General features: G+C 35.2%; 4 protein-coding genes, 1 long non-coding RNA gene, 1 other non-coding gene and 2 pseudogenes across 9 annotated transcripts; 4 read left to right on the top strand and 4 right to left on the bottom strand.

Moving 5' to 3' along the window:
* Positions 1-9,610: 9,610 nt before the first annotated feature.
* LOC121979890 (glucan endo-1,3-beta-glucosidase-like) lies at positions 9,611-10,213 on the top strand. The gene has a single exon (XM_042531870.1). It carries the CDS (start codon positions 9,611-9,613, stop codon positions 10,211-10,213), a length of 603 nt encoding a protein of 200 aa, XP_042387804.1.
* On the bottom strand, positions 10,129-14,740 carry LOC121981362 (nascent polypeptide-associated complex subunit alpha-like protein 1). Its single transcript, XM_042533833.1, has 4 exons — positions 14,584-14,740; positions 12,270-12,348; positions 10,837-10,967; positions 10,129-10,751 (listed from the first exon to the last, which is right to left on the bottom strand). The coding sequence occupies exons 1-4, from the start codon at positions 14,641-14,643 to the stop codon at positions 10,419-10,421; spliced, it is 603 nt and encodes a 200-aa protein (XP_042389767.1). The 5' UTR covers positions 14,644-14,740; the 3' UTR covers positions 10,129-10,418.
* A 1,647-nt stretch (positions 14,741-16,387) lies between these two features.
* Positions 16,388-19,260, top strand: LOC121983119 (annotated as a pseudogene).
* Positions 19,261-21,633: 2,373 nt separating this feature from the next.
* Positions 21,634-26,532, bottom strand: LOC121981361. The gene is made up of 3 exons (XR_006111804.1): positions 26,369-26,532; positions 26,224-26,276; positions 21,634-23,328 (listed from the first exon to the last, which is right to left on the bottom strand). It is a non-coding gene; the product is annotated as an uncharacterized LOC121981361 (long non-coding RNA).
* A 593-nt stretch (positions 26,533-27,125) lies between these two features.
* Positions 27,126-32,950, top strand: LOC121979889 (annotated as a pseudogene).
* Positions 32,951-34,377: 1,427 nt separating this feature from the next.
* LOC121981360 (tyrosine-specific transport protein-like) lies at positions 34,378-48,708 on the bottom strand. 4 transcript variants are annotated; one of them, XM_042533828.1, is made up of 13 exons: positions 48,418-48,708; positions 48,285-48,325; positions 47,405-47,497; positions 47,075-47,149; positions 46,251-46,300; positions 45,781-45,870; positions 43,506-43,562; positions 43,206-43,275; positions 37,554-37,655; positions 37,412-37,464; positions 35,110-35,257; positions 34,926-35,010; positions 34,378-34,730 (listed from the first exon to the last, which is right to left on the bottom strand). In XM_042533828.1, the coding sequence occupies exons 1-13, from the start codon at positions 48,659-48,661 to the stop codon at positions 34,537-34,539; spliced, it is 1,302 nt and encodes a 433-aa protein (XP_042389762.1). In that variant the 5' UTR covers positions 48,662-48,708; the 3' UTR covers positions 34,378-34,536. The 4 variants fall into 4 exon arrangements, with proteins under 4 accessions (XP_042389762.1, XP_042389764.1, XP_042389765.1 ...); XM_042533830.1 differs by having other exon boundaries at positions 48,300-48,325; XM_042533831.1 differs by having other exon boundaries at positions 34,379-34,730; positions 48,300-48,325; positions 48,424-48,708.
* A 61-nt stretch (positions 48,709-48,769) lies between these two features.
* On the top strand, positions 48,770-48,841 carry TRNAP-UGG. Its single transcript has one exon. It is a non-coding gene; the product is annotated as a tRNA-Pro (tRNA).
* A 616-nt stretch (positions 48,842-49,457) lies between these two features.
* LOC121981359 (nascent polypeptide-associated complex subunit alpha-like protein 1) lies at positions 49,458-53,539 on the bottom strand. The gene is made up of 4 exons (XM_042533827.1): positions 53,349-53,539; positions 51,584-51,662; positions 50,006-50,136; positions 49,458-49,930 (listed from the first exon to the last, which is right to left on the bottom strand). Exons 1-4 carry the CDS (start codon positions 53,406-53,408, stop codon positions 49,598-49,600), a joined length of 603 nt encoding a protein of 200 aa, XP_042389761.1. The 5' UTR covers positions 53,409-53,539; the 3' UTR covers positions 49,458-49,597.
* Between the last annotated feature and the right edge of the window lie 9,617 nt (positions 53,540-63,156).

Here is a 63,156-nt window from a genome sequence, read left to right as displayed (position 1 = left end):
TTATTTTAAGAATCCTTTTAAAAAAATTTTAAAAATCTTTTTAAAATTCTCTTAAAAATTATTTTAAATATTTTAAACATTATTTTAAATCTTTTAAAAAATCTTTTAAATTTTTTAAAAATATTTGAAAATTCTTTTAAAATATCATTGTGACACTTAACCTAAAACTTAAATCTTAATTAACAAATAATTAAATCAATTAAAATTTAATTAATTTAAACTTTAATCTTAATTAAATAAGTAAATAATTAAAACTTAATTGAATTTAAAACTCTAAACATTAATCTGAATTTAACTTTAATCTAACCTTAATTAAGAACTTATGTCAACTTTAATTAAAAACTTAACTAAACTTGATTAGTACCTTAATTTAACCTAATTAATAATTTATCTTAATTAATGATTGTTTGAAATTGAACCTTAACTTTACTTAACTTTATTTAATCACTTTAACAAATTTAACTCTAAATTAATACTGACTCTAAACTTAGTAATCCTAATTTAACGAAACTTAATTTAAATCTAATCAAAATTTAAAGATGAAGTAAATAAAAAATTAAATTAAAACTAATACTTTCATTATTAAATGAATATGAAATTTAAGTTTTAATCAAATAAGTATTAAATTATTGAATTGAGTTAAATAAAAGTTAATCAATAAACTATTGATAATGATTAACTATTATTGAGTTAGTGACAAATTATTTTCTTAACTTAATCCAAGGTTAATAATTGATTAAATGATTAATTTAAATAATTAATGGTTAATCAAACTTAATAGATGATTAATTGAAAATACTAGTTTTTTTAATAATATGTTTTCCTTAATATTCTCAACACTAAATCCCCTAAACACTTAGGTAGAATTTCTTAGTGCTAACAAAAATAATTAGAAAGTGCTAAGTTAAGGGGGAGAAAGAGCCTTGAAAATATGTTACAAAATTTAACATACTCTAATCGAATTAAAGGGGAGTGTTAACTTAAGGGGGAGAAAGGGTTCAACTACTTTGAAAATTATTTTCACTTCATTCTGAAATATATTTTGTACATATTTTTAAAATTAATTTATGAAATTTCTTTGAAACATTAATTTGAAAAATCCCTTTCAAAATTTGCAACTTACCTTGAACACATCTTGGAAAAATTATTTGCTTTGGGAAATACATAATTTTAAAAGTTTTTGAAAATCAGATCATTTGTGAAATTTGTAAAATTATTTTGAATACGTACTCTTAAAATTCTTTTGAAAATATTTCTAACCTGATTTTTTTAAAAAATATATATAATTGCTAAAGTTTTTTTGGAACGTTTACCTAAAAACTTTTGAAAGCATTTCTTTCAAATTATTTCTTTAAAGTTAATTTTTAAGAAAAATATTTCTTTAAAAATCTTTCTGAGAAAACTATTTTGTTAAAATTATTTTAAAAATTGTTCTTAGAAAATATTTCTTTACAATTACCTTGAAAATCTCTTTTAGAAAATTTTTCTTTGATATTACTTTACAAAAATTTACTTAGAAAATTTTTGAAAAGTCTACTTAAGAATTTTTTAAGTTTACTTGGATTTTTTAAAAAAGTGTACTTAAAAATTCTTGAAAAACTTTACTTAGAATTTCTTGAAAAAATTTACTCAGAAATCTTTGACAAAAATTTTCTTAGAAATGTTTGAAAAATTTTACTTAGAAAATTTTGAAGTTTTCTCAGAACTTTACTTATAAATTTTTGAAAAATCTACTCAAATATCTTCAATTTCCTTATAAATTTTTTGAAAGATTAACTTAGAACTTTTTGTTCAACATCTCCCCAAGTCTGAGATCTACAAATTAAAGTACTTACTTTCAGTTAATTTTTGCATTACTTGTCTTGTGCTTGCCCTCATGTTATCTTAAATTTTTTTTATGAATGCCAAAGGGGAAGGGTAAGGGTTAATGTAGAAAAATAACAAACAAACTTGATCAGCTAATTCAAATTCGAAACTAATTTAGATCATTTTTTTGCTTTCTACATATTATCCTTTAATATTATTTTTTAACTTTAACTTAGGTTGTCATTGCATCAAAAAGGGAGAGATTATTAGTGTAATTTGTACTAATGATCTAACTCAAGTTTTAATTAATGATAAGTGGATTAAAGTTAGAGTGTCTTGTGATCTAATTATTTTATAAGTGTGTAGGAGTTGACGAGTCTTAAGGACTTGACATCAAGCTGAAATCTAGCTAGGTCTGCGGGACCCGATATCAGACGGGAAGTCAAGTTGGATTCGCGGGACCTGACAATCGGTCGAAATTCAGTTGGGTCCGCAGAACCTAACAACTGGCAGGAAGACCTGGTGGGTCAAAAGTGTTAGGACCAAAAGTAGCTAGAGGGGGGGTGAATAGCTCTTCGCGTGCGCTCGGTGCTCGGCGGTGCTTGTTTCTTCAAAGATGTGCAGCGGAAATACAAAGAAACAATCACACAACGCTAACACGGTTGGTTTACTTGGTATCCACCTCACAAGAGGTGACTAATCCAAGGATCCACACCAACACACACACCCTCCACTAAATAAACCTCTCCTTTATGGTAACTACCAAGAGCGGAGAAGCCCTACAAGACTCAATACAAGAAGAGAGGGAAGGAATACAAGAAATACAAGCTTACAATGAGTACAAAACCCTAACCCTAGCTTCTCTTCCTGGCTTTGATCCGCCTCTTGACTTGGAGAACTTCCAAGATCCTTCAAGAACTAGCGATCTGAGCTTTGTGAGTGCTGTGGAGGAGCTGGCGAGAGATCTGAGATGAATCTGAGAAGAGATGCCGCAGCCAACGCACGCCTGCAGCTCAAATACGACGCAACGGTCGGATCCCGATCGATTCGAATATTCCCAATCGATCGGGGAGGCTTTGGATCGATCCACGGATCGATCCAGAGCGCCTCTGTGCTCTGGAAAAACGCCTGGATCGATCCACGGATCGATCCAGCGCTTATCGCGCAAAGCAGCCGCGTCCCAATCGATCCACTGATCGATTTGGACATCTGGATCGATCCACAAATCGATCCAGAGGCTCTCTGTTCGCTAGGAAAGGCCTGGATCGATCCACTGATCGATCCAGCTCCTGGATCGATCCACTGATCGATCCAGCTCCTGGATCGATCCACTGATCGATCCAGCTCCTGGATCGATCCACTGATCAATCCAGCACTTGGTTTTTGCCCAAAACCAAGTCCCAAGCCTCTCAAACCAACATCCGGTCAACCTTGACCTGTTGATACATCATGCCTAGCATCTGGTCACTCCTTTGACCAGCTAGGACTTCCCACCAAGTGTCTGGTCAATCCCTTTGACCCACTTGGACTTTACTCGTCGTGCTAAGTATCCGGTCACTCTCTTGTCCTACTTGGACTTCCACCAGATGTCTGATCATCCTTGATCCATCTGGATTTTCCCTTGCCTGGCTTCACTCACCAGGACTTTCACCTGGCTTCACTCACCAGGATTTCCTTCTGCCTAGCTTCACTCACTAGGACTTTCACCTGGCTTCACTCACCAGGATTTCCAATCTGCCTAGCTTCACTCACTAGGGCTTTCCTTCTGCCTGGCTTCACTCACCAGGACTTTCACTTCTGCTGCCTAACATACCAGTTAGGACTTCCTAGTCAGGTATCCGGTCACTCTTGACCTACTTGACTCTCCTTCAATCACACTGATCAATCCCTGATCAGAATCTCCCCACATGAACAACTGCACCTGCATTGTCCATGTGTCTACATGTATTGTCAAACATCGAAACTATGACCAAGACCCAAGCTTGGTCAACTCAGTCAACCTTGACCTAAAGGATATTGCACCAACAAAAAGCAAGTCAAGTGACTACAAGTGATAAGTGAAGATAAGCAACTGGAGGAGAGATCTAGTGAGAACGCATTTCCGGTTAAGGGAACTGTAGACGTCGGTCCAACTTAGGTCCATTTGGAAAACCTAAGTTGAGACCTTGACTAAATCCTGGTCTCAGAGAGATGAGATATAATTACTACTCCTATTTTATTAATGTTGTGTTAACTCTGTTTTACAAGATAAATATATTTTTTTATTGTCTGGACAAACTTTTTGTTACAGGGAAGAATAGAGACAAAAAGTAGTTCGAGCGCCCAAAAGGGGTCCGAGCTCCCAGACTAGCTCTCCCGAGCGAGTGCCACAGGCACTCGGGAGGTCTGGGCGCCTGGAGATGGTCTGGGCGCCTGGAGATGGCCCAGGCTCCCGGACTGCAAATTTTATCCCAAAGCTGAGTTGAAGCGCATCAACTGGTCGAGCCACGTAGCATAGTCCGTGCGCCCGGAGGCATTCTAGGCGCCCGGAATTGACCTCTATAAAGGGATGTCGACCAGCAGCTTCAACATCACTTCTGGTATGAGTTTCATTCATGCATGGTGCTCCGGAAAAGCATCTATGACGCTGTAAAGCTTCTCTGACAACCAACAATCAAGATTTATTTATTTTCTCTGTTGTCGGTAACATTTTCTTGTAGTTCTTATACTTAATTTTGTAATCATTCGAACTATTAGTGGATTTCTCAACGAAAGCACTCAACGAGTACGAGCCTTGGAGTAGGAGTCGTCGAACGCTCTGAACTAAGTAAAAAATTACTTGTGTTAGCGTGTGATTGTCTTTCTCTTTCTAGCTTCTTACTTTTATTATTCCGCTTCGTACTTCGCTTTAATTCACAAGTTTTTGAAAAAATGCTATTCATGCCCCCAATATATTTACGGTCCTACATGAAAGCCTTGGCTATGAGAAGTGAATAAGTGAGCCCTAGGGGTCCGACCGGGAGTAGAATGGGAGTCTTGCCCATGAGAAGTGAGGGATTGAAACTTGGGAGTTCCACCGACACTGGGACTGACTGAGAGTAGACTAGAAGTCTTACCCATGAGAAGTGAGGGACTGAGTCCTCGGGGTCCGACCGGCACTGGGGCCAATCGAGAATAGACTAGGAGTCATTCTCACGAAAAGTGAAGGACTGAGCCTTGGGGTTCGACCGATGTCGGGGCCAACCGGGAGTTGATTGGAAGACTTGCCCATGAGAAGTGAGAAATTGAGCCTTGGAGGTCTGACCAGCTCTAGGACCGTCCGGGAGTAGATTGGGAGTCTTGTCTATGAAAAGTGAGGGACTAAGTCCTGAAATCCGACCAGCGCTAGGACTGATCGGCGTTAGGGTCGGAAGTAGACTGAGAGTCATGCCCATGAGAAGTGAGAGACTGACTCCAGGGGTTCGACCGGCGTTGGGGCCGATCGAGAATAGACTGAGAGTCTTGCCCATGAGAAGTGAGAGACTGAGCATTGGGGGTCCGACCAGCGTTGGGGTCGACCGGGAGTAGACTAGGAGCCTTGCCCATGAAAAGTGAGGGACCGAGCCCTGGTGGTTAGACCGGCGCTGGGACTGACCAAGGGTAGATTGAGAATCATTTCCATGAAAAGTACGGGATCGAGCCCCATTATGGGGACAATGGCCCTTTAGGACACGTATTCCTCGATCTTGACCGCTATTTCCTCTTGACTCTTGATCACCACATCACCTTAACTATTAGTCTCACCCTATCCTTGGGCCAGCCACTATATGTCGTATCAATGTACTAGAGTTGTCAAGCACTTGTGATACCAAGTAGTAGTGGTGTAGCCAAGTTGACACTCGGATGGTAGAATTACAACACCTAATTTCTGAGCACCCTAGCTGAAAACCAAGCCCCTCAGCAAGCTCTCCACGTTCCTCCAAACCATGAGTTCATCATCCCCCAAGCATATTGACCACCCCCACCCACCAGGCCACCACCAGATGGATTCTTGGTCGTCTTTGTGAGCCAATTTGAAAGTGGCCTCCATTTCTCCCTCCACCGCTTTTTGTTAGAGGTCGTTGCCTACTTCACAATCCCCTAAACAAGTTCGCCCCTGATTCCCTTTGTATCCTTATTGGAACCTTTATGGTGTTCCATTGTTTGAGACTCCAGTTGACTCCCACTGCCTTCCACTCTCTACTAGCTAAAATGGTGTTCCTTTCATCACCTGAACCTTTTGAAGGCAAGCCTTCAACATCAACTACACGATCCATGACGACCTCCTATATTATTTCGGGCTGAGTCCTACAAAGGGCAAGTTCAATCTCCCTATAGGTAGCAGCCTTATCCTCCCTCTTGATTTTAATCTGATAAGTTGACTCTGATTTTTTTTTTCTTGGTGCAAAGTAGAAGATGATGCAAGTTCTAAGGTCAAAAAGATGCAAAAGGGGAAGCAAGACTCCTCTAAAGAGCCAAGCCAAATATAACAATTTTGGTTCTAAACTGTGGACATGATTATTTTGTACTCAAATTTTAAATTTAAATATATAGATACAATTTAATAGTAGGTCATTGAAGTACTTCCTACTTTTTTAAATAATCAAAGGAACTATTATCTAAAATTATTATATGATCATTTTTACATAAATTTTATATTTAAAAATATACTATAACAAGATATTCGAGTCCAAAGTATGATTTCAAAGTGAATAAATAACTCAAAATTGATGATGCATTAATTTTGATCAAAATTTAAATTACCATGCATTTTATTTACTTATTTAATTATTTTAAAATATCTATAAATTATATTTATAGAAAATATTACAAATTTGACATTTTATTAAAACGGGATTCAGGATTTCTCATTTTGTGTACATAACTTTCATAACATCAAAATCATGTAGCGAATTCCTATTATAACCCTCCTCTTTCTTTAACGAAATAATTACATACGTTTGAGTGTGCATTACTAAATGTTTACTTTATCTATTAAAAAATTCATTATTTTCAATTTACATTGTTAAATTCAAATTTGAGGGCACATATACATTAAGGAGACTTTCAGGAATACATTAGTTTTTATTTAAAATGATTCAGAATTCTTTAGGTCCATTTTGAATCACTTAAAACCAAAATGAATATACTCTTGAAAACCTCTTTACTGCATTTATGTCCTCATATTTAAATTCAATAGCGAAAATTGAGAACAATAAAATTTTCAATTTGTAAAGACTTGATAAAAATTTTCTAGGACTCCTCTGGTTTGACAATGATACTTACTAATCAACACCGTCAATGAATTTCTAGGACTCCTCTGGTTTGACAAATATCAAATTTTTAATGGTGTAGATTCATACTAAAATCAATGTACTTCTTGTAACTTTCTTAATGTATCTATACTCTCATATCTGAATTCGACAACGTAAATATGTACCTATACTCTCATATCTAAATTTGACAGCATAAATTGAAAGTAGTAAATTTAAAATTTGCAAAGGTATGATAAAATTTGTCATAAGTTTATTATAAGACCTAGGACAATAATAATCACTAATCAACACCACCAATGGGTTTCTAGGACTCCTCTTATTCAAAAACTATTAGAACTCTAAATCACTTCAAACCTAAATCAATGTGCTCCTTGAAACCTCTTCTATGCCATCATATCTGAATCAACAACATAAATCAAGAATAGTAAATTTTTTGATAAAATTTTTCACAAACCTATTATAAGGCTTAGGATAATAATACTCGCTAACCAATATCATAAGTAGATTCTTAGGATTGATTCAAAAATATTAAAATTTTGAATTTTCGAATGGTGTAGATTCATCAATCAATTTTAGACAAAACTAATTGATTGGCCTAGGAAACTTCAAATCACTTTAAACTAAAACTAATGTACTTTTGGAAGTCTTCTTAATATATTCATACCCTTAAACCTAAATTCAATAGTATAAATAATGAATTTTTAAACTTACAAAGACTTGATAAAATTTATCACATACTAATGAGACCTAGCACAATAATACTGACTAGCCAATACCATCAATGAATTCTTAAGATTCCCTTGTTAAGAAGATATTAAATTCTTAAATACTACAAATCCATCAATCACTTTTAGTCGAAATTGACTAATAGACCTAAAAAATTTTGAATTATTTCAAATCAAAATCAATATATTCTAGGAGTCTTCTAAATGTATTCATATTATTAGATTTGAATTCAATATTATAAATTGAGAATAGTAAATTTTTGAATGGGTATGACAAAAATTTAGGGATATGTACGTAAATACATATATAATTATTCCGTGAAAGAAAGGGTATAATGAAAATGAGCTGAATGATTTTTTATTATGAAAATTAAGTATGTGAAATAATAAATCCCAAAACTTATATATATATATATATATATATATATATATATATATATATATATGCTCCATTCAATGTTTAGTTTTTTAACCTCTATATCTCTGGTACGTAAAACAAATCTTCTGGACAATTTTTTTATGACTTAGGGGATATACTACTCGTATTTGCGGTCATATCGTGATCGTGATCCGGCCGCAAATTATTGTGATCCCTTCTTGAGTTCATCGCCCCCATCAAGTTATAATTTTTATTCGAAGCGAGCGGCCAGAGGCCCCCCGAAGACCTCCGGTGGTGGATAAGTGGCCAGATTATTAGGCGTCGAGCGAGGGTTTCCTCCGAACGGCCTCTGGTCGTCCGCTCTGAACAAAAACTATAACCTGATGGGGACGATGAACCCAGGAAGGGATCGCAACCAATTACGATCGGATCGCGACCACGATCCGACCGCAAATACGAATGGTACATCTCTGGATCACAAAAAATGCTCCAGGAGATCCCCCGGCTCCATCCCTGCTTGCACGCGCAATTCAGTAAAATGACATTAAAATTTGACTAGAAAATTATCCGCACAAGTTTTGATTATTCTGAACTAGAAAATTTGACAAGAAAAATCACATGCGCGTTGAATTGTATCATCCATTGACATAATAATTTCTTGACCTTATAGATTCGAGGTCTACAATAGCAGGTAGGCCATCAATCACAACTCCACAGAGACGATCAATTAAACCTCTACATTGGCAATCTTCCTCCATCTTCTTACCCTAAAATAAACATCGATCTCTCGACGATGATTACCTTCGTTGCGTTGTTTCTGTCCTTCACTTTGACGACAGCTCCAGCAAGTACTTGATCTTTCTTCCTCTCTCGCTCTCTCTCTCTCTCTCTCTCTGTTTTCGAGATATCAAAATTGAACTTTAACGAGGTTGTTTTCGCTCCGTTGAATTCAGCTCGTCGGAGTTTGTTACGGCCAGTGGCGGATCCGGAATTCAAGCATGAAAAAATGATTTTTACGTGGAATAAGAGACAATATTTTCTATCTTCATCGATGAAATCTCATATTACTAAGAGTTCTATTACCCGCAAGAGGGGGCGACCGCTGATGCCGCCCCCCTTTGAATCCGCCCCTGGTTACGGCATGCAGGGGAATAATCTCCCTGAGCCCAGCGCCGTCGTGAGCCTCTACCGCTCCCACAATATCGGTAGGATGAGGCTGTACGGCCCTGACCAGGCCGCTCTGCGAGCGCTACGGAACTCTGGCATCCAGCTGATCATGGACATGCCAAGAACGGAGCGCGAAACCATTTTATTCAAGGTTGACTAAATTTAAAATAAATTATTACTTTTTATATAAAAAAATTTATACAAAATTAGTGTATGATAATATAAAGAAGAGACATACCGGGCTAATTAAAAAATTTATAATGGACGGCGACGCGCAATACGTCCTCCCCGCCATGCGCAACCTCCACCACGCTCTGGAATCTGCCGGCCTGGATGACCGTCTCACGGTGGACACCGGGGTCCTCGGGTCGACCTTTCTGCCCTCCAATGACGCCTTCTCGGCCGACACCAGTTCTCCGTTCTTAGTCAGCTTTTACACTTACCCCCTCCACTCCGGCAACAACAGCATGGTGTCGCTTTCGTACGCTTTGATGAATCACCCCGCCGTCTGGATAGATGACACGTTCGCATACACATATCCCTTCAACTCGCTGGTCGACCCCTTCTACGCGGCACTGAAGAGGGAGGGAGCGCCGCAGGTGCCCGTGGTGGTGGCAGAGACTGGGTGGCCATCACAAGGTGTAGCTGGGCCAAGCACAGAAAACACACAGACGTATAACCAGAATCCGATCAGGCGCATCGGAAAAGGAACGCCGGCCAGGTCCGGTGAGATCGAGGTGTACATTTATGGCATGTTCCACGAGGACCAGAAGTCTCATGAATCGAAAGCAAAATTCGGCCTATTCAGTCCTGATATGCAATCAGTTTATCCGCTCGGTTTTAGTTGGAAACATTCGACTTAGTGTACGGGTTTTCGTTCCAACTTAACCATGGCGAGAACAATCCTCAGAAATATTTGAAAATAGCAAGCATAGTAAACATAAAGAAATAAACTAGACAGTTGTGATACTAGAAGAGCACCAGTTGATTTCCGGCCATAACTGATCCTCAAACTTCACCAGTCGCAATGATATTGTCTAGAGATCCCTCAGATAAAGGCTTCAAGCACTAATTTGTAAGTTCCATGATTGCAGTGACGATATCACCTTCGGCAGCTTTGAGCGCATTGACAGCCCTGGACCTGGGAACCCCAGCCTGGGTCATTACCAATTCGATGTCCTTTGGCTCGACACCAGTCTCATCGACCTCTTCGTCATCCTGTGCGACGGTAGATGGCTCAGGTTTTGATATCATGTGACTCAAATCCGGGGCCTTGAACTGCTCGGCAGCTTGAGTCTGCAACTGTGAGCTTAGATCCTCAATTTTCGCCTCTCCAAACACAACGTAGGTGTCTGAAGTTGGGCTCTTGAAGACATCAGGTTTCGATATAACAAATAGTATCTGGATTTCCATGAATGAAGAATGAAGTCACTTTAAAATTCTTAAAGATATCAGAAAAAATAGTAATAATAACTCATTGACTTACATTCTTGCTCTTCTTTACTGTTACGCGGCTGACACCAGGTACTGGCTTCATACCGAGCTTCAGCATAGCCTTCCTACTCTTCTTCTCGCTCCTGCTTTGTTTTGACCTTCCAGAACCATCACCTTCTTGCCCTGCATATATTAACTTATGTCACTTGACGTCCATGTCTAACATTAAATTTAGAAGATACACAAACATAATAACTAAGTATAAAAAATGATGGTATAACTTAAAAGGAAACACGAATAGAAGTTTTACAGGATTTTGTAGCTTCCAAGAATATTAATTTCAATATGTCCAGGTTGAAATATTACAACCATATTTTCACTTTAGTGTAGCGCTACAGCAGAAGCTAAAAGTAAAATTGATCTCTTTTAAAACAGTAAATTAACAAACCAGAAGAGTATTAAGACAGAAACCAGCTAACCATTTTATAGTCTTTCAAAGAAAACAAAACAAAAGAAAAAAAAAAAGAAAAAGAGCTGGTAACTGTCTTTTATGAAACAAGATTGTACTAAATACAGTCTACAATAGGATCATATAATGAAGATACAAATTAGCAAAAATGTAAATTTTAATAAAGTTCGAAAAGAAAATTCAACGGAGAATCACCATGGGTTGATGAAAGAGCAGCTCAAGGAATGGAGGCATCTATAACAGATACTAACGACTGTAACTTGTTATACTTGCCAACTACGCATTTCAGTATCAAGATGAATAACAAGCTATAGCTTCCCAATTCTCGTACATGCATACAACTACTTAAATTAGACTCGAATATAAATGAAATATTTACAATTTGTATATAAAATAATCTATAGTACACAACAGATATTAAAGAAATTTTAGTTCACAATTTTTTAATCTATTTTTAATATTAACATAATTCTTTTTTATGACAGCCACTATAATTAATTGAAAAAGAAAAATTTTTTGGAAAACAAAATCTTGCACCATAAACCAATTGTTTATAGATAATTGATTTAGAAGAAAAATGAAGTGACTACTGCATAAATGCAACAATAATTGTCATACAATAAATTTAGCATGCTTCACATTAAAATAACAATTATAGGATGGTAAAAAGGATTTTAAAATATTAATACTTATGGAGAGATTCGTGCAAGTAGGTATGATTTTATTAAACAAAATAAACTATCAAGTTGAAATTTATCAAACTAAAACTATACAAATAAACATAAACTGGATTCTCATCATAGCTCTGGATTATAAGAACTGGTTCAGGGGAACAAATAACAGAATGGAACACACTGCCCATGTATGCTGTCTAGAGTTCATTTTTTAATTTTGGAAAAACAACAACAGATATACCACCTTAGAATATTATATATTCAAACTCTGCTTTAGTTGCACAAGAGCATCACAAATGCTCAAAAAGAACACTTGTTGGAGCAGCGAATGTAGTATAATACCTTCATCTTCTTTATCATCATCGTCGTCGTCGTCATCGTCATCATCTTCCTCGTCATCCTCCACGATTGGTTCATCATTCTGTTCAAAAGGTTACATCAAGCTCTCCTTAAAACACAATAATCAAAGAAGTTAAATAGCTGTTGTTGGTAATAGCATAAAATATTTGGTAACACCTAACTAATACCTGAAATTGGTTTATGCTTTCTTGTTTGATTGCAATAACAAGAAGCCATGTTAGTCCCAACTATTTGTGGTACTCAATTGTTTTAATTGTTAGCAACAAATTTCTAACTTCCAAATTATCAAAATTATAATCTGTTATGTTTATTTGGAGGAAATAAAGTAGAGGAGAGAAGTGAAAAAGTTGGTGTCTTTACTCTTTACTAGGATGAAAATATAAAAAAGGAAAGTAAGATATTAATTTCTCCAATTTACACAGAAGAGACCAATCTAATTCCGTCCTCCAACTCCATTTTATTTCCACCCAAGTGATGTAAAAGAAAGCATATGTATGTAACATCAATTTCTTCCTTTCAGTTGTCTACAAATTAGCAAGATTGACAAATAAGCAGAGAAGGAAGATAGTGTGATTTTTTTTTTTTGCCTCATTTAAACTATGCACTTTATATCCTCCTTCCACTGCTTGAATATCTCGCTTCAATTCTTTTTAACCCATCTTATTTACTTGGACAGAGCTGAAAGGAGGAAAACCATATCACATATATTGCATCTATATTTAGAAGATCAAGCTTGCTTTCTCTCCACTTGTGCACAATTGGAACAAAAATAAAATGGAAGATTTGAATGGGAAGATTTTTTCTCTTCTCTTGCATCTGAGTAAACAAAGGAAATTGACAATGTTCATGCCTTTTTACTTCCTTTCATACTTTCTTCCAAATAAACTCAGAATAAATATAAAGTTTATCAATCAAAATATACTGGGTATCAATCTTCAGGCATCTAATCAAAGCACCGGATCAGGTTTTCTTGCACAGAGTAGTAGAAACAAGATTGATGTTGGACAATCTGAAATTCTACAAATGTTTCAAATACCTGTTCAAGAAAACTAAATCTTCATACCATTAGATGACAAACCACCTATAGTACATGTTTACATGATGGACACCTATCCCTCATTCAAGTGCCTATTTTAGCCAAGTTATAATACTAATATTTACTACCTAAACAATGGGATGTATTAGAAGTCACATAAGACGTCCTCATTGAAGCCGTGAAATAAATGTAAATTAGAATTGAAATGATCATGAAAGTGACCCATAAACTGAAGTGTCTATTTTAAAATTGAAATGACAAACCACCTATAGTGCATGTTTACATGATGGACACCTATCTCTCATTCAAGCGTCTATTTTAGTGAGTTATAGTACTACAATATACTACCTAAACAATGGGATGTATTATAAGTCACACAAGACGTCCTCATTGAAGCCAGTTAAATACATGTGAATTAGAATTGAAATGATCGTGAAAGTAGCCCATAAACAGCAAGATGAGATGAAAGGGTGCACATAGTTTACAACTCACAATTGCTATGAGTACCTGCTTCATCAGGAGGGAGTCTCGATCATTTGGTATGCACCCTAGATCAAATTGACCAGTTGAATCACCTTAATTCATAGTAATATAGTCTCACAATTGCTCATATAAAACCACTATTGGACCCCACAACTCACCATGCCGTCAATACAAATTAAGCCAAGCAATACCATCTTAATAAAAGCCAATAAGTAATACAAGATGCAAAAGATATATGCACCAGCAGAGACGTAATAAATGACAAAAAAAAAGATTGAAGCTTTGAGATAAGATGAAGAAAAGAAAAATAGATATGAAGACATTATCTCATGCCAAGATACTCGGATCTAGAAGTTTATCATATCACCTGGGATAACAATTGAGGGAAAAACAACATCATACGACTTTTCCATTTCGTGCGCCTAGTGATTCTCATAAGCCCCCTAAACTACCGATGCGGTGACGATTCACCACGACAGCAAAAGACAACACACTACAACAGACTATGATATTTGCTAACGCACAAACCAAATCAGAATAATTTCTAGTAAACAACGCTTTTTCCACGTGAAAGTGTCAGGTCAGTTAGATGTACTAAGTATCCACTAGGATCTCACGCATATGACTGATTCTGAACAACAATAGATCGCACCTTCAACATTTCACACAAAAGATTCAAACAAAAACACTTGAATCAAAGCTCAAAAGAATCTAAAGTAAGAGAAGGGAAAAAAAAAGTGGAACTTAAAATCGACAACGTTGAATTTACTGACTCACGTCGATCTTTTGTTGCTCGAAATGAGCAGCAAGGAGTTCCTCTTGTGTTTGAGCAGTCATCGTGATCGTAGGGAGACGGAAAGGAAAGCGGCTGCTGAAAACCCTAACGACGCACGCCCTAGGCTATGACTGGCTCGAGGATATAAATAATGTTCGTCTACTGCACTAAATTACAACATTGCCACTGGGTAAATATCACATGATCAAAGAAAGGACGTTTTTTAAAAATAAAAAAAATTAAATGAGCGTCCCATATTTTATATGTAAATATCTCTAATCCAATATTATTATATTATAATATTATTTTTCATTTTCAAAATTATTATAGGGGTGTCAATCCGTCAACTCCACTTGAGTCGATCCAAAACATTATTATACTCAAGTTAACAATTTTCAAGTTCGAGTCGGAGTTAAATCGGAAGATTTTCGAGTTTGAAATTTTTGATCAAATTAAGTTGGCCTAGGTAGGTAGGTTGATCCAAATTTAGAGTCAGTGGATTTTTAGATTTAATATAAATTTTATTTTTAAAATTGAGATATTTTTATATATATCAATATTAATATTAATATCATAATGATAAAATATTAAGATAAAAATAAAAAATTATAAGAAAAATAATAAAAATATTTGGGTTATTTTTAAAAATTATTTTTTTAAAATGGTATGTCGTTGAAAAAATAATTACCATAATTCGAATAAACCATAGTCCGTCTTTTAAACACAGACATAAGTGAAAGGCCGCACGTACAAAACCTCTCTCACATTTAAGTCAATAGGAAGAGGCTCTGTGAACCGCTTCCTCGTAATTAACGAAGGAGCTCCCTCAAGGTCTCAACTATGGGAGGGAGCTTCTTTGAGCAAAGTCATGTCACAGTGGATGGATGGTCTCAAAAGCCTCTCGATATGCTCTCAAACGGAGATATATATTTCCAAAGCGTGTAAGCTAGTAAGAGCGCGAGCAATGGCTAAGTTAGAAATTACATTTTATCTGGTCTAAAAAGATTTTGAGTTGATATTGAACTGAAGGCTATATAGGAATCTGAGCTAAAAGCAACTCCAATGCAGAATTCATGAGACCTTATGACGTTTATAGGGCATTAAAATCAATGCAAGAATTGATATAATGTGCATGGAACGCCTCACATGCATTTTTTAATAAAGATGCATTTGTTGAGTAAATTTTTTTTACAAATATTATTAACTAATATTTATTTATTATTTTAATTAGGAGAAATAAGAAAATTTGGAAAATCGTGAGAAGTTTTTTATTTTTGACAATTTTAAAATTTAATGAGTAGTTTAAATAATAAGATAAATTATGGAAGGCAATAAGAAATGTTCTGTTTATTTTGATTATATTAAATGTTCCTTTTTTTTTTCCACCAACAACCTAAATCAAGCACCGCCTTCGCCGTCAACCTCCGGCGCCACCTCCTCCTCTTCCCCTCTATTCTTGATCTCATTGCCAAAACATCCAGCACAGATCCTCCCTGATCCACCTACACTTTTGTTATCGCCACCGACTGCGAAGAAGTAAAAGAGATAGTATGCAGCTTTCTCTCTACCACTCCCCTAATATCACCGTAAGCGTCACCAAGCGTGCACTCCAAGTAAGTCGCTCTCTTCGTTTGTCTTCCTACTGCCTTCCAAGGTCTAAAAGTCACGTTTTTTTATTATTTGTTTATGGGCAACAGGATCGCTTATTCCCTTTTGTTGCCCGTCGGCTTTCTCCCATAAAGTGTTGTGGCGCAACTGGAGATGGAGGTCTCGTCTTCTTTGCCCCGTGTTAGTGTTCACTTTCTATGTTATTTGTAATTCCATAAATATTAAAAATCTTAAATTTATGATATCCATCTTGGAAATAATGGGTGGAGTATTTTCACGACAAATCAAAAATATGAGAGGTGAAATTGTGATTTGAAAACTTTAGAGTGGGGGTAGGCCAAAACACAGTTCTCTAAATTTACACATCTTCATGATATTATTAATTTTAACCCTTGATTTTGGCATCTTCTTCAATTTTCTTATAGGAGATAAGTTTCCTCCCAGTCTTATGCTCCCCCTTTCACTAAAATCCACACTTAGATGCGGTGAAAATCCTCATCAGAAAGCAGCATTGTACATTGATAAGGGTATATCTCTAATCAATGCAGGTGGCATTGCCAATGCTATACAACATCATGGGAAGGTAAAAGGAACTTATTGGGTGTGGCAATTCAACTTTTTTATATCCTACTGCATATAATATGGTAAAACCCATTTATTTGATTTGCTACTATGGTCTTTATTGATATTTATTTTCTTTATTTGTAACTTAGTTTTACTAATTAATAAAAGCCTTGGTATTGCAGCTTATCAGATAGTTGCTTGAATGGTTTAGACAATCTTATAGCTAAGAATTTTAGGTAATTATTCTCTTGAGGATAATTTTTAGAATCCTACATCCATGACTTGTATCATAATATCATCTGTATGGACCAAGATTAAAATAATCACGATGATTTAATTTGATTCAACATGAATCTTGTTATATGTGATTATGGAAACAGAAAGAAACCCATGTAAAATTAAATAATAGCCCATTAAAACTTAGAAGCAAGCCTAATTATTTAATTAAATCCAACATATCAGATTCAAACTTAATAAGCTATTTGATTCCTTTCTTTTTGAGTGTGTGGATGCCTTACAAAAACGTAGTAGACAAAGGAGACTTTATCTATCATAGTTGCATTGTTATTTATTTTTCAATTTTGTCACAATCCATTGGGTATAAGAGGAAGTTGTTACATGCTGGTAAGGCAGGTTGCAGACTTATTATCAAAAATAGTTAAGTTTTATATGCCATGTTTCATTTTTTTTATTTATGTGCAAAAAACAAATTCGTAGTACTTAAAAAATCTATCTTTCCTCGTGAAATTGTTGTTTTGGGTGATTATATTGTAGTGGAGTTACAATTCTAAGAACATCGTGACATAGATTATTTTTTTCTATATCTATTTCGTAGCTAATAGCAAGGTGCCCTAATCTTTAGTTTCTTACACATGTGAGTCCATAATTTATGTTCATCATATCACCCTTTAATTTTTAGGCCATATTCTTATTATTTTGCTGGTGTTTTGGATGCTTTGGTTATCATCATTTTCCCGTCTCCATTGGTCCAGGAAATGCCATATAACAATTACTTGGATGCTGACGCTGCTTGGAATTGTGTATCAGAATTCAAGAGCCCTACTTGTGTGATTGTCAAGCACACAAATCCTTGTCGGGTAGCATCCCGACAAGATATCCTTGAAGCATACAGATTAGCTGTAAAGGCTGATCCTATCAGTGCTTATGGCGGCATTGTTGCTTTCAACACAACAGTGGATGAGGTAAGAAACATAGACACTAAGATTTTGGCTGCCATGGATTTTAGTTATCTGCAACACACAATAATAAAAGTAGAACTATAAATTGGATCATATAATTTTCTATTCTTCATTTCAATTAATCCCGTGAAATCACATTTCTAGGACCTTGCGAAGGAACTCAGGGAATACATGAATCCAATAAAAGATACTATGTGGATGTTTTATGAGATTGTAGTCACACCTGAATACACACTGAAAAAGGACTTGAGATCCTTAAAGGGAAGTTTAAGGATTTGAGGATTCTTGAGGTGAAGAAAAGTGGAAAAGGAGTTCGCTCATTTCGTCGGATTAGTGGTGGTGGTTAGACCAAGAGTCCGATGACTTAACCCCAGATGATATCAAATTCTCAGTGATGTCTGAAAGAGTTCCGGAGGAGACTGAGCTTCACGATGCCGAGTTTGCATGGCTTTGTGTCAAACATGTAAAGAGTAATGCCATTGTAATAGCTAAGGTAGTTTTCTTCTTCAACTCCAATAGTGTTTAATAGTAATTCCTTAACTTGCCTGTTAGGTTGTAATTATTGAATTAAGTGTTAATTCCATAGAAGCGTTAAGCAACTTTTTTTTTTGCAGAATAATTGCATGTTGGGAATGGGTAGTGGTCAGACAAATAGGCTGGAAAGCCTAAGGATCGCCTTTAGAAAGGCCGGAGAATCAGCAAAAAGGGCTGCATTGGCTAGCGATGCTTTCTTCCTGTTTGGTAAGAACTTCAGTTGACGTAGAGATTACTGAATTGCTCATACAAACTATTGATTTGAGATTACATATGATAACTTCTTAGTTTCATTATCTAGATTTGTTTTTAACCTTTTTGTGGGAGGCTTATTGTTAACATGAAGTTGTTGCATTGGCATGCAGCTTGGGAAGACGCAGTCGAAGAGGCATGCAAGAATGGTATTGGAGTGATTGCACAACCTGGAGGGAGTAAAAGAGATGGAGATGCTGTGGACTGCTGCAATGAATATGGAGTTTCGCTTCTCTTCACCAGTGTCCGACACTTCAGGCACTGAGGAAGACTTCGACTTCTCCTCAAAGTTGAAAAATATCTTGAAGAAATTCTCGATTCCACGGATCCATCCTTTATTGCCTGGAATAGGTATATATCCGGCATCCGACGATTTATTTCACTTATTGAGCAATTTATTCATTTCATATTATATTCCTAAATGACATTGCGAGATGCATCTAACTAATCCCATTAGATGGGGTTGCGATTGGTAGAATGTTAATTTCAAAAACAATATAGATACAAATTTTATGACAATATTACAACATTATAATCCAAAACATCCTTGTTTAAAGATATTAATTCGTAGCATTTTCAATTATTAATTTATTTCTTAATGCAAATGCAAATCCATTAATAGATTGTGCATCTTTCATTGTATGATATCAGCTTGTAACATTTTCAATTATTAATTTAATTTTTAATGCAGATACAAATCCACTAGTAAATTTTAAATCTTTCATAATATATACTAAGTTTGCAAAAATGTTTTGTATAGTGCAGTTCATAGTTTATTTTAAGTCTATCGTTCTCTATAAAACTTAACTTCTACAAGCATACTTAACTGCAGCGGCGGATTTACATTAGGATTGCAGGGGCAGGGCCACGGCCTTCCCAAATTTTTTTAATAACATTATTCCCTTATGGAAATTTTTTTATTTTTTTAGTATATATATTGTTTGACCCTTTCAAAGTTAAATATGTACAGTTGTCTAGTATTAAGTTTTGTTTTTTTTAACACAACTCGAGGTCAAATCTTTGATGACTAAATTTCAAAAAAAAAAAAATTGCCTTTCTATTTCTCACATTTTAACTTAATATACATTATTCATTATATATGTACAAAAGAATCACAATATAATTCATAGTCTACAAGTAACAAGGCAATAAAATTTTTATCCAATAAATTGAGATTCAGCCAAGCAATATAACATTTCTGCCAAAACCATTGCAAGAAAAAGAGAAAATAAAGAGCAATTCACCTCCTCATAATCCCTCTTGTTCTTAACAATATGCAACAAAAGATTCGAACAGAGACATCGTCCATTATATTCTTTTACAAAAAAATATAAACTTACAGGTGTTTCATAACCGAGAAAAGAGAAGATACTTGGTTTGACCTGATAATTGTAGAAACAACTTGTGCCACGTTGAATACAATCAGTTACTTTGACTTCTCTTTCATTTACAAATTAATTAAACACAGAACAAACTATACATAATGAGTCTTTCCCTTTCAAAGGTTCAACCAGCATTATTACTTATCAATGCAAAATATCTCTTCCAATAGTTCAACTAGCTTGATTGAGGCAAAATATGCTTTGATATCTCTGATATGATACTTGTTGAGGAATCCTTCGTGTCAGTAGGCATTTGGATCTCTCTCTGACCAAGACATTGCAGCCGGGATTATTCCAAGGAACACACTTGATAGTTAATCTACAACCTAATGACATCGAACTAAAGATTTTGAATTATGATTTTACATTGCAATGGTAATGTTATGATCGTCGTCCACAACATGAATAGAACAAAGAGACCAGTAGTGAGGCAACCGTTATGGCCATCTTTCACATAATGACGTTTTCCCTTTGAAAGTTCAGCTAGCATTACTAATGCAAAATATCTTTTAATATCTCTGAGATGATAACAAATATGGCACCCGCCATCACAAGGGCTAATGTGTATCTGCCTCCAGGTACTAGTGAAGGAACTCTTGGCGCCAATGAGCCATTTGAATATCTCTCAGACCAAGACATTGCAGCAGGGAGTACTCCAAAGAGCACCAGAACTGGAAATAAAAGGCTCACTTGAAAGGTTAATCCACAATCTATTTATATCAAACTAAAAATTTGGCATTAGGACAATGAATGAATCATTAATTTATCAAACCATATTTCTGTATGGATGCATACTTTATTTTCTTTATCCTCTTTAAATTATGTTTATAATTTCTCTGTCAATGTTGTAACCATCTTGCACAATAAGAATAGAAGAAAGGGGCCAATAATGATGACAGTTTACCTCCATAGGTGCCAGCAAAATCCAATGCTTTGAAAAATATCTCTGGATCAAGCAATGATAGGACCAAAGGTGGAAACAAAGTTAACAAATAGGGCAAAGGTATTCTTTCGCCACTCGGCAATTTAAGCACTGCAAATTTTAAGTTAACCAAAGTTTAAAAAGAAAAAAAAGTAAGAAAACAGTAGTTATCAAATAAAATGGATACATATGTCCAGTTGAAGTGTTGCCAATGTACAACTATCACATTTTGTTGTATTTTCTCAAGCAAAGTGATGTTACCCAACTCATGACTAAAGAAGAGATGAAGGTGGCGTGTCTACTTACAGTCAGCAATGAAGTCGGCAAGTCCTAGGATGAATCCAATGTATGATGTTGCTATTGCAAAAAATGAAAACACCTGAATAACTGGCTGCAGAACATGATTTAAATGGAGAAATAAGCTTCCATTTTGATACATTATTTAGTATCAGTTAACAAGGGCAACTAGAATATGATGTTGGGAACTTACTCCAACTATTCCATTGTCATTACGTAATTGTTGCAGTGGGTCAATCAGGGTAGCACTATTACTTAGATCAGGAATACTACCAAGAATTACAGCATTCCATATAAGAAACAGAAGAAGTGGAATGGCTGTTCCGAGAATAATTGCAGTCCTGAGACATCAAACATTGGAGTACATTGTTTTTTAAAAGATCTAGATACAAATTTGAACATACACCTCTTGGTGTTTGGCAATTATCAATTTCCTAACTAATTCAAAATATAGGTGATCTTTGAACTTTGTAATCTCCTGAGATCACAAAATAAAATCATGAATATCCAGTGTTTGTCGAGCAGCATTTTGTTGTTGCAGACATGGTTGTCGCTGTGAAGGTGGAGGACGTTGGCTTTTGCAAACCTGAGATAGCGATGACAGCGTGTTTCCCAGGCATAGAGAGGAGAATCCATCCAATGTTGGAGGTTCCTTGACTCTGCAGGATATGGCAATAATGATGATAGGCACGCTAGGCTGAAAACATGGGATCACAAGTGGCTCTAAGAGAGATCTGATTGGGTCAATCAGTGTATGGAGGAAATCAATAGGGGCCATTGTTTACAGGAGGAACAGGTTGGTACCCAATAGAAAAAAACTTAAACTTGCACTGGAAAGGGATTGGGGAAACTCACACTGAGACCGAATCAGAAATTCAATTCTGGCATCAATTGCAACATGAAAAATTGCACCACAAAAAAAGTTATTAACTCAACTTACCGAAGAGGAAAATATTATTGAAGTCAAAAATAATTCATTACGAGGGATCCAAACCCCTTTGGACACTAATAATATGACCAAGTCATCTGAGGAAGACTAACTTTTTTTTAACAAACACTTAAAAGGCCTAATGCATCCCTAAAATTGTAATAAATACTCACAAATTTAAAACAGCCTTAAAATATTAAACCAATTTTTTTTAAAAAAAAAATCTCTAAAATTTAAAATAAACCCTAAAATTAATCCATAAATTTTAAACTGCATGAGAAAGGAAGAGGAAAAGAAGGCAAGAGAAGTATATTCAAGCTCAAAAGTCTTACAACTTAACATCGTTCTGTGAGTCTGAAGTAGTGTTGATCTATGAGGTTAGGAGTTGAGCAAAGAGGATTCAGGTGCAGGAGTCTCAAAGTAGGGGTGATTGGGCTCATGATTTTGTTATTAATCAAGTGACCAAAGTGTAGAACATTGTTGATAATGAACACATTAGGCATTAATAATATGCAAGTTACTTAATATGGCATACTCTATTTTATTATATTATTGTTTTACCTTGTATGATAAGCCTATTTTTTCAAAGTGGAATTATGAATTGAATAGATAGATTAATACAACTTATTGAATATATCTTATTTTTTATCAAATAAATAGTTTTTATTTTTCACTTCCCTCATATAAATCCACCCAAGTAAACAAGCTATTGATCATAATACTATTTACCAAGTATGAGATTTAGAGGGATGAGATGGAAATAAATTAAACTTGAAATTTGAATTGCAATAGAAAAGTTCAGTTTAAGGAGAAGCTAAATTGAATATATGAAATGATTTCAATAATAAGGGAAGAATCTAAGGGAACCATAAGGGAATGAACTCATAAGAGTTTTAAATACATTGGATTAAATATTCAAATAAGACATGGATAACAATTTCATTAATAGGGTAAAAATGGAATTGGAATGGAGAATAGCTTGTGTGGTCGTGCATGACCATTTTTGTGTCTGTTAGGCTAAAAGAAAATTTTTGCAAGAGCCCACCATATGATCCAACATGCTGCACCGTCAGGAAACACAGTATAAAAATAATTAAATCAAGGACGATATGACATAACATGAATATATGGAGCATAAATAGATGGAGTTATGACAATATAGTGTTTAAGAGCAATTAAGTATAACTTTGATGGATAATCAAATGAGAAAAACTAAGTTGAGATAATATCAATATTTTCAAAGCAAACTATAAATCTATAGTTAGACAAGCTGAATTACTTAGATGTTAAAAGTGCAAGGTAAAGAGATACAACAAAAACTATAGTTAATGCAATAAAAAGTGATTTAATTGATTTAAATTGAACAATAATTTTGAACAGTAATTGTGAACTCATGTTGAACAGTACTTCTAAAAGCCTTATTATAATGTAGATAGTTCATTTAAACAGTAATTTTATTGTCTTAGTTTTGTGTTATTCTTCCTCCCAGTGAGCCTCACCTGTAGAGAACAACAAACTTGCAACCCCGACTTGTCTATTGGTATTTTGGGATTGTCCCGTTAACCTTAGATAGTCAGCACAGGTTTTACGCAAGAACTCTCATACAGTTACTGTTCGCCTGTGGGTACTTAGATAAGGACTGAGGAATGAAAAAGAACATAAACAGAGAATATAAATCACTATTTTTTTTTATTTCCAAACTAGTACAAAAAGACTTCTAGTGATAAGCATATATAAACAAACAGTTTATACAGGATACTTAATTGTTTACAGATAGAGACTGTTTATAGACTTGGGAGAAAAATAAACACACATACTTACAGAAATAAAAGCTAGAGGTTGCAACATACTTGAAAACTTGCTTTCAGAGAGCGAGGGTCGCAGTCTGAAGAGCCAGGGTTGGTGAGGGCTTTTTATAGGAGAGGGAGAGAAGAGAGAGGGGGTCGGTTCCTTCGGGGAGAAGGAACCTTTCATCCGCGCTTTCAGGGAGAGGTTGAGGGGACCCGTTCATGAGAACAGAGAGAGAGCAGCTGGAAAGTGAGAGTCTGACCAGTCCACCCAGAGTGGTGGCTGCCAAAGTAATGGAGAGAAGCTGTAAAGTGGAGAGTAGTGGACTGAAAAGAGTGGGTGGACAGTGGAGAGGGACAATAGAGGAGCTGTAAAGTGAGGGTAGTAGGTTGAAAAAGAGTGGTTTGTCAGTGGAGAAGGACAATAGGGTAGGTTTGGTCCCTATGGTTTCATCATGTTGGTGAGATTATGCTCGCTGACAGAATCCAATGAAGGAGTAGAATTTGTGCCCTGGGCTTCATGAAAGTGGGCTTCTTGGAGATGGGCTGGAGGTCTAGATTAGGTCGCCTGACTTGTTGTGGAAGTATCTACATATTGCTCTTGGGCTGCATATTGTTGTGATCTGGCTAAGGAGGCTCTGGAGGTCAGAGCAGAACTTGCCAGCCTTTTAGTGGCCCATCGGTCAACCTTCTTTTGATAATGCTGTAGTAGAGTTGAATATTGTGATGTAGGGATGTGAGTATGGCTGACCGATGGGCCACTAAAAGGCTGGCAAGTTCTGCTCTGACCTCCAGAGCTTACAAAGCCTCCTTAGCCAGATCACAACAATATGCAGCCCAAGAGCAACATGTAGATACTTCCATAACAAGTCAGGCGACCCAATCTAGACCTCCAGCCCATCTCCAAGAAGCCCACTTTCATGAAGCCCAGGGCACAAATTCTACTCCTTCATTGGATTCTGTCAGCGAGCATAATCTCACCAACATGATGGAACCATAGGGACCTAACCTATCCTATTGTCCTTCTCCACTGACAAACCACTCTTTTTCAGCCCACTACCCTCACTTTACAGCTCCTCTATTGACCCTCTCCACTGTCCACCCACTTTTTTCAGTCCACTACTCTTCACTTTACAGCTTCTCTCCAATACTTTGGCAGCCACCACTCTGGGTGGACTGGTTAGACTCTCACTTTCCAGCCGCTCTCTCTCTGTTCTCACGAACGGGTCCCCTCAACCTCTCCCTGAAAGCGCGGATGAAAGGTTCCTTCGGGGAAGGAACTGACCCCCTCTCTCTTCTCTCCCTCTCCTATAAAAAGCCCTCACCAACGCTGGCTCTTCAGACTGCGACCCTCGCTCTCTGAAAGCAAGTTTTCAAGTGTGCTGCAACCTCTAGCTTTTATTTATGTAAGTATGTGTATTTATTTTTCTCTTAAGCAGTCTCTATCTGTAAACAATTAAGCGTTCTGTATAAACTGTTTGTTTATATATGCTTATCAGTAGAAGTCTTTCTGTACTAGTTTGGAAATTAAAAAAAAAACAGTGATTTATATTCTCTGTTTATGTTCTTTTTCCTTCCTCAGTCCTTATCTAAGTACCCATAGGCGAACAGTAACTTTATGAGAATTCTTGCGTAAAACCTGTGCTGACTATCTAAGGTTAACGGGAAAATCCCAAAATACCAATAGACAAGTCGGGATTGCAAGTTTGTTGTTCTCTACAGGTGAGGCTCACTGGGAGGAAGAATAACACAAAACTAAGACAATAAAATTACTATTTAAATGAACTGTCTACATTATAATAAGGCTTTTAGAAGTACTGTTCAAAATACTGTTCAACACTACTGTTCAAAAAGTGAAAAGTTCTGCTGTTCTACTTTGTCACAGTTGAGGAAAGATTATATCTAGAATGCCGAAAGTATCAAACCTTACTAACCACTGATCTTTTTATAACTCAAATAGTATTATCTACATCTCTTTAATTTGACTAAGTAATCCACTAATTCTCATGTTCTATCTATTGAAAAGATGATTTGGTGATTCATTGTTTCAATCTAGCTTATAGCAATAAAGAACCAATTACAATCCCTCGTATTAATAGACCTACATTCAAATAAAAGAGTAAATTAACTACTAAAGAAATCAATATAAGAAAATTAGTGAATTCCTACCTTACTTTTGACAAGTTCCCTTCAAGGTTTGTACAAAGCACTGGAACTACATTCTGGAAAAAAAAAACAAAAAAAAAAAAAATAGAGAAGCAGCTTCACTAACAAATATTGCATTGCATTGTGCATGCGATTAAGTTAAACATACCTGATACACAAACGAAAGAGCTATTATAGGTATACTTTGTGGGATAGCCTCTAAATGGACCTGAAGAAGAGAATCCCAATGTAAATCACCAGCTGCCACACCCTGTGAAAATCAGCTCTATCAGTATCATCTTGCTGGCCTACTTGAAGAAGTGATGATGCAAGCCAACTCATAATAAATCCATATATTGTCTCATTGATCTTACATTTCAAAAACTACAGTATAAAAATTATATTGAAAGAGGCAAAGAGAATAAAATGCATCAAAAAATTGTTTCATTATTTATAGGTAAACATGCCCAAGAGGATAGCATTTCAAATATTTTGATTAGTCAACTTGGAAATTATGAGATTGAAAAGTTACTGATGCATGTTGACAATGTATTTAAAATTGTCACTAAATATAAAAGGATGTTAATGTAAAATGATATAAAAAAGCAATATAAATGTAGGTAGAAGGGACCTGCAACTCATTGCTAGTGGATCTAGTTTTGTTTTTGTCTCACTATCATTCAAAAGGTAACACCCTGCACTCATAATAGCCATGCACATTGTTCTCTTCCTTGCCGCTGGTGGCATTTCCTCTAGCTCAAGTTTGTGTACCTCATCTCCAAGCATAACATTTCCTCCAAATGCAAGTCTGCATCTTTGTGCCAGCCTGACAATTCATCTAGAGACATTGTACATCATTGCAGCTTCCACAGCCAAGCTTATTGTCACAATGTTAAAGAACACATTCATCCTACATTGTCTCTGCAATGTACCCTCCAGTGAACTCTGGCAGAGGTTCTCCAGGAGACCTTCTCTGTCACTATAGTCCATCTCTTAGTCGTTGCTCTTTGACCCACCAGATGTGCAGAGAGATCTTGCTACTTGTTTGAGCAACCAGTGAGCTCCTCTTCACCTCTCCAAGTTCCAACAGACTGAAAAATATGTTATGCTTCTTCCCTGAGCCAATTTTGTATTTACGGCCTCAGATTCAGCAGATTTCTTCTCCAACTGCTTTATACAACAGATAGATCTTATAAATGATGCAGTGGACTTCTCTCAGTTCTCCATGCATCTGCTGAGCTTTCTCCATCTAAAGATTGTTGTCATCTCATTTGGTTTCTTCCATTATTGTCTTTCTTGAAAATCAAAATCCTATGCCGACAAAGAACTTCCGTCTCCACCAAGTGCTTGAGGTACCACTAGCAGGAGGATGGTTCAGACTCAGCAACAGGATATTCTTAGCATCAGCCTTCTGCCATTAGTGTACCAATCAAGCAGTATTTGCATTTACTTCAGTTATGTTGTTATCAAAATGCACCTTTTAAGCCCATGGAATCCTTAGTTCATTGAGGTAATTCTATTGCTTGCATGACATGCATCACTGGATCAATAATTTAGATCCATGATCAAGAGCATCTAACCAGTAATATTTCTCTCTTCTCTTACACTAATATCTAATCTACAATTGTCACTCTAGCAAATGTCACTCTCATCAACTAAGAACATTAGCCAGGTCAATCTTATTCCATCTTTATTATTTCCTCTATTCTTTATAACAGAAAATTATCTGTGAGCAAACTCATTAAATCATTAAATTGCACAATAATCTTCACTAGACTTTGTTTTAATTCAAGAACTGTGATATGATAAGGTGATTATGATAGAGAATTAGCCTGGAGTATTGCATAAGTTGACACTGCCTACACATCCATCTACTCTAGTGATTGCTCTTCTCCTTTCTAAATATTCCATCATGGAGAAATATTAGCCAAGAAAATCTTCAAAATATAGTTATTTAACTTGCTCAGTCTACAAGTTTTGAGTGTGAAATCCGTCAACTAGATAAACACTTTTGGCTTTTCATGGCTCTTAAAAAACATTTAGAAATCTTCTCTAGTTCCTCTTTTATTACTTGGATCAAAATGCAATTTGGCATTCTTATTGGTGTATCAATAAGTAACAATGCCAAAAAGAATAACACATTTAGCCTTTCCTATCTAGCTATGTATTCTACATCAATCATGATGCCCTCATAGACTTTAATAAAATGATACTGAAGAAAGTAGAAATACACATTTGACTGAAATCATAAGAACTTTACTACTTCATATGTGAGTTCCCCTATAATTTTGAGACAATGCAATTCTCACATCCTGATATCTTATAAATCACAAGTCTTCTTCTATTATTCCACTTTGAGTTTTATTAAGTTTCCTACATAGTTTAAAATCTAGTATCAAGCCAAATGGCATGGTCAAAACATATTGTTGTTTGTTTTGGACAAACATCAAGATGAATTCAAGTAATGTTTATTAATTTTTATAGTTTGTTTCTCCAAAAATGGTCCAACCCTTCCTACCCGCATTGGCGAGAGCTTCGTGTACCAAGCTACTCTTTTTTTCTCCAAAATTTTAATTCAATTGATTATTTAATTTTTTTTTTATTTTTGTAAGTAAACAAGTTAAGTGAAAGATTATAAAATAAAACTTAGTGAATCAATATCAACACTCATTGAAGTAAAAATGAGTAAAGATGATTAAATAAGTAAACCTCATCTCAATTCAATTGATATAGTTTTATTAAATGTAGAAAATCTAAGTGGAGATGATTAAATAAGCAAACCTCATCTAAATCCATCTCGATATGCTTTAGCACATGCTAGAAAGTGTCGAATATCAATGTATTATGATATGGCAATTTGATTGAGTATCTAATTGCTATATTCTTTTTTTATAAATAAATAAAAAGTGAAAGGGTACTGTCAACACAACAAAGTGTCTATATTATTCAAGTTGAGGATCAAAATTCTACCCTTACGCCCAGATATGTAATTGCCTTTTTTTCTTCTCAATTTTCTTCTTTTTCATCTCCTTACTCCAACTCGAATTTGCCATCGCCACAATGTACCAATCTCTACACCATACCAAAACTTTCTTGTTCAAATTGATTACTGAAACTAAAATACAAAATGAGATTCTGAACCTTGGTTTCCTAAGACTATATAAGAATCTATGTCAAATCCACAATGGACACAAATTATGATGAATGAGATGACAATATTTCATTACAATGGTACAACGAAGTTTGCCACTATTCTGGCATATTATTGGTTGTAAATGAGTATTTACTATTCTCTCCTTTTACTAAGATTACTTTAGTTGTTCTCCCATGGCTATCTAGATAAAGAGATATTGACATAGCAATTGTTGGAACTGTAAGGTTGAGATGGTCGGATGCTAAAGGGGATGAATAGCAGTTACACCTGCAAATGCAATTTCTAAACTTCCCATGCTACAATCTTAGTAAGGTCAGATAATTTAGTGCAACAGAATAAACGTAAAAAAATGCAAGCTTTTTAATTGCTAACATAAACATTTGTGGTTCGGCAACCTCCAAGATTTTTACTCCATGACCTATGATCCATTAATAGATCACTCTCGAAAAGTCACTATCCAATCTTATTTTCACCAATATTTAAGCCACTGTTAAGTCCCGTTTATATAAGCCTTCAGCTCTCGTCATTTTCCAACTTTCTCTCTACCACTCCCCTAATATCACCGTAAGCGTCACCAAGCGTGCACTCCAAGTAAGTCGCTCTCTTCGTTTGTCTTCCTACTGCCTTCCAAGGTCTAAAAGTCACGTTTTTTTATTATTTGTTTATGGGCAACAGGATCGCTTATTCCCTTTTGTTGCCCGTCGGCTTTCTCCCATAAAGTGTTGTGGCGCAACTGGAGATGGAGGTCTCTTCTCCTTTGCCCCGTGTTAGTGTTCACTTTCTATGTCATTTGTAATTCCATAAATATTAAAAATCTTAAATTTATGAGACACAAGTTGATATCCATCTTGGAAATAATGGGTGGAGTATTTTCACGACAAATATGAGAGGTGAAATTGTGATTTGAAAACTTTAGAGTGGGGGTGGGCCAAAACACAGTTCTCTAAATTTACACATCTTCATGATATTATTAATTTTAACCCTTGATTTTGGCATCTTCTGCAATTTTCTTATAGGAGATAAGTTTCCTCCCAGTCTTACGCTCCCCCTTTCACTAAAATCCACACTTAGATGCGGTGAAAATCCTCATCAGAAAGCAGCATTGTACATTGATAAGGGTATATCTCTAATCAATGCAGGTGGCATTGCCAATGCTATACAACATCATGGGAAGGTAAAAGGAACTTATTGGGTGTGGCAATTCAACTTTTTTATATCCTACTGCATAGAATATGGTAAACCCCATTTATTTGATTTGCTACTATGGTCTTTATTGATATTTATTTTCTTTATTTGTAACTTAGTTTTACTAATTAATAAAAGCCTTGGTATTGCAGCTTATCAGATAGTTGCTTGAATGGTTTAGACAATGTTATAGCTAAGAATTTTAGGTAATTATTCTCTTGAGGATAATTTTTAGAATCCTACATCCATGACTTGTATCATAATATCATCTGTATGGACCAAGATTAAAATAATCACGATGATTTAATTTGATTCAACATGAATCTTGTTATATGTGATTATGGAAACAGAAAGAAACCCATGTAAAATTAAATAATAGCCCATTAAAACTTAGAAGCAAGCCTAATTATTTAATTAAATCCAACATATAAGATTCAAACTTAATAAGCTATTTGATTTCTTTCTTTTTGAGTGTGTGGATGCCTTACAAAAACCTAGTAGACAAAGGAGAGTTTATCTATCATAGTTGCATTGTTATTTATTTTTCAATTTTGTCACAATCCATTTGGTATAAGAGGAAGTTGTTACACGCTTGTAAGGCAGGTTGCAGACTTATTATCAAAAATAGTTTAGTTTTATATGTCATGTTTCATTTTTTTTATTTATGTGCAAAAAACAAATTCGTAGTATTTAAAAAATCTATCTTTCCTCGTGAAATTGTTGTTTTGGGTGACTATATTGTAGTGGAGTTACAATTCTAAGAACATCGTGACATAGATTATTTTTTTCTATATCTATTTCGTAGCTAATAGCAAGGTGCCCTAATCTTTAGTTTCTTACACATGTGAGTCCATAATTTATGTTCATCACGTCACCCTTTAATTTTAGGCCATGTTCTTATTATTTTGCTGGCGTTTTGGATGCTTTGGTTATCATCATTTTTCCGTCTCCATTGGTCCAGGAAATGTCATATAACAATTACTTGGATGCTGACGCTGCTTGGAATTGTGTATCAGAATTCAAGAGCCCTACTTGTGTGATTGTCAAGCACACAAATCCTTGTGGGGTAGCATCCCGACAAGATATCCTTGAAGCATACAGATTAGCCGTAAAGGCTGATCCTATCAGTGCTTATGGCGGCATTGTTGCTTTCAACACAACAGTGGATGAGGTAAGAAACATAGACACTAAGATTTTGGCTGTCATGGATTTTAGTTATCTGCAAGACACAAAAATAAAAGTAGAACTATAAATTGGATCATATAATTTTCTATTCTTCATTTCAATTAATCCCGTGAAATCACATTTCTAGGACCTTGCGAAGGAACTCAGGGAATACATGAATCCAATAAAAGATACTATGTGGAAGTTTTATGAGATTGTAGTCGCACCTGAATACACTGAAAAAGGACTTGAGATCCTTAAAGGGAAGTCTTAAGGATTTGAGGATTCTTGAGGTGAAGAAAAGTGGAAAAGGAGTTCTCTCATTTCGTCGGATTAGGTTCCGGAGGAGACTGAGCTTCATGACACTGAGTTTGCATGGCTTTGTGTCAAACATGTAAAGAGTAATGCCATTGTAATAGCTAAGGTAGTTTTCTTCTTCAACGCCAATAGTGTTTACTCTAATAGTAATTCATTAACTTGCCTGTTAGGTTGTAATTATTGAATTAAGTGTTAATTCCATAGAAGCGTTATGCAACTTCTTCGCAGAATAATTGCATGTTGGGAATGGGTAGTGGTCAGACAAATAGGCTGGAAAGCCTAAGGATCGCCTTTAGAAAGGCCGGAGAATCAGCAAAAAGGGCTGCATTGGCTAGCGATGCTTTCTTCCTGTTTGGTAAGAACTTCAGTTGACGTAGAGATTACTGAATTGCTCATACAAACTATTGATTTGAGATTACATATGATAACTTCTTAGTTTCATTATCTAGATTTGTTTTTAACCTTTTTGTGGGAGGCTTATTGTTAACATGAAGTTGTTGCATTGGCATGCAGCTTGGGAAGACGCAGTCGAAGAGGCATGCAAGAATGGTATTGGAGTGATTGCACAACCTGGAGGGAGTAAAAGAGATGGAGATGCTGTGGACTGCTGCAATGAATATGGAGTTTCGCTTCTCTTCACCAGTGTCCGACACTTCAGGCACTGAGGAAGACTTCGACTTCTCCTCAAAGTTGAAAAATATCTTGAAGAAATTCTCGATTCCACGGATCCATCCTTTATTGCCTGGAATAGGTATATATCCGGCATCCGACGATTTATTTCACTTATTGAGCAATTTATTCATTTCATATTATATTCCTAAATGACATTGCGAGATGCATCTAACTAATCCCATTAGATGGGGTTGCGATTGGTAGAATGTTAATTTCAAAAACAATATAGATACAAATTTTATGACAATATTACAACATTATAATCCAAAACATCCTTGTTTAAAGATATTAATTCGTAGCATTTTTCAATTATTAATTTATTTCTTAATGCAAATGCAAATCCATTAATAGATTGTGCATCTTTCATTGTATGATATCAGCTTGTAACATTTTCAATTATTAATTTAATTTTTAATGCAGATACAAATCCACTAGTAAATTTTAAATCTTTCATAATATATACTAAGTTTGCAAAAATGTTTTGTATAGTGCAGTTCATAGTTTATTTTAAGTCTATCGTTCTCTATAAAACTTAACTTCTACAAGCATACTTAACTGCAGCGGCGGATTTACATTAGGATTGCAGGGGCAGGGCCACGGCCTTCCCAAATTTTTTTAATAACATTATTCCCTTATGGAAATTTTTTTATTTTTTTAGTATATATATTGTTTGACCCTTTCAAAGTTAAATATGTACAGTTGTCTAGTATTAAGTTTTGTTTTTTTTAACACAACTCGAGGTCAAATCTTTGATGACTAAATTTCAAAAAAAAAAAAATTGCCTTTCTATTTCTCACATTTTAACTTAATATACATTATTCATTATATATGTACAAAAGAATCACAATATAATTCATAGTCTACAAGTAACAAGGCAATAAAATTTTTATCCAATAAATTGAGATTCAGCCAAGCAATATAACATTTCTGCCAAAACCATTGCAAGAAAAAGAGAAAATAAAGAGCAATTCACCTCCTCATAATCCCTCTTGTTCTTAACAATATGCAACAAAAGATTCGAACAGAGACATCGTCCATTATATTCTTTTACAAAAAAATATAAACTTACAGGTGTTTCATAACCGAGAAAAGAGAAGATACTTGGTTTGACCTGATAATTGTAGAAACAACTTGTGCCACGTTGAATACAATCAGTTACTTTGACTTCTCTTTCATTTACAAATTAATTAAACACAGAACAAACTATACATAATGAGTCTTTCCCTTTCAAAGGTTCAACCAGCATTATTACTTATCAATGCAAAATATCTCTTCCAATAGTTCAACTAGCTTGATTGAGGCAAAATATGCTTTGATATCTCTGATATGATACTTGTTGAGGAATCCTTCGTGTCAGTAGGCATTTGGATCTCTCTCTGACCAAGACATTGCAGCCGGGATTATTCCAAGGAACACACTTGATAGTTAATCTACAACCTAATGACATCGAACTAAAGATTTTGAATTATGATTTTACATTGCAATGGTAATGTTATGATCGTCGTCCACAACATGAATAGAACAAAGAGACCAGTAGTGAGGCAACCGTTATGGCCATCTTTCACATAATGACGTTTTCCCTTTGAAAGTTCAGCTAGCATTACTAATGCAAAATATCCTTTAATATCTCTGAGATGATAACAAATGCGGCACCCGCCATCACAAGGGCTGGAAATAAAAGGCTCACTTGAAAGGTTAATCCACAATCTATATCTATATCTATATCAAACTAAAAATTTGGCATTAGGACAATGAATGAATCATTAATTTATCAAACCATATTTCTGTATGGATGCATACTTTATTTTCTTTATCCTCTTTAAATTATGTTTATAATTTCTCTGTCAATGTTGTAACCATCTTGCACAATAAGAATAGAAGAAAGGGGCCAATAATGATGACAGTTTACCTCCATAGGTGCCAGCAAAATCCAATGCTTTGAAAAATATCTCTGGATCAAGCAATGATAGGACCAAAGGTGGAAACAAAGTTAACAAATAGGGCAAAGGTATTCTTTCGCCACTCGGCAATTTAAGCACTGCAAATTTTAAGTTAACCAAAGTTTAAAAAGAAAAAAAAGTAAGAAAACAGTAGTTATCAAATAAAATGGATACATATGTCCAGTTGAAGTGTTGCCAATGTACAACTATCACATTTTGTTGTATTTTCTCAAGCAAAGTGATGTTACCCAACTCATGACTAAAGAAGAGATGAAGGTGGCGTGTCTACTTACAGTCAGCAATGAAGTCGGCAAGTCCTAGGATGAATCCAATGTATGATGTTGCTATTGCAAAAAATGAAAACACCTGAATAACTGGCTGCAGAACATGATTTAAATGGAGAAATAAGCTTCCATTTTGATACATTATTTAGTATCAGTTAACAAGGGCAACTAGAATATGATGTTGGGAACTTACTCCAACTATTCCATTGTCATTACGTAATTGTTGCAGTGGGTCAATCAGGGTAGCACTATTACTTAGATCAGGAATACTACCAAGAATTACAGCATTCCATATAAGAAACAGAAGAAGTGGAATGGCTGTTCCGAGAATAATTGCAGTCCTGAGACATCAAACATTGGAGTACATTGTTTTTTAAAAGATCTAGATACAAATTTGAACATACACCTCTTGGTGTTTGGCCAATTATCAATTTCCTAACTAATTCAAAATATAGGTGATCTTTGAACTTTGTAATCTCCTGAGATCACAAAATAAAATCATGAATATCCAGTGTTTGTCGAGCAGCATTTTGTTGTTGCAGACATGGTTGTCGCTGTGAAGGTGGATGACGTTGGCTTTTGCAAACCTGAGATAGCGATGACAGCATGTTTCCCAGGCATAGAGAGGGGAATCCATCCAATGTTGGAGGTTCCTTCATCCTAGACGCTGCAGGATATGGCAATAATGATGATAGGCACGCTAGGCTGAAAACATGGGATCACAAGTGGCTCTAAGAGAGATCTGATTGGGTCAATCAGTGTATGGAGGAAATCAATAGGGGCCATTGTTTACAGGAGGAACAGGTTGGTACCCAATAGAAAAAAACTTAAACTTGCACTGGAAAGGGATTGGGGAAACTCACACTGAGACCGAATCAGAAATTCAATTCTGGCATCAATTGCAACATGAAAAATTGCACCACAAAAAAAGTTATTAACTCAACTTACCGAAGAGGAAAATATTATTGAAGTCAAAAATAATTCATTACGAGGGATCCAAACCCCTTTGGACACTAATAATATGACCAAGTCATCTGAGGAAGACTAACTTTTTTTTAACAAACACTTAAAAGGCCTAATGCATCCCTAAAATTGTAATAAATACTCACAAATTTAAAACAGCCTTAAAATATTAAACCAATTTTTTTTAAAAAAAAAATCTCTAAAATTTAAAATAAACCCTAAAATTAATCCATAAATTTTAAACTGCATGAGAAAGGAAGAGGAAAAGAAGGCAAGAGAAGTATATTCAAGCTCAAAAGTCTTACAACTTAACATCGTTCTGTGAGTCTGAAGTAGTGTTGATCTATGAGGTTAGGAGTTGAGCAAAGAGGATTCAGGTGCAGGAGTCTCAAAGTAGGGGTGATTGGGCTCATGATTTTGTTATTAATCAAGTGACCAAAGTGTACAACTTATTGAATATATCTTATTTTTTATCAAATAAATAGTTTTTATTTTTCACTTCCCTCATATAAATCCACCCAAGTAAACAAGCTATTGATCATAATACTATTTACCAAGTATGAGATTTAGAGGGATGAGATGGAAATAAATTAAACTTGAAATTTGAATTGCAATAGAAAAGTTCAGTTTAAGGAGAAGCTAAATTGAATATATGAAATGATTTCAATAATAAGGGAAGAATCTAAGGGAACCATAAGGGAATGAACTCATAAGAGTTTTAAATACATTGGATTAAATATTCAAATAAGACATGGATAACAATTTCATTAATAGGGTAAAAATGGAATTGGAATGGAGAATAGCTTGTGTGGTCGTGCATGACCATTTTTGTGTCTGTTAGGCTAAAAGAAAATTTTTGCAAGAGCCCACCATATGATCCAACATGCTGCACCGTCAGGAAACACAGTATAAAAATAATTAAATCAAGGACGATATGACATAACATGAATATATGGAGCATAAATAGATGGAGTTATGACAATATAGTGTTTAAGAGCAATTAAGTATAACTTTGATGGATAATCAAATGAGAAAAACTAAGTTGAGATAATATCAATATTTTCAAAGCAAACTATAAATCTATAGTTAGACAAGCTGAATTACTTAGATGTTAAAAGTGCAAGGTAAAGAGATACAACAAAAACTATAGTTAATGCAATAAAAAGTGATTTAATTGATTTAAATTGAACAATAATTTTGAACAGTAATTGTGAACTCATGTTGAACAGTACTTCTACTTTGTCACAGTTGAGGAAAGATTATATCTAGAATGCCGAAAGTATCAAACCTTACTAACCACTGATCTTTTTATAACTCAAATAGTATTATCTACATCTCTTTAATTTGACTAAGTAATCCACTAATTCTCATGTTCTATCTATTGAAAAGATGATTTGGTGATTCATTGTTTCAATCTAGCTTATAGCAATAAAGAACCAATTACAATCCCTCGTATTAATAGACCTACATTCAAATAAAAGAGTAAATTAACTACTAAAGAAATCAATATAAGAAAATTAGTGAATTCCTACCTTACTTTTGACAAGTTCCCTTCAAGGTTTGTACAAAGCACTGGAACTACATTCTGGAAAAAAAAAATAAAAATAAAAACAGAGAAGCAGCTTCACTAACAAATATTGCATTGCATTGTGCATGTGATTAAGTTAAACATACCTGATACACAAACGAAAGAGCTATTATAGGTATACTTTGTGGGATAGCCTCTAAATGGACCTGAAGAAGAGAATCCCAATGTAAATCACCAGCTGCCACACCCTGTGAAAATCAGCTCTATCAGTATCATCTTGCTGGCCTACTTGAAGAAGTGATGATGCAAGCCAACTCATAATAAATCCATATATTGTCTCATTGATCTTACATTTCAAAAACTACAGTATAAAAATTATATTGAAAGAGGCAAAGAGAATAAAATGCATCAAAAAATTGTTTCATTATTTATAGGTAAACATGCCCAAGAGGATAGCATTTCAAATATTTTGATTAGTCAACTTGGAAATTATGAGATTGACAAGTTACTGATGCATGTTGACAATGTATTTAAAATTGTCACTAAATATAAAAGGATGTTAATGTAAAATGATATAAAAAAGCAATATAAATGTAGGTAGAAGGGACTGCTGATGGTGTGTTAACATAGAATGCTATCCCCATTAACACAGTATCAAAGCCACCGGTGGCCTGTAACTCATTGCTAGTGGATCTAGTTTTGTTTTTGTCTCACTATCATTCAGAAGGTAACATCCTGCACTCATAATAGCCATGCACATTGTTCTCTTCCTTGTCGCTGGTGGTATTTCCTCTAGCTCAAGTTTGTGTACCTCATCTCAAGCACAACATTTCCTCCAAATGCAAGTTTGCATCTTTGTGCCAGCCTGACAATTCATCTAGAGACATTGTACATCATTGCAGCTTCCACAGCCAAGCTTATTGTCACAATGTTAAAGAACACATTCATCCTACATTGTCTCTGCAATGTACCCTCCAGTGAACTCTGGCAGAGGTTCTCCAGGAGACCTTCTCTGTCACTATAGTCCATCTCTTAGTCGTTGCTCTTTGACCCACCAGATGTGCAGAGAGATCTTGCTACTTGTTTGAGCAACCAGTGAGCTCCTCTTCACCTCTCCAAGTTCCAACAGACTGAAAAATATGTTATGCTTCTTCCCTGAGCCAATTTTGTATTTACGGCCTCAGATTCAGCAGATTTCTTCTCCAACTGCTTTATACAACAGATAGATCTTATAAATGATGCAGTGGACTTCTCTCAGTTCTCCATGCATCTGCTGAGCTTTCTCCATCTAAAGATTGTTGTCATCTCATTTGGTTTCTTCCATTATTGTCTTTCTTGAAAATCAAAATCCTATGCCGACAAAGAACTTCCGTCTCCACCAAGTGCTTGAGGTACCACTAGCAGGAGGATGGTTCAGACTCAGCAACAGGATATTCTTAGCATCAGCCTTCTGCCATTAGTGTACCAATCAAGCAGTATTTGCATTTACTTCAGTTATGTTGTTATCAAAATGCACCTTTTAAGCCCATGGAATCCTTAGTTCATTGAGGTAATTCTATTGCTTGCATGACATGCATCACTGGATCAATAATTTAGATCCATGATCAAGAGCATCTAACCAGTAATATTTCTCTCTTCTCTTACACTAATATCTAATCTACAATTGTCACTCTAGCAAATGTCACTCTCATCAACTAAGAACATTAGCCAGGTCAATCTTATTCCATCTTTATTATTTCCTCTATTCTTTATAACAGAAAATTATCTGTGAGCAAACTCATTAAATCATTAAATTGCACAATAATCTTCACTAGACTTTGTTTTAATTCAAGAACTGTGATATGATAAGGTGATTATGATAGAGAATTAGCCTGGAGTATTGCATAAGTTGACACTGCCTACACATCCATCTACTCTAGTGATTGCTCTTCTCCTTTCTAAATATTCCATCATGGAGAAATATTAGCCAAGAAAATCTTCAAAATATAGTTATTTAACTTGCTCAGTCTACAAGTTTTGAGTGTGAAATCCGTCAACTAGATAAACACTTTTGGCTTTTCATGGCTCTTAAAAAACATTTAGAAATCTTCTCTAGTTCCTCTTTTATTACTTGGATCAAAATGCAATTTGGCATTCTTATTGGTGTATCAATAAGTAACAATGCCAAAAAGAATAACACATTTAGCCTTTCCTATCTAGCTATGTATTCTACATCAATCATGATGCCCTCATAGACTTTAATAAAATGATACTGAAGAAAGTAGAAATACACATTTGACTGAAATCATAAGAACTTTACTACTTCATATGTGAGTTCCCCTATAATTTTGAGACAATGCAATTCTCACATCCTGATATCTTATAAATCACAAGTCTTCTTCTATTATTCCACTTTGAGTTTGTTTCCTACATAGTTTAAAATCTAGTATCAAGCCAAATGGCATGGTCAAAACATATTGTTGTTTGTTTTGGACAAACATCAAGATGAATTCAAGTAATGTTTATTAATTTTTATAGTTTGTTTCTCCAAAAATGGTCCAACCCTTCCTACCCGCATTGGCGAGAGCTTCGTGTACCAAGCTACTCTTTTTTTCTCCAAAATTTTAATTCAATTGATTATTTAATTTTTTTTTTATTTTTGTAAGTAAACAAGTTAAGTGAAAGATTATAAAATAAAACTTAGTGAATCAATATCAACACTCATTGAAGTAAAAATGAGTAAAGATGATTAAATAAGTAAACCTCATCTCAATTCAATTGATATAGTTTTATTAAATGTAGAAAATCTAAGTGGAGATGATTAAATAAGCAAACCTCATCTAAATCCATCTCGATATGCTTTAGCACATGCTAGAAAGTGTCGAATATCAATGTATTATGATATGGCAATTTGATTGAGTATCTAATTGCTATATTCTTTTTTTATAAATAAATAAAAAGTGAAAGGGTACTGTCAACACAACAAAGTGTCTATATTATTCAAGTTGAGGATCAAAATTCTACCCTTACGCCCAGATATGTAATTGCCTTTTTTTCTTCTCAATTTTCTTCTTTTTCATCTCCTTACTCCAACTCGAATTTGCCATCGCCACAATGTACCAATCTCTACACCATACCAAAACTTTCTTGTTCAAATTGATTACTGAAACTAAAATACAAAATGAGATTCTGAACCTTGGTTTCCTAAGACTATATAAGAATCTATGTCAAATCCACAATGGACACAAATTATGATGAATGAGATGACAATATTTCATTACAATGGTACAACGAAGTTTGCCACTATTCTGGCATATTATTGGTTGTAAATGAGTATTTACTATTCTCTCCTTTTACTAAGATTACTTTAGTTGTTCTCCCATGGCTATCTAGATAAAGAGATATTGACATAGCAATTGTTGGAACTGTAAGGTTGAGATGGTCGGATGCTAAAGGGGATGAATAGCAGTTACACCTGCAAATGCAATTTCTAAACTTCCCATGCTACAATCTTAGTAAGGTCAGATAATTTAGTGCAACAGAATAAACGTAAAAAAATGCAAGCTTTTTAATTGCTAACATAAACATTTGTGGTTCGGCAACCTCCAAGATTTTTACTCCATGACCTATGATCCATTAATAGATCACTCTCGAAAAGTCACTATCCAATCTTATTTTCACCAATATTTAAGCCACTGTTAAGTTCCGTTTATATAAGCCTTCAGCTCTCTTCATTTTCCAACAAGTTGATCTATCATCAATCAGTTTACTGCTAGCCTCCATCGGTTGACTGAGTTATTTTAGCAAAACATTACATGCGGCTTTATCTAATCACAACTCTTGTTTTCTTTCCATTTGTAGCGTCAGTCAACTAAATCCCATTATTAGTTGACTACCTAGTCAACTGAGTTACATACTGAAACATTCCATTTGTTAGCTCCTCGCTCAAAATTGACTTAGCTCTTCAATCGATTAGATTCAACTCCAGTTGATCAAAACTCGATTCAAATCAATCTAATGATCAAATCTTGTGCCTAAATTGAGTTCTATTCTTGCTCCATACACAGGTCATTCAACTCTTACATCTCACCACCAAAGTCTTATCATCGCAGCTTGACTTCACACTAAGGTCATCTTCTGTCAGTCTTCTTGTCCATTGGATGCATCCGAGCCCTTAGCTCCACATGTCATCCTTCATGCTCTGCCCATGTAATTCGTCTTCTTTGACTATCATCCTCACTGCTCCTCGTCCTGCCGTTTCACAATTGCTTTGTGCAACCTTCTTCGATCTCTAGAGACCTCGAGCCACTTAGCTGCTCCAACACCACCTGAGTGCTTAGTGTCCTAAGTCATTAACCATATCATTGCTCAACCTCATCAAACATGAGGTCTCCATGTTCCATGTGTGTTCCTATAAGTCCCTGCACACTCAAACACACATATTAAAATAACAATACAAGGCCTAACTTAAACTCTTTCCCAAACATCAAAATTCAAGGTCGCACTAGACCACTCAAGGCATGATTGTACCAACAACATATTGGATTATTCTTCGAGGGGTGAATGACTTTGAGTGCAATTTAAAAAAAGACTCTATAAGGGCTAAAACAATCTCCTAGAGTATGCTTAATAAATTTCTCTCCTCTACTTTGGTATGATTAGGAGTTTATGATCAGTATTTCACCTTTCCTCTCAATTTAAAAGACATTTTTCATCGCTTATGCAAATAAGATCATCATAAGTACTAATGATAATTCTAATTATACAGAAATCAAAGATAAAAACATACTTTAATCAGCACTGTCAATCCTCAAACCGATGATTAAATCAATTAAAAATATTCCTTAGTATCGAGGTTGCATGTTTAAGGGGACACATCTCTCACAATGAAGCCATGCACTTTAATATGCTTGAGGGAGATGGCACGGTAGGACAAGAGCCATTGGCACTCCCATAGATCTAAATGTAAGACTAATGTTTATGACAAGGTAAGTTATCATCTTATCTAAGGAACTATAAAGATTGGTTAATTCATTTACCATGAGTAGACAAATGAATTTCTTGAGTTTCCATATCATGACCATTAAAATGCAACTCTAGGAATTCTTCAATGCCTAAACAATGCTCCAAGGAAAGGTCTCCTTTGAGTTATTGGGTGCACAAATGCAAAGTAGGCAAGTTATCCCAAACATAGATTATCGACATCATGGCTATTGCTCGTCTAGAAGGCAATTTGGTACATTGGAGGAGCAAAAGGCAAACTATTGTGACCATGTCTACTGTGGATGTTGAACAAGGTTATAGCTCTCACCACCTCCAAGGTTATTTGACATATAATTCTTAACTCTTCTGTATAGAGCTTCTATTGAACCAATGAAGCTATATTATCATAATCAAATTGTATAGTGATTATATTCTCTCTAATCTAGTTTTTCACAAGAGTTAGCTAAACTACTCATTTTATTAAGCATATAGAAACAATTAGGAGATTTAGATGAAAGTTGCAAGCATGTTTGTAGGAAAAGAAGTCACCAAACTTTTCTAATGTAATTACATGGTGCATAGTGGACATACAGAATGAATAGAATGAGAGAGAGACAAGCAATTTTAATCCCAAACAATGCCTTCTCTGTTATCCTCGTATAAGATGATTTCAGTTCTCTCATCTCTAAGTAAATCCAAGATTTAATTGTGTTCTTTCTAGTTTCTTCTATCAATGAACGTTAGCATTCATACATGGTATCCAAGTTTGTGTCACTTACATAGACGATAAAAAGAGAATGAAATAGTGTTCATGTTTGAGAAGGATGCATAATTACCACAAGAGATGCAAAAGACCCAATGATGCCAAACACAAGAAATCCATTTATTGCTCCAATAAATCGTTGGCTGCAGAGAAACAGTACAAATATAAAATACTATTAGTTAGAAAACGACCACTTCCAAAGTGTTGTTTTGCACCCTTAAGGAGAAAATCAAAGGAATCAACAATGATATCAAGCTTCAAAAGATGGCCAGTAACCACAATGTCTGAGCCTCTTAGGCCCCTTTACTATAATAAAGATTGGCAAAGAAATATTTTTACTTTTTTGTGTTTATACAAGTGAAAAAAAAACAACCTTCCAAAATAGCATAAGCCTCCAAACACCAAGGAAAACAAGGTAGCACTCTCCCACCTGCAGCATTAATACAAAGTCTCATTATGAATGTGTAATCTTTGTAGAGATGTTGCATTTCCACTGGTATGTTCTTCCATGTAAAATACTGAACAATGGACAGGAAAAAACATTAAAAATAAAACAAGGAGAAAAAGGTTCTCATTGAGATAGATACTTGCCACCTTGAAGATCTATAAATAAAGAAGCTTTATGTCACCTGTCATGTGTGTGATTATGGCATTCAAATCAAATTTTATGACTTCCCACTTTAATTAAAACTTTATACTCTAATGTACAACATAATGGCTTCACCTCGAATGCTTAGTGCAGAAACTCCATTTGTTTCTCTTCTCATGATACTTAATAGTTCTAAGTTTCATAGAGTATGAAGTAATTGTTTTCTAGGTCATACAGCATTCCTCAATGTGGTCAAAGAATGGCAAATGTTGAACCCTGTCAGTCTCTTTCGGCATGATCTCTTTTATCTGTCATCTCACCACAGTAAATATCAGCTACACTAAACAAGTTAGCTACTTCAGCAAAGTAAACAAGTTAGTGGCAGTGAGTTTCTTTGATTACATCTTCATTATTATTGTCATCATCTTCGTCAATGATTTTTTCCCTCTATTGAACCCTATATCTCACTAGAATACCAAAGATCCATGATCAAAAGTTTAAGCATTACTAATACTGGTTATCCATGCCTAATGCAATCCTCAAGTTTTTCATATCAGCTTGTACCTCACATTGGAGGTTTTGAGTTACTTGAACCACTTTAGCTTACCAAGATATAATAGTCGGGTAAACTGACTAGATATGATATCTACAACCTCGTCAATGGCTAGAAACAAAGTAATCAAGAATCTTTTCAACACTCATTATCTAGCATTGTATTGTACACATTTAGCAAGCAATGCTGATGAAAAGAAAAATAATCCATTTGAACATTAACAACTTTTTTTTTTTGAGGAGAGACCAGTCAGTGATACTCCTTAGTGAACTAGTTAGAGTCTCAGTGATTTGGAAGGATCTAAATGAAGATCCTTTGAACTGGCCCAAGACAAATATGTGGCTTGACTAAAGTTAATTAGGGGCACATTCCTGATGCCAACAAAGTTTAAAAGTAATACCTCCGGCTGAGATACAATGTTAAATTTGATCCAATAATGAACTGTCTCAAAGGCTCTAGCTATTAGAGACAGCAAACCAAGCTACAATTCCATGGAAAACTTTATTATAGTGGATTAATGTGATGGCTAATCTGTAAGTTTTTATTATTCCTGTGATCTTAAATAATGAAAAAGTTCTTTGTTGCATATCAACCTAAAAATGATGCCAATCTAAAAATAAGAGCTCTTTATAACAGTGAAGAAGAAATCAGTAGTCTTCCTTGAACTCTATTATTGAACTGGTCCACCTGGGAACAAGTAGTAATGTTGGGGGTGGAACTCCTAGTAGCTCAGTTCATCTATGATGAGTGAGAAAAGAAAAGGATCTATTTAAACCTAACCAAACAGAAAGTTTCAGAAAATTGAGCACTTTTTTCATATCTGTTGAGTTCTGTATGTAGTTTTAAAATTTTCAAATAAAAAATATTAGGTCTAACAAGTAACCTAGTAAATGATGAATATTTTGACGTAGCTATATGTTTCATGGTACAACATTTTCTTGGGAATGTCACACATGAGAATTTTCCTTCTAAAAGTTCTAAACTTTTAGTTCTCATTATGCTAAAACCATCATGCAGCTGTAAATAAAATTAGAAATGGTTGTTTTCATAATTATAATATTTTGTTCTTTAAAAAATGAACCTAAATGTGCATGACTATCATGGCACTACTGAGTCATTATTAAATACGAAAATTCATCAGAAATAAAATATTTTTTAAAAATAAAGATAAGAAAAGTTCAATGTAGAATCGTGAATATAACAGGAACATAGTTCACTTATCAAGCACAATAGGCCATGACCACCTAATCATGCTGATACCTCTTGTAAACAATCATTGAACATAATAAAAACAAGGCAGATGGAGATGACTTATGGAAGCACAATGTCCTATCCATAAATAAAACACACAAAAAAGATCTAGAGATAAAAAAAACAATTAGACTATGATTAAGCTGAAATACGTGAAACATAAGAAAATAAAACTCCTGCTGACATAAACTCAAAGAAAATAGCATAGATTTTCTTTCATATAGAGCTTTAACGAGAGACTAAAAGTACACATACACTGGAATGCTGAAGGTGTTTGTTAAAATCTCTGAAGAGCGAGCCACATAAGCAACAAGGAGTGCATAATGAATAAATAGATAGGACCAGCTGTAAAGATATATTTCAAGTCACCACCATAGCAAGGATATATTACATTACTCTTGAGAAGCAAAAATGTAAAACAGAATAAATTAACGAAATTAGTCAAATAACCTTATGATATTCAATATGCTGGAGTCTAGTAACCAAGTATTAAAATAATAACAGGAAATTAAGCTTTAGTATGCTTGATAGTTTTCAAGACATTGCAACAAGAACAGTCTTGGGAAATCTACCGTAGAGCTTGATAAACAATTTGTATCATACAAATGTTTGAATAGATATATTTCAAGATCCATGAACAGAATATTTTCTGAAAAACAATTTAGACCTCCAAACAAAGTACGTTATCTTATCATAACTTGTAACTTGTCTTCTATTGGGCATACCATGCAACTTGAACCCCAAATTTTCCTAGCGTTCTCTTGGCCATTGAGACCTGAAACACCAAAAGTTGAAAGCAAACAGTCAAAATGCTAGCAATGTTGAGCACCAATCATGCTTCTAACCAAATGAAGATTTCAGGGCTAGTTGTAATTCATTTGACGAGTTCTTTCCTAGACTAACATGATCATAGGGATTAATCTGGGAAAATCTGTTGGTAAGGCAGCTTGATTGAAGCTCAACTAGGAATTTTCAATATGATTGTCGATGCATAATCAGAATATCAAGAATGAATTAGTACTGCATGACATGGAATAACACCCTATCAAGAATTATTTTTCCATTATGAATAAGAGGGAGCAACAAGTTGTGTATCTTGTAGAGTCAAATTGTTTCAGATGTGTTACCAACATGTGTAAATAGAATTGTTTCAGTCCATATAGGTGTCAGGCATGTGTCTATGAAACAAAATACTATACAATAATTCTGAATGCTAGTTGGGACAATGGGACAAACACATAGTATGTGAGATTCTCACTACCACATCACTATAGAAGTAGATATAGAATCGTATTGTTTTGTGTGTGTGTATTTACGATCTATTATATAAACTTAGCTCTGTATACAGCATGGAGGAAGTAGATCACTATGAAATAGATACAAATATGGTCCTAGCACCCGAAATTAGTGAAGGCAATAAATAGCATCATAATGAAACTAGTTATTAAGCAAAAGTTTTTGAAAAAAAAAAATCAACCAACAGCTGATAAGATAAAGAAATTGAAGGAAATTGAGAAATATGATGATTTGTATTGAAAGAGTATACGACCAATGAGACACCTCCAGAGCCGAGTTCACACATGGTATTTACATTTACTTCTGCAACCAATAGTCCTGTCACAACCTGCCATTTAAAGGTAATTTAAGAGTCCAAAATAAATAAATAAGCAAGCTAAAACATACTGGAGGAGCAAATTATTCTTCCATGAATTACAGAGACACCACAAGGAACATAAATTGAGAAGAACTGCATGAGAAACAAAAATAATGTCACAGATTTATGTAGATAATGCGCCCATGGGAAGGCTATTGAAAGGATTTTGTGCATCATGTAACAGGGTGGCTCTGATAGTTTGCCGAATCTTTAGATTGATATTACCATATACAGCCAGCAGGCAATACATGTTATTGCAGAGGCTAGAAATCCTGCTTCTTGAGTGACTGCAGGAATTGCAAGGATGCCTGCACCTACCTATGTCATTAAAATAAAAATAAATAAATAAATAAATCAGTAAGAGGTGACATATCTTTTACATCAACCTGTAATACTAAGAATTAAGCATTCAGCTATAATTGTCAACAGGAGAGGGCAGAAAAAATAACAATTATTGACAAATTAAAGATACATCAAAGGAGGAAGAAGGAAAAGAAAGCGAAGAGAAAAAGAAAAATAAAAAATAAAAAACACATGTTCATATTCTGAGGTGTTAAAACATGTCTTTTAAAATTCTTCAAAAAAGAAATAATCTATTTGTGGAACTAACGTCCTTTGTGTTAGAAGTTTTGCATCCAGTTGAAGTCGTACAAAGCTACTGTTTCTTAGACAGCATGGCTGGTAGAAACAGAATGACAAGCTCTATGATTAATTCTTTCTATTTTAAAACCAAAATTTATTTATGATAAGGTTCATACAAATGGCTCGATCTTTAGAAAGAAAAGTTAGTAGCCTAAAGGTCTTAAACAACAGTAAAAGAAGTGGTTAAGTAGAAAACATGTATATGAAAAATACAAGGAGAAAAATAAAAAGACTGCGAAAGATGCTTGTGAAGATTATACAGAAACGGAAGGAGGACTAGGTATTTGTATATCTGGTTGCTTATGCTAAAAGCTCACATAATTATCAATTCCGAAGTCTAGAGAGACAAAAGGAAATCGTACGGAAGAAGCAACTCACGATTTAACCCCATTGCAATATTAAAGCTAGAACATCTCAAAATCAAGAAAAATCAAGAGCCAAAGAGACAGGTGTAATGGAATACCGTGGTGCCAGTTACCAGAAAGATTCCGCTAGTGACGCTGCCTGGAACCCATAAAACCACCAAAATTCCACTTTTGGTTTAGCCAAACCCTGGATGGATACAATCAAGTGAAAAAAAAAAAAAGATATGAAACCTTGACCTGGCTCCCTCTTCATGGTAGCCTGATTGAGATTCGAGAAGAGCCGCTCGAACTCTTGCACCGACTGCCGCTGACAGTAGCATCGGAGGGTCCTTGGAGCGGGTCGGGAGAGTTTGCAGGGCCTTCGGGTAGCATGAAGGGCGAGGGAAGCAGGCGATGACCGGCGCGAAAGGGCGAAAGAGACGAGTGAAGAGAGTTGCGGGAGAGAAGAAGTGGAAGAAGATGAGAATAACTCCATCAGTTCTTCGCTTCTCTCCAATTCGGACTCGGCTAGGGATAACCCGGAAGAATAAACTTTAGTTTAATGTATACCTTATTATAATACATATTAATTCAAATAACAACTGGGCATTTGGTCTAGTGGTATGATTCTCGCTTTGGGTGCGAGAGGTCCCGAGTTCGATTCTCGGAATGCCCCTTTTTTTGGAAGTAAAATTCAGCTCTTTTATGATTTTGACACGGTAATTATTATAATAGAAATTTGTCTATGTGATCATGTGCGGTTCATGAAATAATTATTATGGTCGAAAAAATATTTGTTATTTTTTATTATATTATGAGAGCCTCTATAAATTTTTACATTTGCCTCTATGATTATATGTGATTCACGAGATAAAATAATAATTATGATAGAAAAATATTTGTTATTTTTATTATATTATGAGAGAATTTCTCTTTTAAATTTTTACATTTGTCTCTATTTTTATGTGTGATTCATAAGACAAATGAATAATTATGATAGAAAAATTATTGTTATTTTTAGTATATTATGAGAGGCTTTCTTTCTATGAATTTTTACACTTGTCTCTATGATTATCTGTGATTCATGAAATAAAATAATTATTATTATAGAAAAATATTTGTTATTTTTATTATATTGGAAGAGGCTTTTCTCTCTGTAATTTTTACATTTCTCACATTTTACATTTTAATTTCTTTACTGCTACTTATTGTTTCATAATAAGTTATTGATAAGAGAGTCAACCAACTAGATGGTGAAAGGAAACCTTGATTAAACCTCACAAAAAGAAAAGTTGACAAAAGAAAAAGAATAAGATTTGATAAACATAGTAATGAGTGTAAAGAGGAGCAAATGATCCTCAGGGAAATACAGACTTCAACAGTTGCATTGATAACGGTCTAAATGTAAACTCACAGATAAAGATGTCGAACATTAATTAGTAAGTTCCATGATGGCAGTGACAATATCACCTTCGGCAGCTTTGAGTGCCTGGACGGCCTTGGATCTGGGAACCCCGGCCTGGGTCATTACCAATTCGACGTCCTTCGGTTCCACACCGGTCTCGTCGACCTCTTCATCTTCGTGTGCCACAGCGGATCGCTCGGGTTTAGATATCATGTGGCTCAGATCTGGGGCCTTGAACTGCTCGGCAGCTTGAGTCTGCAACTGCGAACTTAGGTCCTCAATTTTCGCCTCTCCGAACACAACATAGGTGTCTGAAGTTGGACTCTTGAAAGCATCAGGCTTCGATATCACAAATAGTATCTGGAGAGCCAGAATGCAGTCGCTTTAAAATTCTTAAGAAATTAGAAACGATTAATAATCAACTCATCGACTTACATTCTTGCTCTTCTTTACTGTTACACGGCTGACGCCAGGTACTGGCTTCATACCGAGCTTCAGCATAGCCTTCCGGCTCTTTTTCTCGCTTCTACTTTGTTTTGACCTTCCAGAACCATCACCTTCTTGTCCTGTGCATATCAACAAAGGTGTCATCGTAAAAACTTCAAAAGGAGGAATATGTTCAATTCACCGACTGACAACTCCCATCTCAATTGACAATAAGGATCGCAAGTAACATCCGTAACATCCTAACAGAGTCTGTATACTAAATTCCACATGGTTTTGGATAATGGCGTCGATATCCTGAAACATGAAAGCTAGTAAATGTAGAAAACATACAATTGATGATGCTAGGTGACACTAAGCAGAACAGATCATGGCACAAATAAACATGAATATAGAAAAAAAAGCCAAAAAGTTTCAAGATTGTTGTAGTTGCCAATAAAAGTAATTACAATATGGAATGAATGAGATTGGGTTGCAATATTACAAGCATGTTTTGATTTGACTTCAGTACTAGAGCAGAAGTAAAAAATACCTAATTGTCATTCTTTAAACAGTAAGCTGACAAGATTTAGGAGAATTAAGCTAGAAACCAGCTTACCATTTTATGCTAGTCTGTCTAACAAGAGAAATAAAGGAACAAGTATCTTCTATGGAATAAGATACTACTCCACAGTCTAGAATAGCTCATATTCTGAAGATACACATTAGTGAAAATGTATACATCAAACTCAAAAACAAAACCAATGGAGAATCACTAGCTTTCCGATTTTACGATTTTACTTACAAATGTCAATAATAGAAATAATATAATTGTTTTAATTAGAATCAAGCATTCAAAAACGTTACTAGCAATTAATTGCCAAAAATAATCTCTCTTTTTAGGGAAAAAAATTACTCTATGCACCTACCTTTTTTTACAGATAATTGATGTAGACCGAAAAGTTGAACTGACTAATATATAAACGCTGTGTGATTGAATTTGAAAATTATTTATTTCAGTCAATAAATCAAATGGTACACATAAGAAAACCAAGTATACGACTGCAAAAGAAATAGAAATGTTTGTATCGTTTTATTAAATAAAATAAACTATGGAGTTAAAATTATGAAATTAAAATTATACAGACAAATATAAATGTTTTTCTAAAATATTATCTAAGTTTGTCACCCAAATAACATATCATTAACTTGTCTATAGTAAAAATGATGCTCAGCTACCCCAATTCTAACATTTTTCTAGTACTCAACCAGCATTCTCTAACTGAACCGGTTTCTCATCAATCACTGGATTATCAGCAGGGCAATAAAATGAAACCAGTGACTGGACTAGCACAACAATCCAAATTCTATAAAATAAGAAGTTATTATGACAGCTGGTTTTAACAAACAAATCATAGGATACAGAGTGCTACCTATATCAATTTTTTAATTTGGAATAAAACAACAAATATACCATATTTGAATTATATATATAACCTTTGCCAAGAATACACTCTGTTTTAGGTACAACAGAACCTGACAAATGATAAAAAAGAACAATTCTTGGAGCAGGAAGCGGAGCATAAATACCTTCAGCATCTTCTTTATCATCGTCGTCGTCGTCATTGTCATCATCTTCCTCATCATCTTCAACAACAGGTTCATCATTCTGTTAAAAGTCGGATCAACTCTCCTTAGAGTCACTATTCAAAGAATTTTAGATAATTGACAAGGAGGTTGAGTCCAAATAAAAACAAAAATAAGTGTGTGCCATTAATTTCTACTTTGTGGTGTCTACAAATAAGCAATATAGGCAGAACAAGAAAAAAGGAGATAATATAATTCAGTTATTTATCTTCTGTCACTTAAACTACTTGATTTCTATCCTACTCCCATTCCTTCAAGTAAATAAGTGAAAAAAAGGGACTATCATCCATTCTTTTTCACCCATCTTATTTACTTGTTTACAAATAAGAAAACTTGTTTTTCTCTAGTGTGCACAATTTGAAAAAAAAAAAAAAAAAATCAGAAGATATGGATGGAATTAAATACTTTCTTCTTCCTTCTGAGTAAGCGAAGAAATTTGATAATTTTCATGACATTTGTTTTCCTTTCCCTTCCTACTTTCTTCCAAGTAAGCACAGCACAAATACAAAGTCTAACAATCAAAATAAACTGGTGAATAATCTTCAGGCTTTTTTGCACAGATTCATACCTATTACACTATGGACCACTATCCCTCAAAAGAAACAAGAACTTCAAGTGGCTATTTTAGCAAAGTAATAATAATAGCAACGTAAAATTTAATATCAGATCAATGGCTTATTCATACCAGAATAATAAGTTTTGATAGAAGTCACACAGGACATCTTCACTGAAGACAGTGAGACATACTTCCACCAGAATCAAAACAATCATGAAAAGAAACCAATATTAATACCAAGTAGCCAATGTTAGTATCAGATCAATGGCTTATGAATACCAGAACAATGGGTTATAACAGAAGTCACACAGAACATCTTCATTGAATCCAGTGAAACATACATCCATTAGATTCAAAATGATCGTGAAAGGAACCAACAATCTGGAAATGAGGTTACAAGGTGACAGTTTACAATATACAATTGCTACAATCTGAGAACAAATCGACCATAGGACAAATGCCAATCCATCCACTAAAATATTAACGCTGTAAATGAGTAGTGCAACATGCAACTAATCCTACTCATACAACCACTATTGGACATCACATCTTAGTAACTGTTGATGCAAATGTGTGGTCAATACCTTGATAAAGACCAATAAGTGATATTAGATGTAAAGGTACTTTTCTTTCATTTTTTCTGGATCGCCCAAAATAAGTAGATTAGAAGATATTAAAGATATTTGCACCAGCAGAAACGTAATAACAGTCACAAAGTTTAAGGTTTGGTATGAGATGATGAAAATACAAATAGAAATGAAGTCATAGTCTCGTGCTAAGATACTACGACCTAGAAATTGACATATAATATAAGAGGTCCAAATATCACTACGAGCCAGGATCTCAACCGAGAATATATCCAATATCTAACGTTGTTTTCCATTTTGTGCGCCTAGCGTTTCTTAAAAGTCTCCCAAATTACCGATGCAGTGATAATTCACCACAACAACACGACCTACAGCATACAAATCAGAACAACTTCCCGTAAAGGATGCTTTTTCAAATGATTCTGATAAAAGATAGCTTTTTTAACATTTTAAACAAAGATCCTAACAAGAACACGGATCAAAGCCCAGAAGAGTCCAAAATACAAGAAAGAAATAAGTAGAACTCAGAAGCGAAATAGTACAGAGTTTGAATCGAGTAGCTCACGTCGATATTTTGTTGCCCGAGATGAGCGGCAAGGAGTTCCTCTTGGGTTTGAGCAGTCATCGTGATCGGACGGAGATACAACAAATGTAAGCGGCTGCAAAAAACCCTAACGAAGCACGCCGAAACCGCGACAAGCTTGACGCTCTAAATATACTTCCTCTACTGCACTAAATTACTACGTTGCCACTTGGTTAATTCTCAACGAACGCTTTTTATTTAGCAATATCTTGAAAAGTTAATTAACATAATTTCTATTTTAAAGAAAAGAAAATCAAAGGAAGAAGGAAGAAAGTATTTTAAAAATGTAGAAATCTAGCGAGCATCATCGAACTTCTAGTAGTATCTAGTGAATCTTACAAATACTATAAGTAATTAACAGTTCTTTACCGAGAATCAGTAGCTAAGTTTCTTAAATATCTAAATTAAGTACTCAATTTTAACTAAATCATATACGAGAGTAGATCTTTTGGTTCAAAAAAAAAAAAATAATAATAAATTAAAGAACGATTTTCGACTGTTCAGTTTGATCTAAATTATAATTTAAGGTAGACAGTGAATTTAGAGAGATATTATAATCAATTACGAACGAATTATAATTATGATTTGATCATAATTAAAAATGAATCATTCCTGATTTATTCTTTTATAGACCAATAGATCTTATCTCATCATATACACTGTACTCATTTTATCCACCCCTTGTACTTATTTAATCCTTTTCCTTTATTCCATCAGTATAGCAGTCAACTAATTTTATTTTTTAAAATAAATAGATTTTTTTAATGATTTATTTATATTTAAATCAAGAGAATTAAACGAACACATAGGATATATTTTTATATCATTCTGAGCTTTGATCCATCAGTCAATTTTGACTGAAACTAACTGATAAATCTAGATAGCTCAAAATTATATGAAACCAAGTTCTATGTATTTGTCTATGTCTCTTGATTATATTGATACCCTCAAATATTAATTTGACCCAACAACATATTAAGAACAATGATTTTTTGAATATAGATAGGTCTTTAAAAAAAATCTGTTTACATACTAATGGACTTAGAAAATTCGAGATGACATGAAATCAGATTCTATGTATTCGTCTAATTTTTTTGATTATATCAATATTTTCAAACATTAATTTAATTGAATATATCGAGGACAATGATGTTTTTAATATAAGTATATTTAAAAACATTTATTAAAAAAATATCAGTTGATTGCTATAACAGTCGACTGGAATAAATAAAAGGAGTGAAATGAGTCTAAAGGATGTGATTTAATCATTTTAAAAGTTAGGTGTGGTGATTTACATATTTTGGAAACTTAGCTAATAAAAAGGTGATTTAAAAATAAAAGGCTTCCATTGTTTTTCCTACAAAGTGATTAATGCTATCACCGAGTAAACATGGATACGCCAGGCAAATCAATAATAGTCGGGGTTTGAGAATCTCAGAAGATCAAAAAATGTGTCCGTCGTGATTGAATTCTTCGACAGTTGAATGTTGGGAGACATTGTTAGTCCTTCTTCTGGATTTAACCGATGGACGAATCAGGGCATGCATTTCAAACTATTTCTCCAGAAATCCAGTAGATTCAATCAAACGAGGATGGTAAATGAAGATGTTCTTGTCGTAGAGAAAATAATGAGCTCAGTCGAACCAAAATTTAATTAAGCATGTGGTGGCCATTGAAGAATCCACCTTTTAAAGCCAAGAAATTAATTCAATGGTTGTCTTTGTGTTCCTGAAGGTGCCCGTATATGCGGGACGTAGGTACGTGCTGGCAACACATTTTTTCTACGAGCTGGCTACTTCTTCATCCTTCTCTACCAGCCCAACTTTTATATATATATACCTATTAATCTTAAAATGGATCGTCTAATCTCATATTCTATCCATCAAGTAAATTTAGAAAACAAGATGACTTTGACTAGGGATGAATCTAAGAATGACATATGATTCAATCATGATAACCGTAGTCGAGAGCGACTATGTCGAAAATAATATATTTTCGGATAAGAGGATCTAGTCATAGAAGGAGTGGACATAGCCGCGAGCAAAGGTTTGCATGTGAGATGGTAGGAGAGAGATTGCGTATGTGAAAGAGAATAAAAGATAAATATGTTTTTTATTAAAAAAATCATTAATTTTATTTTAAATCAGTTAAATTGATTTAATTTAATTAAATTTGTTTTAACTAAATTAAATCCAAATTTATATCAACATATTCTTTAACTTAATTCGTACGTATGACCAATCAATTTTGTTCTATCCCCATCTAATTTTAATTAACGTCTCCATATCTCCATTTTGTATAAAAAACTTATATAGATAATAACAAAAAAAAAATGGACTATAACTTTGATATAGCTTCCACACAGAATAAAAAGAAAAAACAGAGAAAATAATATATCTTCTTAAATATTTCCTAACTATTTAATCTAATTAAATTTTATTCAATCTTAACTTTATCAAATCAAATCAAATCCAAATTTACACCAACATACTCCTTATCTTCATATCTATTTGATAAATTTTATTAGACCATAATCCGATATTAAATTAGTATTTTCATTTTGTGTTCGATAATTTAATTATTTATTTATTAACGACCGTATTAATTAAATATCATATTATTTAATTATTATTTACTAATTTAAATTCTTAAAACTGGTGTTTTATAACGAAGAGAAGCCATGAAAGGACTGGGCTATGACACTTAGGGGGTGTTTGGTTCTTTTCTAAGAATAGGAATCGGAATGAGAATCATTGTATTGTGAAATGAGAATGGGTATGAGCATGGATATCACTCTTAAAAGCAATGTTTGGTTAGTTGCATATCTTCTATCGGAATAAATCAAAATTTCCTTTTTTACCCGTAAAGGAAAATAAGAGAAAAAATTAGATGTGAGAGAAAGATGAATGTGAGAGAAAAATATGATGAGAGAGAATGATGAGAGAGAAAGTATGATAAGAGAGAAAATATGATGAGAAAGAAAGTGTGATGAGAAAGAATGAAGAGAGAGAAAGTGTAATGAGAGAAAATGAGAAAAGAAAATGTGATTGGAGAGAGCATGATGAGAGAAGATAAGAGAGAAAATATGATGTGAGAGAAAGTATGATCGGAGAGGATGAAGAGAGAGAAAACATAATGAGAAAAAATGAGGAGAGAGAGTGTGATGAGAGAGATTGAAGAGAGAGAAAGTATGGTGAGAGACGAAGTGTGATGAGAAAAAAAGAGAATAGTGAGTATGATGGGAGAGATTGAGGAGAGAGAAAGTATGATGAGAGAGAAAGTGTGTTGAGGAAAAAAGGAGGGAGTGTGACAAGAGATATTGAGGAGAGAGAAAGTATGATGAGAGAGAAAGTGTGATGATAAAAAAGAGAAAAGAGAGTGTGATGGGAGAGATTGAGGAGAGAGAAAGTGTGATGAGAGAGAAAGTGTAATGAGAAAAAAGGAAGCGAGTGCGATGGAAGAGATTGAGGAGAGAGAAAGTATGATGAGAGAGAAAGTGTAATGAGAAAAAAAGGAGAAAGAGAGTGTGATAAGAGAGATTAAGGAGAAAGAAAGTATGTGATAAAATGATGAGAGAGAAAATATGATGAGAGAGAACAAAGAGAGAGAAGTGATATGAAAGAAAAAATAAATAAATATATTTTGATATTTGATATTAATGGAGAAAATTTTAGTTTTAAGTCAAGGGTATTTTTTGAATAAGGGAATATTTTGATTGATGAAAATAGGATAATGGCTCATTGAATGGGAGGTACATGGGAATGAGTTATTACCCAATTTCAATGATTCATTCCCTTATTTGTATTCCTATTCCTATAATCCAAACATTAAGGGGGTATTTGGTTTAGGGTAATAGGAGTAGGAAATGGGAATGAGAATCATTGATTCCCATTGTTAATGTTTGGATTATACGAATAGGAATATAAATAAGGGAATGAATCCTTGAAATTGGGTAATAACTCATTCCCATGTACCTCCCCTTCAATGAGTCATTACCCTATTTTCATCAATCAAAATATTCCCTTATTCCAAAAATACCCTTGACTTAAAATTTTCTCCATTAATATGAAATATCAAAATATATTTATTTATTTATTTCTTTCATATCACTTATCTCTCCTTATTCTCTCTCATCATAGTTTCTCTCTCATCATTTTATCACACACTTTCTCTCTCTTTAATCTCTCCTATCACACTCTCTTTCCTCTTTTTTTCTCATTATCATTTTTCTCTCATCATACTTTCTCTCTCCTCTAGCTCTTTCATCGCACTCTCTTCCTTCTTTTTTTCCTCATCACACTTTCTCTCTTATCATACTTTCTCTCTCCTCAATCTCTCCCATCACACTCTCTTTTTTCTCATCACACTTTCTCTCTCATCATACTTTCTCTCTCCTCAATCTCTCTTATCACACTTCCTCCTTTTTTCCTCAACACACTTTCTCTCTCATCATACTTTTTCTCTCCTCAATCTCTCTTATCACACTTACTCCTTTTTTCCTCAACACACTTTCTCTCTCATCATACGTTCTCTCTCCTCAATCTCTCCCATCATATTCACTGTTCTCTCTTTCTCTCACCATACTTTCTCTCTCCTCAATCTCTCTCATGACACTCTCTCTCCTCATTTTTTCTCACTATCTTTTCTCTCTCTTCATCCTCTCCTATCATACTTTCTCTCATATCATATTTTCTCTCATCATGTTCTCTCCAATCACACTCTCTTTTTTTCATTTTCTCTCATCACACTTTCTCTCTCTTCATTCTTTCTTATCACACTTTTCTCTCTCATAATACTTTCTCTCTCATCATTCTCTTTCATCATATTTTTCTTTCACATTCATCTTTCTCTCACATCTAATTTTTCTCTTATTTTTCCTTTAAGGGTAAAAAAGGAAACTTTGATTTATTCCGATAGAAGATATACAACTAACCAAACATTGCTTTTAAGAGTGATATACATGCTCATACCCATTCCCATTCCACAATACAATGATTCTCATTCCGATTCCTATTCCTAGGAAAGAACCAAACGCCCCCTAACAATGGTAATCAATGATTCTCATTCTCATTCCCCTCTCCTATTACCCTAAACCAAACGCCCCCTTACTTCGCTATGTCTCTACTCCTGGCATATAGCGTCGTAGCATCACCAATAGTTTAATCAAGTAGAAAATTAAATCAAATCCTTATTACTTAGGAAAACACTCTGTCTTTTACTATCGCAGAATGTCAGAGGTCATATATAAGTGATTTTTGATAGGTGCACATATGGTGGGCATTGACCTTTATTTTATTTTGCATATATTTGGACATGACTCTTCCTCCATTTTATGCGAGCGAATGGTGTATTAAATCACGGTAGATGATGCATAACACAAAGACAATGTATTTCTAATGCTTGTTAAATCCTAAATATGGAGCTTAGTTTTGTTCCTTCGTATACTGAGTTCTCATTTATATAACAGAACTGTGTCCATGGGCATGACGCAGCAGTTAAGATCTAACTGAGATAAATTAAGTAGCACGATTCGATCCTCTGCAAGGATATGTGTTGGCGTTGAATTTAATATAAAAATTTGGATTGAGCACGGAGTACCCATGGATGGAGAGAATAGTTTGCATTCACAAGCGGAGTACCAATTCGATTCGGTGTTGGACAGTCTTACAAGGTCGGGTGAAGACCGAGGGATCAATTGCCGACGACTTGTAGTCATACTATGATTTACCATGGAGATTGGTGGAATTTTTTATAGAAACCTTTTGAATTAGTTGAATGGTAAGAACTAAACATCTGGGTTAAAAAAAACATGTGTCCAGATCTAGATGTGATGTTTAATTCGTTTCTGAAAATAAAAGATATCTTAATAATTGAATATTGATTACATGTGTGAAAGATTACACAGAAAAATTCCCAAAATATGCATATTACTTAAAATGTGGAGAATAATACGGTTATTAGGACTTACCAATGTGTGCGTATTTGTAAAATGCAAAACTTAATTAATTTCGTATTAAATGCGAAAAAGATGAAAATACCAGCCCCTTTACAAATGCCAAAAAAAAGTTTTTTGTTTTTTTTTTTACAGCTTTCGCATTTGTTAAATGCGAACCTAATAATTTGTTTTTTATTTACTAAATGCGAAACTAATGCTTTCACATTTGCTAAATGCTCGAAACTATACCTTTCTGCTCCAAGAAGTATAAACAAATCTTTTTAATAAAACTGATCTTTGATTGTAAAAATAATTGATGAAAAGTATTAGAGTACAATTTTTATTATAAGAAATATCATATATAAAAAAAGGACCATAATATAAGGGGAACCAAATCTAACCTCATACTACAATTTACAAGGACTCCAAAGATTTAAATGAATATTCAAAATAAACCAACTCCTCACCATACTTACATTCCAAACACTCAAAACAAGAAAATACTTGCAAACTCTTTTAAAAAAAAACACTTCCTTGTAGACTACTAACCCCATAATAATCAATAAATTCTCCAAATAAGAAAAACTCATATCAGAAAACCTATAAAGAAAATTCCATCTCTTTCCACGAGCTACCAAAGAATCCATATTCGTTAACCAAACAGTATGACCAAGTCATCAACCCTTTGTAAGATAGAAAAATTATGAAGTTTTATATCAAATGGATATCCCTTAGAACATGAAATCTGGACTAAATCAAGCAAAGCATCATAAAGAATTCTATGCACCACAAAACAGATACACCATAAAATTCCCACAGCACCAAAATCAGATAACACAAACAAGAATCCACCAAAAGCCAAATAGCGTCCAGTTTTATACACAAAAGTATCCTGATATCAGCAACAAAAAAAAAATGCCATAAACCACCAACCCAAGCCATCAATATCTCCAACAATATCAACCAAAATTTGGAAACATCAAGAAAGTCCTATCAAATTTACCACACAAAACACTACCATATTTCACTTCCAACATCATCATTATTTCCAGCAAATCCATAATAAAATCAGCGACAATTTACCAAAAGGTGTACTTAGATTTTTAAATTTACCAAAAGACGTACGCTACTTTGGTATTTACCAAAGAGAACACCTTGTTACAGTGCTCTTCCCATTCTACCCTCTTGACAAATTTGACTATTTTTTATTTTTCTTTCTTTGTCATTTCTCTCTTTTCTCTTTCCTCCTATGCATGCAACATCTCTTCTCTTTTCTCTCCTATTTTCTCTTTCCTCATGATTACTGAACTTAAAAAGTCTCCTGAGAAGCCGATTCTTCTAAAACACCCCTGAGAAACCAAAATAAGCAACAGATAACACATGATGCGGTGAGAAGATAAGGGTAGGTGGAAGGGAGGGCATTTGAGTCATTTCATGATTTGAGGGTTTGGTTTACAAATGGATAGTATTCACCAGAGACAAGGAGAGTGGGGGGGGGGGGGGCTTCGTGGTTTTGGGTCCGCCACCACGGGGAGGAAGGAGAGAGCGTCGCCTTCTCTTATCTCCTTCTCCTCTCGCCGGCAAAGGCCTCCGACTACTACTTCTCCACTTTCACATAGCCTCAATAGCATTGATACTGGCCGACGACCCCGGCGTCACTCCCATTGCTCCACTCTGCGTGTCGTGGTCTCTTCACGCTATCACCGTTGCGGGGAGCATACTGTCGCCTCCGGCTCTGATCGTCTTCGAGGTCGGCTGCCTCCTTTTCTTCCTCCTTGTGCTTCACGATCTACACTGCCTATACCGCCACATATCGTGACCAGCATTGCCCCGGCTCTCCCCCTTTTCAGCGGGCTCTCCCTCTCCTCATCTCGTCAACACCCCCTTTCGCTGTCGCCGCCACCAGTGATTGTCGACTCCGCGCTGCTATCAGGGGGTACTGCCTCCAATCCGCAACCGCCGATTTCATAGCCGTGATCACCCTCTGATTTACGCTATCGTGCACTTCCAACACTGAGTCGGTGTCTGATTTAACCTTTCGGTTATCTGCTGTGTTCCCGGCCATCGAGCCGCTATGCTTTGTCCTGCGCATTACTATTACGATTGTGAGCCATTGTTACTAGTCGGCCTATGAGTCGTTATTGTGTGTTATATTTCGGCCTGCGTGTCATTGTCATATTCGTATTTCGACCTACGTGTCATCGTCGTCTTTCGGTCGCATGCCGCCTTCCGGATCCATGCTGCGCCTAACTCCGCGTCGTCAGACCCAACATCATGTCGCGCCCAACTCCGCGTCATCAGACCCAACATCATGACCAGCTCACCTTCCACCAGAGGGAGCCCCCTGGGGGGTCAGGGTACGTTATCGTACTCATTATTCGTGCATTTCGTTATTCTACTATTATTCGATTACTTATATATTCGTGGGACCCGCCTCGAGCATCGAGGTACCAAAGACCGGGGCACCCCGGTCACTCGCTGCAGGTATTGTTGACTAAAAGACTTCTGACGACTTGGTCAACACAGAAGACAACTCACCATCCGGGTCAGGGAGATGCAGCCAACCGTCTTCTCAGATTTTGGACAGGATCATATTGGTGTCGTCTGTGGGAACTTCACCTGATCTAAAACGTGAAGATAGATGACGTCGAAAAAATTCTGTCATACTCATGACCTTGGTGGGTTTTGATGAGTATATCATATTCTCCTCATGCCGGTACCCCCATCGTTAAACACAGGCATTTTTGTAGTGACGGGTATTTGGGAGTCTAGGAATTGAGTCAAATCCTCTACTAGTCGGCAGACTCAACGTCGAAGACTCTCATGCTGATTGGCCGGGTGTATATTATATTTGAGCCACAGGCTCAACGTCGAAGGCTCCTGTGTCGAGCGGCCGGGTGTATATTATATTTGAGCCACAGGCTCAATGTCGAAAACTTCCATGTCGATCGCCCAGGTTTATATTATATTAGAATCACAGGCTCAACGTCGAAGGCTCCCGTGCGGATCGACCAAGTTTATATTATATTAAAGTCACAGGCTCAATGTCGAAGACTCCCATGTCGATCGGTCGGGGGTTATATTATATTAGAACCATGGGCTCAATGTCGAAGACTCCCGAGCCATCGGCCGGATTTGTGTTATATTAGAGCCACAGACTCTAGAAGTCGAGCAGCGACTATAAACCCAAGTCTCCACCAACAGTCGAGCGCGCGACGTTAAACCCAAGTCTCCACCAACAGTCGAACGACGACGTTAAACCCAAGTCTTCGCCGACCGTCGAGCGGTGACCTTAAACCCGTATCTCCCCCGTTCGGGGGTCGAGCGGTCTTCACTAGTCGCGGACCAGCATATCGGATCTCCTATCTCCCTCGTTTGGGGTCGAGCGATTTTCACTGGTCGCGGACCAGTATATTGGATCTCCTATCTCCCTCGTTCAGGGTTGAGCGGTCTTCACTGGTCGTGGACCAACATATCATATCTCCTATCTCCCCCGTTCGAGATTGAACGGTCCTCACTGGTCGTAGACTAGCATATCATATCTCCTATCTCCCCCGTTCGGGGGTTGAGCGGTCTTCACTGGTTGTAGACGAGCATATCACAGCTCCTATCTCCCCCGTTCGAGGTCGAGTGGTCCTCACTGGTTGAAGACCAGTATATCGGATATCCTATCTCATCTGTTCGGGGTTGAGCGATCTTCACTGGTCGCGGACCAGTATATCGGATCTCCTATCTTCCTCGTTCGAGGTTAAGTGGTCTTCACTGGTCGCAGACCAGCATATCGGATCTCCTATCTCCTCCCTCCGGGGTCGAGCAGTCTCACTGGTCATAGACCAGCTTATCAGAGCATTCTTC

The sequence above is a fragment of the Zingiber officinale genome, chromosome 5A (assembly GCF_018446385.1).
Source record: "Zingiber officinale cultivar Zhangliang chromosome 5A, Zo_v1.1, whole genome shotgun sequence".
Taxonomy (NCBI): domain Eukaryota; kingdom Viridiplantae; phylum Streptophyta; class Magnoliopsida; order Zingiberales; family Zingiberaceae; genus Zingiber; species Zingiber officinale.
This window is presented reverse-complemented; position numbering and strand designations above follow the sequence as displayed.

What these genes read in the sequence shown, in the direction of transcription:
- LOC121979890 (XM_042531870.1), top strand. Translation starts at nt 9,611, where the DNA reads ATGGACGGCGACGCGCAATACGTCCTCCCCGCCATGCGCAACCTCCAC.
- LOC121981362 (XM_042533833.1), bottom strand. Translation starts at nt 14,643, where the DNA reads ATGACTGCTCAAACACAAGAGGAACTCCTTGCTGCTCATTTCGAGCAA. An exon ending in TGATGATAAAGAAGATGAAG is followed by an intron (nt 10,968 to 12,269) that starts GTATTATACTAC and finishes TAATATATGCAG; the next exon opens with GGCAAGAAGGTGATGGTTCT. An exon ending in CAGTAAAGAAGAGCAAGAAT is followed by an intron (nt 10,752 to 10,836) that starts GTAAGTCAATGA and finishes ATGGAAATCCAG; the next exon opens with ATACTATTTGTTATATCGAA.
- LOC121981360 (XM_042533828.1), bottom strand. Translation starts at nt 48,661, where the DNA reads ATGGAGTTATTCTCATCTTCTTCCACTTCTTCTCTCCCGCAACTCTCT. An exon ending in GGTCTTTTGCATCTCTTGTG is followed by an intron (nt 37,656 to 43,205) that starts GTAATTATGCAT and finishes TGATTTTCACAG; the next exon opens with GGTGTGGCAGCTGGTGATTT. An exon ending in CTCTTTCGTTTGTGTATCAG is followed by an intron (nt 37,465 to 37,553) that starts GTATGTTTAACT and finishes TTTTTTTTCCAG; the next exon opens with AATGTAGTTCCAGTGCTTTG.
- LOC121981359 (XM_042533827.1), bottom strand. Translation starts at nt 53,408, where the DNA reads ATGACTGCTCAAACCCAAGAGGAACTCCTTGCCGCTCATCTCGGGCAA. An exon ending in TGATAAAGAAGATGCTGAAG is followed by an intron (nt 50,137 to 51,583) that starts GTATTTATGCTC and finishes TGATATGCACAG; the next exon opens with GACAAGAAGGTGATGGTTCT. An exon ending in CAGTAAAGAAGAGCAAGAAT is followed by an intron (nt 49,931 to 50,005) that starts GTAAGTCGATGA and finishes CTGGCTCTCCAG; the next exon opens with ATACTATTTGTGATATCGAA.